The sequence below is a fragment of the Miscanthus floridulus genome, chromosome 15, assembly GCF_019320115.1.
Source record: "Miscanthus floridulus cultivar M001 chromosome 15, ASM1932011v1, whole genome shotgun sequence".
NCBI classification, from domain to species: domain Eukaryota; kingdom Viridiplantae; phylum Streptophyta; class Magnoliopsida; order Poales; family Poaceae; genus Miscanthus; species Miscanthus floridulus.
This window is the reverse complement of record NC_089594.1, coordinates 29,621,499-29,693,587: the sequence shown is the minus strand read 5'-3', so window position 1 is coordinate 29,693,587 and position 72,089 is coordinate 29,621,499. Positions and strand designations below refer to the sequence as shown.

The 72,089-nt window shown below is 40.2% G+C and overlaps 1 long non-coding RNA gene and 4 pseudogenes across 2 annotated transcripts; 1 reads left to right on the top strand and 4 right to left on the bottom strand.

The window, feature by feature from the left end:
• Positions 1 to 33,413: 33,413 nt before the first annotated feature.
• LOC136508719 (wall-associated receptor kinase-like 8) lies at positions 33,414 to 38,172 on the top strand (annotated as a pseudogene).
• On the bottom strand, positions 34,477 to 39,333 carry LOC136508720 (uncharacterized). 2 transcript variants are annotated; one of them, XR_010772091.1, is made up of 6 exons: positions 39,100 to 39,333; positions 38,878 to 39,015; positions 36,452 to 36,557; positions 36,223 to 36,341; positions 35,495 to 35,597; positions 34,477 to 34,565 (listed from the first exon to the last, which is right to left on the bottom strand). It is a non-coding gene; the product is annotated as an uncharacterized lncRNA (long non-coding RNA). The 2 variants fall into 2 exon arrangements; XR_010772092.1 differs by having other exon boundaries at positions 39,104 to 39,333.
• Positions 39,334 to 43,550: 4,217 nt separating this feature from the next.
• Positions 43,551 to 46,496, bottom strand: LOC136508302 (CBS domain-containing protein CBSCBSPB3-like; annotated as a pseudogene).
• Positions 46,497 to 53,451: 6,955 nt separating this feature from the next.
• Positions 53,452 to 58,809, bottom strand: LOC136508301 (CBS domain-containing protein CBSCBSPB3-like; annotated as a pseudogene).
• A 944-nt stretch (positions 58,810 to 59,753) lies between these two features.
• Positions 59,754 to 67,934, bottom strand: LOC136507284 (probable LRR receptor-like serine/threonine-protein kinase At3g47570; annotated as a pseudogene).
• Between the last annotated feature and the right edge of the window lie 4,155 nt (positions 67,935 to 72,089).

The window sequence follows — 72,089 nt, the reverse complement described above, 5'->3', positions numbered from 1 at the left end:
TAAAATCATTCTCTATCAATTTATTTTGTTGGTTTTGTCAATATATACATATGCAAAGTTTGAGCAATTTAAATTTTGAATTTCAAAAAAAATGCAACTTCAGACAAGATTTTGGTACCCCAAATGATTTTCAGCTGAAAAAGTGATAAATACCAAAGTTTAATAACTCATCAAGATCTATAACTTTTGTATTGGTCATTTCTTCATATGACAAAGTGGTAATGACATTGTTCACAAATGTGATACATCTCTCATATGGTTTTATAAACTATATGAGATATGTGTAAGATTAGTGAACAATGTGTGCTAAGAATTTGTCAAATGAAGAAATGACCAAAATAAAAGTTGTAGATATTCATGAGTTGAACAACTTGGGTACTCATCACTGTTTTATGTTGAAATCAATTTGGGTCTTAAATTTTGGTTCGAACTTATCGTTTTTCAAAATTTCAAATTTGAATAGGTTCAAATTTTGTCAAATGACAAGATTACTAAAATAAAAGTTGTAGATATTAATGAGTTGAACAACTTTGATATTCATCACTTTTTATGTTGAAATCATTTTGGGTCTGAAATTTTGGTTCGAACTTGTCAATTTTTAAAATTTCAAATTTGAAAGGTTCAAATTTTAGTCAAATGACAAGATGACCAAAATAAAAGTTGTAGATCTTGATGAGTTGAACAACTTTTGTATTCATCACTTTTACATCTGAAATTATTTAGGGTTTTAAAATTTGGTTGGAACTTGTCAAATTTAAATTTTAAATTTTAAAATGTGTAAAACATTGTCACATCCAAGTTTGATCAAACTTAAATGCTGAAGCATGATTTTAGAAATTTTAAGGAAAAAACCATCACATTTGGAGTTAGTATGAGGGAGAACAACTAGTTACAAAGTTTACCCACAGATTAAAAAGAGAAATCACACTGTTCTAGATGATCCTTACATGATCATAGTGAACAGTGTGATTTCTTTTTTTAATCTAGTGGGTCAACTTTGTAACTAGTTTTTCTTCCTCATACTAACTCCAAATCTGATGATTTTTTTCCTAAAATTTTCTAAAATCATTCTCTATCAATTTATTTTGTTGGTTTTGTCAATATATACATATGAAAAGTTTGAGCAATTTAAATTTTGAATTTCAAAAAAAATGCAACTTCAGACAAGATTTTGGTACCCCAAATGATTTCAGCTGAAAAAGTGATAAATACCAAAGTTGAATAACTCATCAAGATCTACAACTTTTGTATTGGTCATTTCTTCATATGACAAAGTGGTAATGACATTGTTCACAAATGTGACACATCTCTCATAAGGTTTTATAAACTATATGAGACATGTGTAAGATTAGTGAACAATGTGTGCTAAGAATTTATCAAATGAAGAAATGACCAAAATAAAAGTTGTAGATATTCATGAGTTGAACAACTTTGGTACTCATCACGTTTTATGTTGAAATCAATTTGGGTCTCAAATTTTGGTTCGAACTTGTCGTTTTTCAAAATTTCAAATTTGAAAGGTTCAAATTTTGTCAAATGACAAGATGACTAAAATAAAAGTTGTAGATATTAATGAGTTGAACAACTTTGGTATTCATCACTTTTTATGTTGAAATCATTTTGGGTCTGAAATTTTGGTTCGAACTTGTCAATTTTTAAAATTTCAAATTTGAAAGGTTCAAATTTTGTCAAATGACAAGATGACCAAAATAAAATTGTAGATCTTGATGAGTTGAACAACTTTTGTATTCATCACTTTTACATCTGAAATTATTTAGGGTTTTAAAATTTGGTTGGAACTTGTCAAATTTCAAATTTTAAAATGTGTAAAACATTATCACATCCAAGTTTGATCAAACTTAAATGCTGAATCATGATTTTAGAAATTTTAAGGAAAAAAACTATCACATTTGAAGTTAGTATGAGGGAGAACAACTAGTTACAAAGTTTACCCACAGATTAAAAAGAGAAATCACACTGTTCTAAATGATCCTTACATGATCATAGTGAACAGTGTGATTTTTTTTAATCTATGGAGTCAACTTTGTAACTAGTTTTTCTTCCTCATACTAACTCCATATCTGATGATTTTTTATCCTAAAATTTTCTAAAATCATTCTCTATCAATTTATTTTGTTGGTTTTGTCAATATATACATATGAAAAGTTTGAGCAATTTAAATTTTGAATTTAAAAAAAATACAACTTCAGACAAGATTTTGGTACCCCAAATGATTTCAGCTGAAAAAGTGATAAATACCAAAGTTGAATAACTCATCAAGATCTACAACTTTTGTATTGGTCATTTCTTCATATGATAAAGTGGTAATGACATTGTTCACAAATGTGACACATCTCTCATAAGGTTTTATAAACTATATGAGACATGTGTAAGATTAGTGAACAATGTGTGCTAAGAATTTGTCAAATGAAGAAATGACCAAAATAAAAGTTGTAGATATTCATGAGTTGAACAACTTTGGTACTCATCACTTTTTATGTTGAAATCAATTTGGGTCTCAAATTTTGGTTCGAACTTGTCGTTTTTCAAAATTTCAAATTTGAAAGGTTCAAATTTTGTCAAATGACAAGATGACTAAAATAAAAGTTGTAGATATTAATGAGTTGAACAACTTTGGTATTCATCACTTTTTATGTTGAAATCATTTTGGGTCTCAAATTTTGGTTCGAACTTGTCATTTTTTAAAATTTCAAATTTGAAAGGTTCAAATTTTGTCAAATGACAAGATGACCAAAATAAAAGTTGTAGATCTTGATGAGTTGAACAACTTTTGTATTCATCACTTTTACATCTGAAATCATTTAGGGTTTTAAAATTTGGTTTGAACTTGTCAAATTTAAATTTCAAATTTTAAAATGTGTAAAACATTGTCACATCCAAGTTTGATCAAACTTAAATGCTGAAGCATGATTTTAGAAATTTTAGGAAAAAAACCATCACATTTGGAGTTAGTATGAGGGAGAACAACTAGTTACAAAGTTTACCCACAGATTAAAAAGAGAAATCACACTGTTCTAGATGATCCTTACATGATCATAGTGAACAGTGTGATTTCTTTTTTAATCTAGTGGGTCAACTTTGTAACTAGTTTTTCTTCCTCATACTAACTCCAAATCTGATGATTTTTTTCTAAAATTTTCTAAAATCATTCTCTATCAATTTATTTTGTTGGTTTTGTCAATATATACATATGAAAAGTTTGAGCAATTTAAATTTTGAATTTCAAAAAAATGCAACTTCAGACAAGATTTTGGTACCCCAAATGATTTCAGCTGAAAAAGTGATAAATACCAAAGTTGAATAACTCATCAAGATCTACAACTTTTGTATTGGTCATTTCTTCATATGACAAAGTGGTAATGACATTGTTCACAAATGTGACACATCTCTCATAAGGTTTTATAAACTATATGAGACATGTGTAAGATTAGTGAACAATGTGTGCTAAGAATTTATCAAATGAAGAAATGACCAAAATAAAAGTTGTAGATATTCATGAGTTGAACAACTTTGGTACTCATCACTTTTTATGTTGAAATCAATTTGGGTCTCAAATTTTGGTTCGAACTTGTCGTTTTTCAAAATTTCAAATTTGAAAGGTTCAAATTTTGTCAAATGACAAGATGACTAAAATAAAAGTTGTAGATATTAATGAGTTGAACAACTTTGGTATTCATCACTTTTTATGTTGAAATCATTTTGGGTCTCAAATTTTGGTTCGAACTTGTCATTTTTTAAAATTTCAAATTTGAAAGGTTCAAATTTTGTCAAATGACAAGATGACCAAAATAAAAGTTGTAGATCTTGATGAGTTGAACAACTTTTGTATTCATCACTTTTACATCTGAAATCATTTAGGGTTTTAAAATTTGGTTTGAACTTGTCAAATTTCAAATTTTAAAATGTGTAAAACATTGTCACATCCAAGTTTGATCAAACTTAAATGCTGAAGCATGATTTTAGAAATTTTTAGGAAAAAAACCATCACATTTGGAGTTAGTATGAGGGAGAACAACTAGTTACAAAGTTTACCCACAGATTAAAAAGAGAAATCACACTGTTCTAGATGATCCTTACATGATCATAGTGAACAGTGTGATTTCTTTTTTTAATCTAGTGGGTCAACTTTGTAACTAGTTTTTCTTCCTCATACTAACTCCAAATCTGATGATTTTTTTCCTAAAATTTTCTAAAATCATTCTCTATCAATTTATTTTGTTGGTTTTGTCAATATATACATATGAAAAGTTTGAGCAATTTAAATTTTGAATTTCAAAAAAAATGCAACTTCAGACAAGATTTTGGTACCCCAAATGATTTCAGCTGAAAAAGTGATAAATACCAAAGTTGAATAACTCATCAAGATCTACAACTTTTGTATTGGTCATTTCTTCATATGACAAAGTGGTAATGACATTGTTCACAAATGTGACACATCTCTCATAAGGTTTTATAAACTATATGAGACATGTGTAAGATTAGTGAACAATGTGTGCTAAGAATTTATCAAATGAAGAAATGACCAAAATAAAAGTTGTAGATATTCATGAGTTGAACAACTTTGGTACTCATCACTTTTTATGTTGAAATCAATTTGGGTCTCAAATTTTGGTTCGAACTTGTCGTTTTTCAAAATTTCAAATTTGAAAGGTTCAAATTTTGTCAAATGACAAGATGACTAAAATAAAAGTTGTAGATATTAATGAGTTGAACAACTTTGGTATTCATCACTTTTTATGTTGAAATCATTTTGGGTCTCAAATTTTGGTTCGAACTTGTCATTTTTTAAAATTTCAAATTTGAAAGGTTCAAATTTTGTCAAATGACAAGATGACCAAAATAAAAGTTGTAGATCTTGATGAGTTGAACAACTTTTGTATTCATCACTTTTACATCTGAAATCATTTAGGGTTTTAAAATTTGGTTTGAACTTGTCAAATTTCAAATTTTAAAATGTGTAAAACATTGTCACATCCAAGTTTGATCAAACTTAAATGCTGAAGCATGATTTTAGAAATTTTAGGAAAAAAACCATCACATTTGGAGTTAGTATGAGGGAGAACAACTAGTTACAAAGTTTACCCACAGATTAAAAAGAGAAATCACACTGTTCTAGATGATCCTTACATGATCATAGTGAACAGTGTGATTTTTTTTAATCTGTGGGTCAACTTTGTAACTAGTTTTTCTTCCTCATACTAACTCCAAATCTGATGATTTTTTTCCTAAAATTTTCTAAAATCATTCTCTATCAATTTATTTTGTTGGTTTTGTCAATATATACATATGAAAAGTTTGAGCAATTTAAATTTTGAATTTAAAAAAAATGCAACTTCAGACAAGATTTTGGTACCCCAAATGATTTCAGCTGAAAAAGTGATAAATACCAAAGTTGAATAACTCATCAAGATCTACAACTTTTGTATTGGTCATTTCTTCATATGACAAAGTGGTAATGACATTGTTCACAAATGTGACACATCTCTCATAAGGTTTTATAAACTATATGAGACATGTGTAAGATTAGTGAACAATGTGTGCTAAGAATTTGTCAAATGAAGAAATGACCAAAATAAAAGTTGTAGATATTCATGAGTTGAACAACTTTGGTACTCATCACTTTTTATGTTGAAATCAATTTGGGTCTCAAATTTTGGTTCGAACTTGTCGTTTTTCAAAATTTCAAATTTGAAAGGTTCAAATTTTGTCAAATGACAAGATGACTAAAATAAAAGTTGTAGATATTAATGAGTTGAACAACTTTGGTATTCATCACTTTTTATGTTGAAATCATTTTGGGTCTCAAATTTTGGTTCGAACTTGTCATTTTTTAAAATTTCAAATTTGAAAGGTTCAAATTTTGTCAAATGACAAGATGACCAAAATAAAAGTTGTAGATCTTGATGAGTTGAACAACTTTTGTATTCATCACTTTTACATCTGAAATCATTTAGGGTTTTAAAATTTGGTTTGAACTTGTCAAATTTCAAATTTCAAATTTTAAAATGTGTAAAACATTGTCACATCCAAGTTTGATCAAACTTAAATGCTGAAGCATGATTTTAGAAATTTTTAGGAAAAAAACCATCACATTTGGAGTTAGTATGAGGGAGAACAACTAGTTACAAAGTTTACCCACAGATTAAAAAGAGAAATCACACTGTTCTAGATGATCCTTACATGATCATAGTGAACAGTGTGATTTCTTTTTTAATCTGTGGGTCAACTTTGTAACTAGTTTTTCTTCCTCATACTAACTCCAAATCTGATGATTTTTTTCCTAAAATTTTCTAAAATCATTCTCTATCAATTTATTTTGTTGGTTTTGTCAATATATACATATGAAAAGTTTGAGCAATTTAAATTTTGAATTTCAAAAAAATGCAACTTCAGACAAGATTTTGGTACCCCAAATGATTTCAGCTGAAAAAGTGATAAATACCAAAGTTGAATAACTCATCAAGATCTACAACTTTTGTATTGGTCATTTCTTCATATGACAAAGTGGTAATGACATTGTTCACAAATGTGACACATCTCTCATAAGGTTTTATAAACTATATGAGACATGTGTAAGATTAGTGAACAATGTGTGCTAAGAATTTGTCAAATGAAGAAATGACCAAAATAAAAGTTGTAGATATTCATGAGTTGAACAACTTTGGTATTCATCACTTTTTATGTTGAAATCAATTTGGGTCTCAAATTTTGGTTCGAACTTGTCGTTTTTCAAAATTTCAAATTTGAAAGGTTCAAATTTTGTCAAATGACAAGATGACTAAAATAAAAGTTGTAGATATTAATGAGTTGAACAACTTTGGTATTCATCACTTTTTATGTTGAAATCATTTTGGGTCTCAAATTTTGGTTCGAACTTGTCATTTTTTAAAATTTCAAATTTGAAAGGTTCAAATTTTGTCAAATGACAAGATGACCAAAATAAAAGTTGTAGATCTTGATGAGTTGAACAACTTTTGTATTCATCACTTTTACATCTGAAATCATTTAGGGTTTTAAAATTTGGTTTGAACTTAGTCAAATTTCAAATTTTAAAATGTGTAAAACATTGTCACATCCAAGTTTGATCAAACTTAAATGCTGAAGCATGATTTTAGAAATTTTTAGGAAAAAAACCATCACATTTGGAGTTAGTATGAGGGAGAACAACTAGTTACAAAGTTTACCCACAGATTAAAAAGAGAAATCACACTGTTCTAGATGATCCTTACATGATCATAGTGAACAGTGTGATTTCTTTTTTAATCTGTGGGTCAACTTTGTAACTAGTTTTTCTTCCTCATACTAACTCCAAATCTGATGATTTTTTTCCTAAAATTTTCTAAAATCATTCTCTATCAATTTATTTTGTTGGTTTTGTCAATATATACATATGAAAAGTTTGAGCAATTTAAATTTTGAATTTCAAAAAAATGCAACTTCAGACAAGATTTTGGTACCCCAAATGATTTCAGCTGAAAAAGTGATAAATACCAAAGTTGAATAACTCATCAAGATCTACAACTTTTGTATTGGTCATTTCTTCATATGACAAAGTGGTAATGACATTGTTCACAAATGTGACACATCTCTCATAAGGTTTTATAAACTATATGAGACATGTGTAAGATTAGTGAACAATGTGTGCTAAGAATTTGTCAAATGAAGAAATGACCAAAATAAAAGTTGTAGATATTCATGAGTTGAACAACTTTGGTACTCATCACTTTTTATGTTGAAATCAATTTGGGTCTCAAATTTTGGTTCGAACTTGTCGTTTTTCAAAATTTCAAATTTGAAAGGTTCAAATTTTGTCAAATGACAAGATGACTAAAATAAAAGTTGTAGATATTAATGAGTTGAACAACTTTGGTATTCATCACTTTTTATGTTGAAATCATTTTGGGTCTCAAATTTTGGTTCGAACTTGTCATTTTTTAAAATTTCAAATTTGAAAGGTTCAAATTTTGTCAAATGACAAGATGACCAAAATAAAAGTTGTAGATCTTGATGAGTTGAACAACTTTTGTATTCATCACTTTTACATCTGAAATCATTTAGGGTTTTAAAATTTGGTTTGAACTTGTCAAATTTCAAATTTCAAATTTTAAAATGTGTAAAACATTGTCACATCCAAGTTTGATCAAACTTAAATGCTGAAGCATGATTTTAGAAATTTTTAGGAAAAAAACCATCACATTTGGAGTTAGTATGAGGGAGAACAACTAGTTACAAAGTTTACCCACAGATTAAAAAGAGAAATCACACTGTTCTAGATGATCCTTACATGATCATAGTGAACAGTGTGATTTCTTTTTTTAATCTGTGGGTCAACTTTGTAACTAGTTTTTCTTCCTCATACTAACTCCAAATCTGATGATTTTTTTCCTAAAATTTTCTAAAATCATTCTCTATCAATTTATTTTGTTGGTTTTGTCAATATATACATATGAAAAGTTTGAGCAATTTAAATTTTGAATTTAAAAAAAATGCAACTTCAGACAAGATTTTGGTACCCCAAATGATTTCAGCTGAAAAAGTGATAAATACCAAAGTTGAATAACTCATCAAGATCTACAACTTTTGTATTGGTCATTTCTTCATATGACAAAGTGGTAATGACATTGTTCACAAATGTGACACATCTCTCATAAGGTTTTATAAACTATATGAGACATGTGTAAGATTAGTGAACAATGTGTGCTAAGAATTTATCAAATGAAGAAATGACCAAAATAAAAGTTGTAGATATTCATGAGTTGAACAACTTTGGTACTCATCACTTTTTATGTTGAAATCAATTTGGGTCTCAAATTTTGGTTCGAACTTGTCGTTTTTCAAAATTTCAAATTTGAAAGGTTCAAATTTTGTCAAATGACAAGATGACTAAAATAAAAGTTGTAGATATTAATGAGTTGAACAACTTTGGTATTCATCACTTTTTATGTTGAAATCATTTTGGGTCTCAAATTTTGGTTCGAACTTGTCATTTTTTAAAATTTCAAATTTGAAAGGTTCAAATTTTAGTCAAATGACAAGATGACCAAAATAAAAGTTGTAGATCTTGATGAGTTGAACAACTTTTGTATTCATCACTTTTACATCTGAAATCATTTAGGGTTTTAAAATTTGGTTTGAACTTGTCAAATTTCAAATTTTAAAATGTGTAAAACATTGTCACATCCAAGTTTGATCAAACTTAAATGCTGAAGCATGATTTTAGAAATTTTTAGGAAAAAAACCATCACATTTGGAGTTAGTATGAGGGAGAACAACTAGTTACAAAGTTTACCCACAGATTAAAAAGAGAAATCACACTGTTCTAGATGATCCTTACATGATCATAGTGAACAGTGTGATTTCTTTTTTTAATCTGTGGGTCAACTTTGTAACTAGTTTTTCTTCCTCATACTAACTCCAAATCTGATGATTTTTTTCCTAAAATTTTCTAAAATCATTCTCTATCAATTTATTTTGTTGGTTTTGTCAATATATACATATGAAAAGTTTGAGCAATTTAAATTTTGAATTTCAAAAAAATGCAACTTCAGACAAGATTTTGGTACCCCAAATGATTTCAGCTGAAAAAGTGATAAATACCAAAGTTGAATAACTCATCAAGATCTACAACTTTTGTATTGGTCATTTCTTCATATGACAAAGTGGTAATGACATTGTTCACAAATGTGACACATCTCTCATATGGTTTTTTAAACTATATGAGAGATGTGTAAGATTAGTGAACAATGTGTGCTAAGAATTTGTCAAATGAAAAAATAATCAAAATAAAAGTTATAGATATTCATGAGTTGAAGAACTTTGGTACTCATCATGTTTTATGTTGAAATCAATTTGGGTCTTAAATTTTGGTTCGAACTTGTCGTTTTTCAAAATTTCAAATTTGAAAGGTTCAAATTTTGTCAAATGACAAGATTACTAAAATAAAAGTTGTAGATATTAATGATTTGAACAACTTTGGTATTCATCACTTTTTATGTTGAAATCATTTTGGGTCTCAAATTTTGGTTCGAACTTGTTATTTTTTAAAATTTCAAATTTGAAAGGTTCAAATTTTGTCAAATGACAAGATGACCAAAATAAAAGTTGTAGATCTTCATGATCTCTACAACTTTGATGTTTATCAAATTTTCATTTGAGATCATTTGGTGTCTCAAAATTGTTTTAGTAGTTTTGATTTTATTTTTTTTAAATTTTAAATTTTTCCCCATTTTTAAAGGTTCAATTTTGCAATTTTAAACTGTTGTAGTTGTTTTAGTTATTGTATATGTAAATATATATATAAAAAATAATTATAAAATTTGAATTCACATGATGCCTTATCTATTTACTCGACAATAGAAAAAAGTTAATAAAACTATTTCATATGAAAATTCCTAGTGGTTAACACACAATTTCAGAGTGTTTTATTCATTAATGTCAGAATGTGTTTGAATATATGAGACTACTAAGCACTAAGAGTGTTTTATTCCTAGTGGTTAACACACAATTTCAGAATTAACCTCACCTTTTGCTTGTTGGTTATTACTGTCCAGGGCACTTGTTTTCTCACTTTTCTCAGTACATTACCTGGAATTATTCGTCTCCCGAGCCAGAAATTCTAGTTAATTATTGATCATGTACAGAGGACACTTCTCTGGACTTATTGTCCACCAGAGCTGGAATTTCTCGTTAAATATCAGTGTACGTACAGACGACCCTTCCTTGGAATTTTTCTCCACCCCAACTGAAATTTTCAGTTCAGCTCAGATCGATCTGGCCACGCCATTCCAGTTCGTACCGGTCAAAAAATTTCACACGAATTCGATCACCCGCGCTAGAACCGCGCCAATCCGGCCCAATTTCCGTTTCCCCGCCAGCCCACGCGCGTATACACCCCCAAAACCCTAAAATCGCCCCCAAATTTACCCAATCTCTCCCTCTGTCCCTTCCGGCGGCGGCTCGCACGACGCAGGGGCGCCTCCTCGCGGCTCGCGCTCGTCGGCGGTCGGCCAGCCCTCCAAGCGTGGCTCCCCGCGCCTGCACCCGCGCCGCCAGGAGGCTCGCCGCCGCCACCCGACCCGCCGCGGCCATGCCTCCCCGCAAGCAGCACGACGACGCGACAAGCGCGCGACGGAAGAGGCGATGAAGGCCTGCTAGGGTGGCCTAGCAGTCGCGGCGTGCAGGTCGAGCTCCCTGGCCGCGTGCGCCATGCAGGTCGTGCTCTCTGGACGGCTCCCCCGCCCCGGCGGAGCCCTAGCCCCGACGCCGTGCGCCTCCAACCGCCGCCCCAGCTCCAGCCCCGATCTGTCGCGGCGAGCCACGTCCCCGAGCCGTCCGCCCCGACTCCGACTCCGGCGAGCCCCGACGCCGTCCGCCCCCCAGTTCGCCTCCAGTAGCCCCGCGGCGTTGTCCTCCCATGTGCCTCCATCAGCCACACCGCCGTCCGTCGGTCCATCCACAGGTGCTAGGCTGGTGCGCCTCCTCTCTCTTCTACTTGCAGCATACTGCCCAATGTTGTCGTTCTTGCATTAGCAGAGATCTGGTAAACGGTCCATCGGATTCAGCAAAAACAGCATTGCTAGTGAGGTTTTATTCGAGATAATTGTTTATTTGATTGTACCTCGCATTGATGAGGATTCCTGCAATAATCAGTACCACTCAGAAAATTGAGTAACCCATAGCTTCTGGTTATTCATATGCGTGTTCACGTGCCGGTTAAATTCTACTATTATTATTCAGATTGATCGGGTTACAACATTCATTTGTCCTTTTCAAATATACAATGCTTGATTATGATAATGAATAAGGCATCATAGCTTATTGACTTTTCTGATAACAATTGTTTCCTTCTTTGCCAAAGTAACTGTTGTTCTTCAAGTGATATGTATGACATAAATAGTATGGTAAAGGCATCAATAATTGTTGTTCTTCGAGTGAGATGGCATGTATAGTATGGTAAATGCATTCAAAAATTGTTTTTGCTCTTTGCAGCAGCTAAATCCTTAATTGTACCCTCCTATGATTGTGTCTGATGGATGCTTGTTATTTGAGATTTAAGATATTGGTTGGTTAGGTAAATTTGTTAGCGCTCTTTATTGCAATATATACTTACTGCTTCAGTACACAGGTTTTTGCGAGCTTTGACTTGGAGATGTTACCGTGATGCAAAGAACATAAATTGGCTCATCTATCGTGGATGACAGGTACATTCACCATGCCATAAATTGACACGGCTAACAGTCATCATGCTCTACATTTATCTGCAAAACTGTGACTTTTCCATGCTATAATTTGAGTGTTTTTTAAACAAGTATTTTTCTAACAGTAGGTAGGTCCAAACTTAACGTTTCAACAACCATTTCCCCTATTGATTTCAGATTGATTGACATTTGTTTACACATCCTAGGTGCCTGTGTGGCTCCAGCCTTCTTCCGTGCCACTTCAATAGCTATGTTTCTCTTGCACACAAACAGAAGGCGTGTACCTATCTCTTCAAGATTCCACTTCTTCTGGTCCTCTGAACCCCCACTTTGCAGTATCATTGTACACAAGGTAGTAGAGAGCCAGTGCAGTGTTGATCGATTTGGTTTCAATAAAAATGACAGGTTAATTTTAATTCTAACTTTCTGGAGTATGTACTGCAATCTATTTATCTTCTTATACAGCTTGCCTTTATCTTTTGCCTGTGAAGTTTTCCCACTTTATGCAAAGCTTGTCCTGCAAAATGTTAGACCCATTTTGACATGTGATAGATACAGTTAACATAGTATAAATTATATGTGTATGCTTGTTTCACATATAGCATCATTCAGATAACATGGAATGTCAGTTAACTAACATGAAGTGTAGTATGATCTCAAGAAGTTAATCAGTTTTTTATGTGGTTTTTCCAGAGCAATAGGACTTGTTTGGATTAAATAAATTACTATGCATTGAAACAAGTTTTTGTATATGAACATGTAACTGCTGTCACACATACAGTGTGGGCTGCTCTAACTTGTAAAGTAGTATTTTTTTTAAAAAGGAAAGAACATCAAGTTCTGGCTTGCTAGTTGGGAACTGGACATGGTAGTATTGGCGTGGCTTCACTCAGTGAAGATTTGAGGCCAAACTAATGCTTTAGAAAATTAAGCACTTGGCCTGCTTGGAGACAATTGTATTTTTCTTTTATATTTCTGAATTTTCATGTATTAGGAAAATCCTTTATGCTATCTCTTGGTACCTGCTGCACATAGGGCTACATAGATGTATGTACTAGTGACCATTTACAATGATTTGTATATGTACCTGTGACCATTTTCTTTCAAAATTGCACTAAATTTCCTAAGTCTGGCAACGTGAACATGTTATGCAATGCATATTGTGAATTTATCATAATTGGCCCATTGAGTAATTTTATAGTTTGGGTACCTTGCTCTTCTGCTATTGTAATCTTTTTCAAGTTATCTTAGATCTAAAAAATGTGGCTGTACTAAGAAACGATTTTGTATTGTATATTGTGTTCATTTTGGTATTATAGCACTTCAGTGCAATAATACCCATTGTTGTGACCTGCAGAGCATGTACTGTTACTACAATCAATAATATGCCAGAATAGACATCTTTTTTTTTAAAAAAAATAAGAAAACAGGCTTTCCCGAGTGCCTAGGCTGCGGCACTCGGGGAAGAGGGTTTTTAAAAAAAAACAAATTTCTTTGCCGAGTGCCACAGCCCAGGCACTCGTGGAAGAGGTTTTTTTTTAAAAAAACAAAATTTCTTTGCCGAGTGTCTGAGCTGTGGCACTCGGCAAAGAGTATTTAAAAAAAATCAAAAATATTCCCCGAGTGTTGCACTCGGGGAAGAAAATAAAAAAAAAAGAAAAAGAAAACGGCGTCGGCCGTCGGCCAACGGCGTGAAATCTTCCCCGAGTGCCAGCACGGCACTCGGCAAAGCCTTCCCCGAGTGCACGATTTTCGGCACTCGGGAAAGGCGTCTTTGCCAGACGAGGATTAGCCGGAGGGTCTTCCCCGAGTGTTGCACTCGGGAAAGGCTTCCCCGAGTGTAACTCGGCCTTCCCCGAGTGCAGCTGGCACTCAGGGAAGCCACTGGCTGCTGTAGTGATTGGGCGTCAAAAAACCATCTTTAGACCCTGAACTCGGCTCTGTGATCTACGGCGCCGAGGTAACACATCTTGACACCATATGTCACGGCGCCGAGGTAGGAGGTCATGGTTGGCGTGGCTGGCGACGTTGGCGCTGACGTGGCCAGAGGTCGGCGCCATGATTCACGGTGCTGACCTCGGCGCTGTGAATCGTGGCGCCAACCTCTAAATTGAACCCTAACTATAAATTATCATGACTTGGACATATAAAATTTGGTTGCATTTTTACTATGAGATGACATATAGAACATGTTGAAATTTGGCTAAAGTCTGTGATTTTACTGTGACTCGGATACGTTAGAAGGTGCTACAAGGTGATGACAATTCCATGATCTCTGCGAGCATATGCCTCAACAATTGGGTACATGGCACCAGGTACTACCTAGTACCTCTTCTACCTTTTTTTTTACATAATAATGGGATTTAAATGGCTGCGGCATTCAAAAGTGCACAAAACCAGTGTCGCAATAACTTATAAAATTGCCATATTAAGTGGACTAAATGCTCAATAGAAGCAATAACATAGCCAATTAAGAGAAACAAAAAATTTCAGCTTGCATGCCACTCTTCTAAGTTCTAACCAGATTATTCCATTTAAATAGTTTATCCTTCACTAGTGCTAGGCAGAAGAAATATTAATAGGTGTAGTGCTGAACACTTTAGTAGGTGTTATGTATTTCTTTTCGTTAATGTTATATTAATAGGTGTTAGCGCTGAACACTTTAGTAGGTGTTATGTATGTTGAGTTATGATCCAAATTCAGTTATGTACAAGATAAATGCTAACTTCTACCGGAGCGAAGCGAGGCCCATCGCCGGGAGGCTTGGGCCGAAGCGATGGAGGTAAAATATGATGATGAAGATTTAGCTCTTCTACTGTTATGCTCACTGCTTAGTTCATTTGCAAATTTCCGAGATACCATACTATTAAGCCGTGATGAACTAACCCTTGCGAAAGTATACGAGGCCCTCCAGTCGAGGGAGAAGATGAAAGGTATGGTTCAGTCTGATGTGTCGTCCTCCAAGGGTGAAGTGTTGCAGGTTAGAGGCAGGTCCGAGCAGAAAATCTACAACAACAACAATAATCGAGACAAGAGCAAGAACAGTAAAGGCCGTTCGAAGTCCAGAGGCAGGGATAAGTTCTGCAGGTATTGTAAGAAAGATACTCATGTCATTGAGGATTGTTGGAAGCTGCAGAATAAGGAGAAAAGAAACGGTACGTATAAACCGAAAAACAAATCCGATGGTGATGGTAAGGCCTCTGTTGTCTCCGCTGCTGCTGATGGTTCTGATTCAGGAGACATTCTTGTTGTTTTTGTTGGTTGTATTGCTGGTTGTGATGAATGGATACTAGATTCAGCATGCTCGTTTCATATATGCTCTAACAGAGATTGGTTCAGTTCTTACGATTCTGTGCAGAGTGGAGATGTCGTGCGTATAGGAGATAACCCACGTGAGATCGTGGACATTGGCTCCGTTCAGATCAAGATGCATAATGGCATGATACGCACACTGAAAGATGTGAGACACATATCAGGGATGGCCAGAATTCTCATCTCCCTCAGCACACTTGATGCCGAGGGGTACAGACACTCCGGTTCAGGTGGAGTGTGTAAGGTATCAAAAGGCTCTCTCATTCATATGATAGGTGATATGAATTCTGCAAAGTTATATGTTCTTAGAGGAAGTACTTTACATGGTTCCATCACTGCTGCTGCTGTTTTTAATGATGAACCAAGTAAAACTAATCTCTGGCATATACGTCTTGGGCATATGAGTGAACTTGGTATGGTAGAATTGATCAAGAGAGACCTGCTGGATGGCTGCACTATGGGTAAGATGAAGTTCTGTGAGCACTATGTTTTTGGTAAGTACAAGAGGGTAAAATTCAATGCATCTGTTCATACCACCAAATGTACACTTGATTATGTACATGCTGATTTGTGGGGGCCATCTCGTAAGCCCTCTTATGGTGGTGCTCGTTACATGCTTACCATTATTGATGATTACTCTAGAAAAGTGTGGCCTTATTTTCTGAAAAATAAAGATGATACTTTTGCTGCTTTTAAGGAGTGGAAAGTTATGATAGAAAGGCAAACTGAAAAAAGGTAAAATTGCTTCGTACTGACAATGGCGGTGAATTCTGTTCGGATGCTTTTAATGATTACTGCAGGGAAGAAGGCATTCTCAGGCACCACACCATCCCGTACACTCCTCAGCAGAAATGGTGTGGCTGAGCACATGAACCGAACCATCATCTTGAGGGCTCGCTGCATGCTGTCCAATGCTCGTATGAACAGGCGTTTTTGGGCTGAGGCTGTTAACACTGCCTGTTACTTGATCAACCGGTCATCTTCTATCCCACTTAATAAGAAAACTCCCATTGAGGTATGGTCTGGTATGCCTGCTGATTATTCACAGTTGAGAGTTTTCGGTTGCACTACTTATGCTCATGTTGATAATGGAAAGCTAGAACCTAGAGCCATTAAGTGTGTGTTTCTTGGTTATGGTTCTGGAGTTAAAGGATATAAGTTATGGAATCCTGAAACTAAAAAGACTTTCATGAGTAGGAGCGTTGTTTTCAATGAATCTGTTATGTTTAATGACAGCTTGTCCACAGATGTTTCTCTAGTTGGTTCTGATGAGGAGCAGCAATATGTTAGCGTGCAGGTGGAGCACGTAGATGATCAGGAAACTGAAATTGTTGATAACAATGTTCATGATATTGTTCAGCACTCACCTCCTGTTTTGCAGCCTCAAAATCAGTCTATTACAGATCGTAGAACAAAGAGGAATTGTGGACCTCGTCCACGTTTAATTGAGAAATATGATATTGTTCATTATGCCTTTAGTTGTGCTGAACAGGTGGAGAACATTCATGAGCCGGCTACGTACACTGAAGCTGTTGTTTCTGGTGACTGCGAGAAGTGGATTTCCGCTATGCAAGAGGAGATGCAGTCACTCAAAAAAAAATGGCACATGGGATGTTGTGCGCTTGCCTAAACAAAACAAGGCCGTTCGTTGCAAATGGATCTTCAAGAGAAAGGAGGGTTTGTCTCCTAGTGAGCCTCCAAGATTTAAGGCAAGGTTAGTAGCAAAAGGCTTTAGTCAGATTCCTGGTGTTGATTATAATGATGTGTTCTCTCTAGTTGTAAAGCATAGTTCAATTCGTATATTTTTTGGTATTGTTGCTATGCGAGATCTTGAGCTTGAGCAGTTAGATGTAAAGATTGTGTTTCTACATGGAGAGCTCGAGGAGGAGATATACATGGACCAGCTAGAAGGGTTCATAGTACCTGGTAAGGAGGATCATGTTTGTAAATTAAAGAGGTCCTTATATGGTTTGAAACAGTCTCCTCGTCAATGGTATAAAAGGTTTGATTCTTTTATGATATCATATGGTTTTAAGAGGTCTGAATTTGATAGCTGTGTGTACATTAAATTTGTTGATGGATCACCTATATACTTGCTGTTATATGTTGATGATATGTTGATTGCTATCAAGAGAAAGTAATGAAGACATTCCTAGCATTCACTCATCTCCAAATGAAGCTACACTTGATATAGCTGGTCCAATTACAAGGAGTAGAGCTAAACAATTGGAGAAGGAAATTCATTCTCAGGTGAACGCTAACCTTATGCTTAATAATCAGATTACATTGAATGAACCTATGCTTTTGAGTACTTGTTTCAATATTCTTAGGAATGATGGAGTGCACGAACAAGCATGGGATGATGATGGATTCTGCCCGCCAAATATATGCATGGAACCTGGACGTGCATGAGAGAGGAAAGGCCATTCAGCTACCATGAATATCAGCCGTTGAAGTGCAAGCAAATAATTTGGGAGTTAGGAATGCATGCAACCAGCAACTGGGTTGCTGTCCACACATGCTCCAGCATGCATGCAGAGAATACCAACCAGCTAGGCGCCCTACTAGGCTTGGTTATTAATAAAAGTAGTGCTGCAACTTCCCACTACATGTTCTCAATTATTTTCCACCAAACTGAAACTTCACTAGTGCTATATATCCCTGTAATGGATGATGTGAACAGGAACTCGTGATTGCAATTTCAGAAATACCAACTCTTGGAATTCTTGTTCCAGCGTGAGTCTTGAGAGGCTTGCAAACTTGTTCTTTTGATTCCTGAGGGAGTTGTATAACGCCGAACTGTGGTTCACCCAGTTTGTGCCTTCACGTCTATACGGCGTGATTGCGTGGGCTATTCGTCGGTACGTGGAAGGGTGATTGTCTCGGTAGTTCGTCGCGTGGACAGCCTCGCGGTGCATTGCCTCTTCACCAGGTCGCGCAACGACAATTTATCAAGTTCGCAGATCCTACGAGAAGATTGGGCCACAACAACTTGCTACACGTGCTGCATAGACGTGTGCCCATCATCTGGTACCAGAGCCTCCGTTTACTCGTTAGGATTGTTCTTGTTTTTGGTAGGATAGAGTTTATATACCTACTGTCCACTAATAGCCAAAAAAGAAAACCTACAGCCCAAATATGTGCTACTGATTTTGTAGTTTGCTTTATTGAGTTTTAATCCTTTAAGATTTGTCTAGTTGCTGAATGTTTCTTTTCCACATCATTCTAGTTGTTATCATTGTTCTAATCATCAAATCGCTTGCTGCATGTACCCACCCATCCCACCCTTGTTCTAATCGTCATTGCTTGCTGCATATATATAACTAAAAAAAACCACCCGTTCCACCCTTGTTTTCTACCCGCCACAAATTCCCCACCCGAGTTTCTTGTTTTTGTGCTGCGCCGTCCATCTTAGTTGATCCTTATGTGCCCCTTTAGTTGAAAGTTGTGCTATGTTTCTCACAAAGGTTAAAAGAAAAGATGTATATGGGTCAAAAGAAGGACTGAAAACAACGAGTTCTTGTTCAAAAAAAAGGAAAGAAAAGAAATAAAAGAGAATTGTGTTCAGCACACCACAAAGGGGTTTGGGCAGCAGCAAGTTTCGGTTGGTGCAATTGGTGTTCATCTATCCACTTCCTACATCTTGTTCCTTTCTTTGAGCATCTTTTCCTTTATATTCAGCAACTTAGACTTGAGTTCTTGGATTATTATTCGGTTTTGTATTACTACATTTCAGCGCATTCCATTTACATATTACCCCACCAAGCTCCACTTAAAAGCACCGTGAGCTGTTGCACCGTAGTCTCTTCACTCTTCCACTACAGATTGCAGCCCCGGTTCTTGCCCTTTCCAGGAAGAGAAAGAACTTGTTCAGCAAGTGGTGAGGGAGTGATTCCACATATATTCCACATATATATTGTCCTTTTTTCCCCTCTACTAATATGGCAGGACGTGGAGATGGTGCCGCTATTTCGGTGGAGGAATTCCAGGAGCTGCGTACACAAATGAATGATTTGATGCAACAACTACAAACTCTCCAATTGAACATGCCTCATAGAGAACCACCACCAAATGAGGATGATGACAATGAGGATAATGAGGCACCATGTCGTGCCGCTGGTCATGGACATGGACGTGGTGGGTTTGGACATGGTTTTGGTCGTGCTCGGCGTGTTCTAGTTGGAGGTAGAGATTATGATGGTGATGATGATATGTTGTCCGACATGGATGATCATCGACATGGTGGTGGCCATCATGGTTATCGTGACTGCCATCGTCGTCGTAATGATGATGGTTTAAGAAATGTGAAAGTGTCTATTCCCCCTTTCAGCGGACAGGAGAATGCTGATGCTTATTTTGAATGGGAGACTAAGGTGGAACAAATATTTGATTTGTATGAATACTCTGCTGAAAAGAAGGCAAAGCTTGCAGCTATTGAGTTTAAAGGCTATGCCATAACTTGGTGGAATCAGGTCCATACTGAATATCAGAGAGTTGGGCATGTTCGTATAACTTGGGAAGACATGAAGAGAGAAATGCGACGTTGTTTTGTTCCAGCATATTACTCTCGTGATCTACATTTGAAGCTGAAACGTCTTGTGCAAGGTACTCGTACTGTTGATGAATATTTTCAAGAATTGGAAATGTGTGTACTTCGTACAGGGATAACTGAAGATGAGGAATCCACAATGGCTCGGTTTCTAGTTGGCCTCAATAAACCCATTGCTGATAAAGTGGATATGACAACCTACACATGTCTCACCGAGTTGGTTCATTTTGCAAAGAGGGCTAAAAGGCAAATTGCTACGTCTTACAAATACAATGCTTCATGGCGTCATTCCCAACAACAAGGGGATGTCACGCCTCAATTCCAACAGCAAGGAGCTGCAACGCCCAAATCCTCATCTCGTGGAGCAAATAGATATCTTCCAACTTCTTCCAAACAATTGGATGTGAAAGGTAAAGCTGTGAGTTCAAGTCAGCCCACTTCTTCTACTACAGCCACCCAACGCAAGACAAGCAAGATTGAGTGTTTTAAGTGTGGTGGTCATGGGCATAAGCAAGTTGAATGTCCCAATCGTCGTACTATTATTGCACTTGCTGATGGTTCTTATGATTCCCAAAGTGAAGAGGAGGATGAGTTTAACAATGTATTTGCAGATCTTAATCTTGACACTTGTGAGTATTCAGCAGAGGATGGTACATTTGAGCTAGGTCTAAATTGTTTAGCCATTCAACCTATTCCAACTTTTGCTCACAATGACCTATTACAAGATGTTGTTTCTCCATCTTTCGACGAGATTACTAGTGATGATTTTGATGAGTTGCTTGCTGATTTTCCTGATTTGACGCGTTCTATAATGAACACACCATCTCCTTCTTTGGTGGTGAGGCGAGTTCTTTCCACTCAATTTGTTGCTGCTGAACAAGGACAATGCCATAATTTGTTTCAATCCAGATGCAAAGTGAAAGGACAAGTGTGCCGTTTCATCATAGATGGTGGGAGCTGCAATAATATTGTTAGTGCTTTGCTTGTTGAGAAGCTTGGCTTGCAGCCACGTCGCCATCCACATCCATACCATATGCAATGGTTGAATAATTCTGGGACAGTTAAGGTTTCAGCTATGATTTGTTTGTCATTTTCCATTGGTGATTATCATGGAGAGGTGGATTGTGATATTGTCCCCATGCAAGCATGTCATTTGCTGCTTGGTCGGCCCTAGCAATTTGATATGGACTCGGTGCATTTTGGACGGTCTAACAAACACACTTTCATTCACAATGACAAGAAGGTGGTTCTTATTCCATTATCTCCAGAGGAGATACATGCTTCAGATATGGCTCGCAAGAAAAGAGAGGAATCTGACAAAAGAAAATTGAGTGAGATCCCCAACACAAGTAAGGGAGAGAGTTCAAACCCATCCAGCCACATAAAGACTCATGCCAATCCTAAACAGCCATGCCACACTGAGTGTCTCTTTGTGAGCAAGAGTGATATGAGAGACGTGAGAAACACCACAGCCCCATTCTTTGTGCTCTTGCACAAGGAGGTCCTACTTTCAACTAACGATTTACCTTCATCGCTGCCTAGTGTTGTTCTTGATCTCTTACAGGACTTCGAAGATGTTTTTCTCGATGAGATACCAGCTGGACTTCCTCCACTCCATGGAATTGAGCATCAAATTGATTTGGTACCAGGTGCTTCTCTTCCAAATTGTCCAGCCTACCGCACCAATCCCACAGAGACAAAGTAAATTCAGCGACAGGTAAAAGAGCTTTTGGACAAAGGGTATGTTCGTGAATCCTTATCACCATGTGCTGTTCCCGTTCTTTTAGTTCCAAAGAAAGATGGCTCTTGGCACATGTGTGTTGATTGTCGTGATATCAATGCTATAACTGTTCGATATCGCCATCCCATTCCACGACTTGATGACATGTTAGATGAATTGAGTGGTTCCATCATTTTCACCAAGATTGATTTGCGTAGTGGCTATCATCAAATCTGCATGAAACTTGGTGATGAATGGAAAACAGCGTTCAAAACTAAAATTGGTCTCTATGAATGGCTTGTGATGCCATTTGGCTTGACAAATGCTCCTTCAACTTTTATGCGCTTAATGAACCATGTTTTATGAGCTTTCATTAGCAAGTTTGTAGTTGTTTATTTTGATGATATTCTGATCTATAGCAAATCATTTGATGAACATCTTGATCATATCCGTCAAGTACTTGCTGTTTTGAGGGAAGAGAAATTGTATGGCAACATTGCTAAGTGCACCTTTTGCACAGACCGTGTTGTTTTCCTTGGCTTTGTTGTTTCCGCAGATGGTATTCAGGTTGATGAAGAGAAGGTTAAAGCAATATAGGATTGGCCTACACCGGTAAATGTGAGCCAAGTTCGAAGCTTTCATGGTCTTGCAAGTTTCTATAGGCGTTTTGTCAAAAATTTCAGCACCCTCGCTGCACCCCTTAACAATCTCACAAAGAAGGATGTTCCATTCACGTGGGGCCATGATGAAGACCAAGCATTTCACACACTAAAAACACAGCTTTGTGAAGCACCACTGCTACAACTTCCTAATTTTGGTAAGACATTTGAGATCGAATGTGATGCAAGTGGTATTGGCATAGGAGGTGTACTGCTGCAAGAAGGTAAACATGTTGCCTACTTTTTTGAAAAGCTAAATGGTCCACATCTGAATTACTCGGTTTATGACAAAGAGCTTTATGCCTTAGTTCGCGTTTTGGAAGTTTGGCACCATTACTTGTTACCTAAAGAATTTGTAATTCATTCTGATCATGAAGCATTGAAATATCTTAAAAGCCAAGGCAAGCTGAACCGTCGACATGCTAAATGGGTTGAGTTCATTGAAACGTTTCCCTATGTTGTCAAACATAAGCGTGGTAAAGATAACATTATTGCCGATGCCTTGTCTAGAAGATGTGCATTGATTACACAACTAGATACAAAAGTGCTTGGTTTGGAATCCATTAAAACACTTTATGCTGTTGATGCTGATTTTAACGAACCTTTCTCTCGTTGCATTGATGGAAAAGGTTGGGATAAATATTATGTGCATGATGGCTTCTTGTTTTGGACTAACAAAATATGCATTCTAGCTTGTTTGATTCGTCAAGTTCTTTTGCAGGAAGCACATGCAGGTGGACTGGCTGGTCATTTTGGTGTCAAAAAGACATTGGACATGCTCTCTGATCATTTCTTTTGGCCACATATGCGACGTGATGTCCAGCGGCACGTTGGGTGCTGCATCGTTTGCTTGAAAGCTAAGTCCCGCCTCAATCCCCATGGTTTATATACTCCATTACCTATTCCACATGTACCTTGGGAAGATATATCTATGGACTTTGTTCTGGGGTTACCTCGGTCTCAGAGGGGGAGGGATTCTATTTATGTTGTTGTAGATGGCTTTTCTAAAATGGCACATTTTATCCCATGTCATAAGAGCGATGATGCTTCACACATTGCTGATTTGTTTTTCAGGGAGATCGTTCGTTTACATGGAGTTCCAAAGACTATTGTTTCAGACCGGGATACAAAATTTCTCAGCTACTTTTGGAAGACATTGTGGGCTAAGCTTGGCACAAAGTTGTTATTTTCAACCACTTGTCATCCACAAACGGATGGGCAAACAGAAGTTGTCAACCGTACCTTGTCAACCATGTTGCGTGCTGTGTTGAAAAAGAATTTGAAGCTCTAGGAAGACTGCCTTCCACATGTTGAATTTGCTTATAATAGGGCAGTCCATTCTACAACAAACTCTTGTCCATTTGAAATTGTTTATGGGTTTAAACCACATACTCCCATGGATCTTTTGCCTTTACCATTACAGGAACAAGTTAACTTGGATGCTACGAAAAGATCAAACTTTATCAAGCGGTTACATGTGGAGACAAGAAAGAATATTGAGAAGAAATCAGCACAATATGCAAAGCAAGCAAACAAAGGTAAGAAGAAGGTTACATTTCAGCCAGGAGATCTTGTATGGTTGCATCTACGCAAGGATCGCTTTCCCCAACAGCGTAAGAGTAAGTTATCCCCTAGGGGTGATGGTCCGTTCAAGGTTCTCCAACAGATAAATGATAATGCTTACAAACTTGAGCTGCCACCTGAATATTCCAATGTGAGTACCACATTCAATGTCAAAGACTTGCTTCCATTTCCTGGTGAGCCTGAGTCGAGGACGACTCCTTCCTAAGAGGGGGAGGCTAATGAAGACATTCCTAGCATTCACTCATCTCCAAATGAAGCTACACTTGATATAGCTGGTCCAATTACAAGGAGTAGAGCTAAACAATTGGAGAAGGAAATTCATTCTCAGGTGAACGCTAACCTTATGCTTAATAATCAGATTACATTGAATGAACCTATGCTTTTGAGTACTTGTTTCAATGTTCTTAGGAATGATGGAGTGCACGAACAAGCATGGGATGATGATGGATTCTGCCCGCCAAATATATGCATGGAACCTGGACGTGCATGAGAGAGGAAAGGCCATTCAGCTACCATGAATATCAGCCGTTGAAGTGCAAGCAAATAATTTGGGAGTTAGGAATGCATGCAACCAGCAACTGGGTTGCTATCCACACACGCTCCAGCATGCATGCAGAGAATACCAACCAGCTAGGCGCCCTACTAGGCTTGGTTATTAATAAAAGTAGTGCTGCAACTTCCCACTACATGTTCTCAATTATTTTCCACCAAACTGAAACTCCACTAGTGCTATATATCCCTGTAATGGATGACGTGAACAGGAACTCATGATTGCAATTTCAGAAATACCAACTCTTGGAATTCTTGTTCCAGCGTGAGTCTTGAGAGGCTTGCAAACTTGTTCTTTCGATTCCTGAGGGAGTTGTAGAACACCGAACTGCGGTTCACCCAGTTTGTGCCTTCACGTCTATACGGCGTGATTGCATGGGCTGTTCGTCGGTGCGTGGAAGGGTGATTGTCTCAGTAGTTCGTCGCGTGGACAGCCTCGCGGTGCATTGCCTCTTCACCAGGTCGCGCAACGACAATTTATCAAGTTCGCAGATCCTACGAGAAGATCGGGCCACAACAACTTGCTACACGTGCTGCATAGACGTGTGCCCATCAGAAAGAAAGAAATCACTACATTGAAGAAACTGTTGAGTAGTGAGTTTGAGATGAAGGATCTTGGTGCTGCTAAGAAAATTCTAAGTATGGAGATTACAAGAGATAGAAATTCTGGTTTGTTATTTTTTAGTCAGCAAAGTTACATTAAGAAAGTTCTACATCATTTCAACATGCATGATGCAAAGTCTGTTAGTACTCCTATTGCTACTCATTTTAAATTATCAGCTTTACAATGTGCTAGTACGGATGAGGATTTTGAGTACATGTCAAGAGTTCCATATTCTAGTGCTGTTGGTTTTTTGATGTATGACATGGTTTGCTCTCGTCCTGATTTATCATATGCTATGAGTTTGGTTAGTAGATACATGACTAATCCTGGTAAAGAACATTAGAAGACTGTTCAGTGGATTTTCAGGTACCTTCGTGGCACAACAAATGGTTGTTTGAAGTTTGGCAAGACTGATAAAGGACTCACTGGCTATGTGGATTTAGATTTTGCTGCCGATTTGGACAAGAGGAGATCTCTCACAAGTTATGTGTTCACTATTGGTGGTTGTGCTGTGAGTTGGAGGGCAACATTGCAGCCCGTTGTTGCCCTGCCTACCACTGAAGCAGAATACATGGCTGTTGCTGAAGCATGTAAAGAATTGGTTTGGTTGAAAGGTTTGTTTATTGAGCTTTGTGGAGATGATTCTTGCATTAATTTATTTTATGATAGTCAAAGTGCTATATGTCTCACTAAAGATCAGATGTTCCATGAGAGAACGAAGCACATTGATGTCAAATACCATTATGTTTGTGATGTTGCCACGCAAGGTAAGCTGAAGGTATGCAAGATAAGCACGCATGATAATCCTGTTGATATGTTGACAAAGCCAGTTCCTATTGCTAAGTTTGAGCTTTGCTCAAGCTTAGTTGGTATAACTGTTTAGCCCAAGAGGCTATTTGGCACCGGAAGTATTTCTTTGTTGTTTCAGGGTAATGGTTCGTTTTATGCTATAAGAAGAAATTTGTCTTAAGGTGGAGTTTGTTGAGTTATGATCCAAATTCAGTTATGTACAAGATAAAGGCTAACTTCTGCCGGAGCGAAGTGAGGCTCGTCGCCAGGAGGCTTGGGCCGAAGCGAAGCCAGGATATATGGATCGTCGTCTGTTAGGGTTTTCCATCTATATATACTTCCTGTAAGCCATCGTCTTGGGATAAGAAAAGTTGTAAATCTCCGACGTTTGTAACCTCACCCGATATAGTGAAGATTTGCTGGCTGGTGCCCGTGGTTTTTTCCCTTCTTCCTTAGAAGGGTTTTCCACGTTAAAATCTCATGTCCGCTGTGTTTGATCTACTGTTCTTGGACGTTTATATTGCCTATCGTTTCTAACAATGTATTTATACATAACAATGTTGAACACTTTAGTAGGTGTTATGGCTGCAAGCATGTATTGACATATTGACCCAAGAGGCCAGCATGTGTATATAATACATATATTTGATATTTTCTACAGATTTTAGGTATGGCGGCTGCCAAACCTTGTTTGATAGCTGGCTCCGCCCCTGCGCCTCACCAATGTTTTGCTTTCCAAGTGCTTCTTCCTGAGAAGTGCTTGTCAAACTCCATCCGGTTTAATGAATCTGTAAAGCTATTTATTAAGTATTAATATGAAAAGATTTGTAACTCTTAACCCACCTTGATCCTTCTGTAGGCATAAGGTGTCCCATTTGGTCAAAAATATATTTTCCCCTTACCGATTATCTACTTGCCAGAAAAAGCTAGACCTAGGGCCTATTTGGAGCCACCAACTAAAGTTTAGCTAGCTAAAATTCCAAAGCAAAACTTTAGCTAGCAAAAAGTTCTCCCAGCTAAACTTTAGCTAGGATGTTTAGATCCTCCAGCTAATAGACGCAGCTAAATTTTAGCTGCCTTTAGCTGGGTTGAAACAACTAAACTTTAGCTAGTCTTTTAGCTGGGCCGTTTGGTTCCCAAGCAGCTAAATTTGGCCAGCTAAAGTTTAGTTGTTGGATCCAAACAAGCCCATACGCTACTACATAAATGATTTTAGGAGATAGTGCCCAAATATTAATGGAGGCGGGCACAAATTCCAACCGCCTCGGAAAATGCTGGGCTATTAACGGAGACGGTCATTTTCATTTACCGAGGCGGTCACATTTGCCCGTCTCATAAAATCGATTTATGGAGGCAGGCGCCTTAAGACAACTGCCTCCAAAATGGTCTATTTTCGGAGGCGGTCGTCTTAAGGAACCCGCCTCCGTAAATCTATTGTCGGAGGCAAGCACACTATAAGGCCCGCCTCCGAAAAAGGTCGAGGCCCAACAAGCCAAGTCGAGGCCCGATAGCCGTCTTCGATATAAATATAGGAAGTCAGGGTTTCTTGCTTCACTTCTCCTCCCTCCGCAGTCGAGCGGCGCTCTCCCTCTCCCTCAGCCGAGTGGCCCTCTCCCGAGCACACCTCTCTCTCCCTCCTCAACCGAGCAGCGCTCTCCCTCTCCCTCTGAGCGGTGCTCTCTCTCCCTCTCCTCCATCTCCCTCCGCAGGCGCAGGGAGGCCCTCTCTTCCTCCCTGTCGACAGCGATGCAGGGAGGCTCTCCCTTCCTTCCCCCTCCAAGATCTGGTGGGTGGTGGCCTCCCCCTCCCAGATCCGGTGGTTAGCGGCCTCCCCTCCCAGATTCGGTCGATGGTGGACAACCCCTCCCTCCCGAGGCCGCCCCTCCCTCACCTCCCCAAGTGGCGGCGGATCCGGCGGCGGTCCCTCCCTCACCTTCCCGAGTGGCGGCGGTGGCCATCCCGCGGCGGATCTGGTGGTGGCGTTGGCTCCCCTCTCCTCTGTACCAGATCCGGAGCGGCTAAGAGGAGAGGAGGTGAGCACCCCTCCCTCACCTCCCCGAGCAGCGGCGACCATCCCCCATGTCCTGAGCAGCTGCGGCACCCCTCCCCCACCTCCTTGAGTGGCAGCAGCGCCCTTCCCCCACCCTTCACGCGGTTCTACGAGGGGCGAGCAGTCGGAGCAACGGTGTAGCCTGGAGCAGCGGATCCGGTGGTGCACGGCTCCCCGAGTGGTGGATCCGGCTCACAGCACTGGTGTCGCGGTTCATAGTGGCAGATCTAGATCTAGGGCTGGGAGTGGGCTCACCGGTGGGCTCGAAAACGGGCTAGCTGGTGGGCTCTATTTTTTTAATCCATTAACCGAGGCAGGTGATTGCAAGGCATCCGCCTCTATTTATTGATTTACCGAGGAGGGCAAAAGCAACCACCTCCGTAGTTCATAGATTAACCGTGACCTTCCGTTGGAGGCGGTTGTAGTGCCCGCCTCCATTAATCTAAAATGACCGCCTCCATTAAAGTTTCTGTACTAGTGATAAACCCTAACTTCTTAAGAATATCATTTGTTACTTCGAAGGACATCATGTACATGATAAGCTACTTAAAACTAAGTTTGTTAAAACTAGACGCCCTCCATAAGATAAAACCTTTACTTTCCAAATACTTTTTTAATTCATTCTTCAATAGCTTTCCAATTTTTATTATTTAGTTTTATATGATTCATTAGTATGTCTAGGTATTTGAAAGGGCATTGTTCAACAAAGTCCTTTGGCCCTCATCAAGTTACCTCACTAATTAATCATGTGGCATATAAGTAATGCCATTGTTTCATTTTGTGTCAATCTATATTGTTCCTATTTTCCTAGATTATCATATACAAGGCACTTCTTTGAGTGTCTTTATTCAAAAAAAAAAGAAAAAGAAAAAGAAAAAGGAGAGCCTCCGGTACATGAAATAATAGTCAAGTCAATGATAATTGGCCCATATAACATAGTTCATTTACTTAGGCCTCATTTAGTGGAGCTTTGGACAACTTCGGCTCCTTCGTAAATTATAGCTACTGTCACTACGTGAAAAACAGTTTGTAGCAACGGGCTTTTTTTAGGAGCGGCTGGCATTGGAGCAGCCCCTACAGTGGCGTGTTTGGGCTCCAGAACAGCAGCCGCCCCTACAAATGTCACAGTAGGGGCGACTGATAATACGAGCCGCCCCTACAAATGTGTCGATTTGTAGAGGCGGCTGAATCACCAGCCATCCCTACAAATGCCCGCTGTATATTAGCAGCCACCTTCTTCCACATCGGGCCACTCTCTCCAACCCGAGCAAAAAAGGTTGGGAGGCATTGGGCTCCTCCCAAAAATTACTCTACTAATGGGGGAGGTTTTGATCTCAAATACTTTGGTGGAGAGGTTGTACAAGGCAAGAAAATGCTATTACAAACCTTTATTTGAAGTTTTAATGGTTAGTTAGTGATCATAATTAGAGTTTTGTTTTTCTCTCTCTTCTATGGTGCTTGAGCTTTGTATGAAGTAAATTAAACTCTAGTTTTGAAGCTATTAGTGTAAATTAGTTAGATAAATAAAATTACACCATTTATTAGTCGATCTTGCTTGATTTTAGTTGAGATTACACCCTAGTTTAATGTATGTTTCATGTACATGTAGATTTAGATCTAGATCTAGGGTTTGTTTTTTTTAATTTTAATTTTGTAAATTTATGTTTCATGAAATTGGAATAGGGTTTGCATGAAAGATAGTGGGTAAAATATTAATTGTTGCAAATTGTTGTCTTTGAAATTATTTATTTTAATTTATATATATATATATATATATAATTATTTATTGATAAATAGGCCATTAATTAATTACCCTCTACCATGGTGTGTGTTTGATATGCTTCATGTAATTTTATTTTATATTTATATTCATATATATCTGAAGTATATAGAATTATTGTCAAGTAATTAATTATTAATTTGATTTCTTTACATATATATCTGAATTAGTAGTCCTTTAATGTATTTTCTTTGATTGTTGTGTTTTAAAAGATGGAGTACAAGAAGTATTGGATGTATAGTTCGTTAAGGTTCAAGGCAGGTTTCCGTGAAGAGTTGGACAAATTTATTGAAGCCGTAGAGAAGCATGCAGCGACGTTGACAGAGAATAAGGATACAATTATTTGTCCCTGCAAAGATTGCAAGAACCTTATGGCATGGACATATGTGAGTATCATCAGAGAACATTTGATTGTGCGAGGATTTATTAAGGACTACACAGTGTGGATTTATCATGGTGAAACAACGGTTGTTGATAATGACGATGATGATGAAGAAGACGATGCCGAAACCCTAGAATACTTATCCCATTACTCAAAAGAGCTTGATGTACAAATGGATCCTGAGTTTGGCAATGAACAAGGTGGTGATGCTGGTGGTTGGGATGGTAATGACGAAGGTGGTGCCAATAATGATGGGAGAGCACGTGTTGGTGATGAAGATGATTTTAATGATTTGGAGGAAATGATTCGGGTCCTTGGACCAGAGATTTTACTAAAGAGCCCGAAAGGTCTAGAAAATTTGGAAAGGGTGACAAAAGCATCGAAGGAGACTGTGTGTGGTGTTAAAAAGGGTTGTCCGACACATTGGATATTGCTACGTTTTGTGCTTGAGCTACTTATCCTGAAGTCTAAGTACGACTGGTCAGACTGTAGTTTCAATGATCTATTGCGTCTCCTGTCATGGGTGCTGCCACAACCAAACTCAGTTCCCGCCAACACATACCAAGCGAAAAAGGTCATAAGTCTATTGACAATGGGGGTTGAAAAAATCCATGCATGCCCCAATCACTATATCTTTTTTCGTGGCGAAACATTCAAGTTACTGGATAAATGTCCCCGGTGTGGGACCAGCTGGTACAAGAACAATGGCCTTTACGGTGGGGACAAAGCCTCCACAAGAAAAAAGAGGAATAAGAAGGGTACGAAAAAAGTGGTACAAGAATCTCAGCCCCCAGAGGACACTCCATTAGGCAACGATGCAAACCAGAGAAGAATTCCTGCCTTGGTAATGTGGTACCTACCAGTAACCAACCGCTTGAGACGTATCTTCCTAGAACCTAAATTTGTCTTAGAATGGTTTAACTTGCCGCAGCTGATAAGACTTGTTAATGGAATGCTTCCTCTGACTTCTGGTCTATGGTGCTGACGCCATTCTTTCGACTGCGCTACGTGTATGTTCTCTCCATTCCCAATAATTATTTGACTGATTCCCTGGATCAAATTTGTCTCATGCATGCGACGAGCCGACGACCTCTGACCTGCTACTGAAGATATCTGTACCTTTAAGCCGATGTTACTTGCTGACATGCGATAGATGTTACTTACTTTGGTCTCAGATCTTGTTCGTCACCTGAAATAATGCAAGGAGCTGAATGCCAAGACTAACAAAGTAACAATACACGTTACAGTTCGACGACCAAGGAAAACCTAATGCATCATGAAGCATATATATTAAACTTTTTTGGCGTCGTACTGGTTCATACTCCATAGTGCACGTTCCTCTGATGCAACGAAACCCTCGGCTAGTTATGTGTGTCTCTTAGCCTATTCATGCTTTCCTCAAAGGACGAATATTTTCTAACCAGCTAACAGAATTCAGATCGTGCTGATCCGTTATTACCTACTCATGCATTCATCATTAGATTCAACTAACTAATTGTCCATTATCATCTTCCTCCTCTAAAAAAAATTACATTATTATCCTATCCCCAAACCGCAACTTGTGTCCTTTAATACAGCCCGCATAATTAATACCCCTAGAAAAAGTGTTGTGACAATAATATCAACAGGAAAGAAAAAGCTGGTGTATCTGTTGGTACATGACCAACCTTTCCTTGTGAAGTTGTGATAATTCCTAGAAGTGCTCGAATGTACATCTATCCAAGATTCCAAGTAGCTTCAGAACGAAGCATAAATGCATAATTCATGCAAACCGTATACCTTATAATGTGGGTATGTTTCTAGAGTCGACATTTCATTTCCAACAACAAAAGGAGTGAAAAAGGATGATTTTCTATACAATATATGTTGAAAAAACATGTATTATTAATTCATTTTGAAGAAGAGTGTGAATGCGAGCGCAGTTATAATAATGGCCCAAGGCAACCAATCAACCTAAGAAAAATTATAGAATAACAAACTAAATGATTATATTGACAACACATAGACAACAAGTAAACAAAAACAGAACAACTTGAATTAAAATCCAGCTACCAGCACAACTTTGCAGCCCCAACAACACCGATACGTACTGACCACTTGTCCGATGATCATCGTCCTAAACTATTTTTGTGCAGGAAATGATCTCATCAGCATTTGGTAGACATTGCAGCAGATATTTAATTTAGCAATAATCAAACAACCCCACCCAAGCTAAGCTTTTGTGATGTCTGTAATATGGCGCAACAGTAGCACGCAGCAGCATGAGACAAATAAAAGGACGCATATGTCAGTCATTCGCTGTCGAGCTAGTGGCCATGTTGAGCATCTAATACACTTACTAATCTCTGTCTGCCAATAATGGTTTAGTATTACTGCCGTCAGTGATCAATGGCTAATTTTATATACATAACAACCATATCATGCACTTCAGCCCAGGCTACAGAATTGCAGATTGTTAATTCATATGTCACAGCTGCATAATTTGTTCAGGCAAGTTGCATTTTGCATTTTTAATAAGCAATTTTGTTTGTTTTCATCATGGTTGCCAGTTATAGGGTATAGCTTCACTCTTGTACATTGGAGTAGTATATATTAGTATATATCTAACTCATGCACCTAATTGATAAACAAAGGGCTGAACAATAATATATAGTAGTAGTTGTTATTATATATGTTAGATTAGTTGTGGATACAAACAGAGGCCGCCATAAGTTTGTCGTATATGCAACCCTATCTCCACACATGCATAAAATTAACAACTTAACAATTTAGGAACAAAAGTCAAGAGAATATAGCTGGCTAGCGACAGAGTGATTGGAGTTCCTAATATTGGTAAATCTGGGCATAGTTAATATATCCTTCTGGAATGGGACGTCTCACCTAGAATAATACAATTTGCAACTCTGTCTTGTGCCTAGAATAATACAATTTGCATCTCTTACCCAAGAGTCGAAGCAGGATCACTCAACAATATTTATCTTTGTTGGTCATGCATGCATGCATTGCATTTATAATCCCCCCACTTATGTCGTAAGTCAAAATTCACCAGCTTTGATCAAGTTTCTAGAAAAATACACTAACATATGCAGCATTGAATTACTTTCATCAAATCTACCATGTCTTAACGCATTACATATGGTAACTTGTGCATGCCTTTGTTCAATTGGATCCGATGAAGAACGTACCAAATCACTGACATTGAAAGATAAGTTTTGTATATATACGCGTTCGCGTGCAGACTGTCGGCGTACCAACCGGAGACGACGACTATGTGGTCTTCCCATTCCCACCAAGACACTAAAGCAGGAAGACCATTGCTAATTCTTTCTGAAGTAAATATTACCTTCCTCTTCTCTTGTGTAGTTCTGTGTACTAATACGACTCGTTTGTGTGTCCAAGTACTTCCACAAACGAGTTCCAGCAGCATCAGCTTCCTTTCTTTCTTTTGTTCTCAAGTTTCAGAAGTTAAGAACTCTTTACTGGTGGAAATGAGGCTGCTCGATTCACTGTTGTGTGTCGTGCTTGTCTTCACTGTGATTCCATGTGATCAAGTTTCTGGTGTCGTCGTAACAAGCCAAGGCCAAGGTAGCAGCAACACTCCTCCCGCCGGTTGCCTCAGAAGGTGTGGCAACCTCACCTTCGACTACCCATTCGGCATCGGCTCCAACTGTTTCAGGTCTCCCGACTTCAGTCTCACCTGCGACAACACCACGCAACCCCACAGGCTCTACCTTCGTGACGGTATCACGGAGATCGTTGATGATATTGATGTTAGTTCTACAATCAACTGGTTACAGATCAGCCTTTCCCAGGCCATACCCATGAAACATGGCGTCAGCACGTACAACATGCCATGGAAAGCTGCTGGAAGAGCCTTCACCCTATCCTATGCTATCCTAAACATCACAGGCTGTGACTTCGATATATACAAACTTCACCAAGATACAAATGCGCCCGTGAGGCTCTCAACAGTTACCTGTCCTGATGCAGAGATCACGGAAGAGGTGGCCAGGCAGAGCTGCAATGGAACCGGATGTTACTCCATCAGGTTGAGTAGTGTTGAAGCCTTCCAGCTAGAATTTGTCCTCCACAGCAGAGGTGCACTTGGCACGCACACAAACCGAAGCTCCCTATGGGAGAGCATCAAGGTAACTTCAGCCTATGCTGAAATCCGCTGGAGTATTGTGGATCGGCCGACTTGTGCCAGCGCCAAGGATGACAGGGCAAAATATGCCTGTGTAAGTAACAATAGCACGTGCTATGATGGCTATGGGACACAGGATAATTTTGGATATATCTGCAGTTGCGATGGTGGTTATGTGGGGAATCCATATGTACCAAATGGCTGCTCCCGTGATACAGGTAATCCCTGCAATCAATAAATTAAAGGTTATTTTTTTCTACTAGGTACTCGATTTAAATATTTTCTCAATATGACCACAGTAGAGGGTTTAGGTCCACATTTCAGTTAGATAGCCCATGGTAAAAAGGAGATATAAATCTGAAATGCCAGGGCCAAAGACCCAAAAAAATCCTAAAAACAAAAAAATATGATGTTTTCAGATAGGTATAGGCATATGGATGTCTAGATTGCATTTATGCGAATAGCATGCATATATGTAGTGGCCATGAAAGGTACTCCGTTTCATGGCCAATCTCTATATGCAGCTGAATGTTTGCCTCATCATTAAATGCCACTAGCAGACAAACTGACATGTGGGGACACATGCATGCACACATAGGTAAAAGAATGTTACTAAAAACTTTTCATGAAGCTTATGTACTTCCTCGGTCAGGTTGTGAGCGAGCTTTTCTATATACTTTTGTATAAGCTGATAACCCCAGTAGAATGTATCAAACATATTTGCTTTCTATAAAATCTGGGACAATCCATTATATTATAATTTATAATGTACTTCTTCAGTCTTGCTGTCTACTTCCTCGGGCATGATGTCTGCGAGCACCATATGTATTAGTTTCATTGCATCACCATGATTGCTCAAATGCCTAACATTTCTTAGATGCTAAAGAACTTGAATATTCTCCAAACATTAGTGACTTTTGAATTTCTTTTGTCAAACTTAGGATATAATCCAATTCGACAAAAGGATAACTGCCAGCAATTATGCGGTAACATCAGTGTCCCGTTCCCTTTTGGCTTAGAAGAAGGTTGTTTTGCAAGAAAGCTATTTCAGCTCAACTGCACAAATACAACATCTTCCAGTCTCCAGTTCGATGATGAACATCAGGTGACATACATACATATCAATGAGGGGCTTGTGGACATTAAGTACACACCATCTTACGAACAGGAGATGTCTGTGTATGTATCTAAGGAACCTGGCCTGTACATTGGTTCTGGGGTATCATCCTCTGTGAACTGGGCTGTTGCCAATCTGACCTGCCAGGAGGCAATGCAGAACAAGTCAGGATATGCATGTGTAAGCAGCAGTAGCACATGTTTGGGTGTCAACTCAATAGATGGTTACATTGGTTATCGATGCCAATGTCTGCAGGGATTTGAGGGGAATCCATACATACACAGTGGCTGCCAAGGTATCCATCCCTCCCTCCTTTCTGCCTTATCTTTTTTGGTTAGAAACTGATTGCATTCGCGAGCGTACAACACAAGCACGCACTGCACATGCATTTGATGCTTTTGAGATCCTAACCACATTGGTTCAACAAGGGATTTGCATTTTGGAGATTACTGGTAACTAAAACAGTAGTGAGTTATTTCTTTGTCTATTAATTGTTGTAAGACACCTCTTTCTACTCTGTTTTTTCTAATATATATAATCAGTAGGGGGTCCCCCTCCTGTCATACCCCAAAAAAGAACAACTAAAACAGCAGGGAGTGATAGAGATAGTCCAGTTCAGTTTCAGTTGTGAACAACAGATCTATATGTTTTCAATCTAGGAAAGTTTATGCTCTAAGTTGTAATTCAGATATTTCCTAGTTTTATATTGTTCAATTGGAAACTGTGGTTTATGCTGCATAAATCAACCAATTCTGACATCCATACCTGAAAAAAATACATAACCCTTCTGAAGAGATTATAATCAACACTCTCTAATTGCATACCAGAACTTTGAATCTTTTAGGCTCTCTACTGTCCAGAGAGCAGAATTACTCCTCTGTATTCTGATTTTTGACAGTGAACAACAATGTCAGGAAACCATAACAAGCTACACATAGATAGCACTAACCAAACTAAAGTCAATAGACTGGTGACCATAACTTTAAATACTTACAGGTGATTAATGTCTTTGCCACATTATGGTGTTCTCATCTTGTTGTGTTACTAGCTTTGAGTTAGGATTTGCCTCAGCATTTTAAAGACATAACTCTGTGACAAAACTGAAATTCACACGATTACGGGTGAAAACAAAACTTTCCACAAATTACATTATTGAATAAAGACGATCTTAGTGCTCCAACACGTGGGATCTTCAATATCCTTCTTCGTTTTTTTCCAGAATGAAATCCAACGGTCAGATTTTCCAGATGGCAATATTGTTCTGGAAATCTACCTATATCTGCTCTAAGCTCATTCTAACTTTCTTCTACTCTCCAATTAACGTGGACATTTGCAGCTTTACCAAATAACGAAGCAAGTATGAAAAAGCAAAATCTTCTATTAGGTGAGCTTTGTACAACAGTAATTTGACAACTAACAAGGAGAAGATAAAGCAGAACCAGACTAAGGAACATAATTATTGCAGGCATTGTGATTGGGCTTAGCGGTGGCTTCGGGATTTTACTTCTCAGCTTAAGTGCAACAGTGCTTCTTCGCAAATGGAAAAAGGACATCCAAAAGCAACAACGAAAAAAATATTTTCAGAAAAATAAAGGCCTTCTCTTGGAACAACTGATATCATCCGATGAAAATGCAAGTGAAAAAACAAAGATTTTCACTTTGGAAGACCTGGAAAAGGCAACAAACAATTTTGATCCTACACGAATCCTTGGCCGTGGAGGGCATGGCATGGTGTATAAGGGTATCTTATCTGACCAACGCGTGGTGGCAATAAAAAGGTCTAAGAACATTGAGGAAGGTGAGATCAGTCAATTCATTAATGAGGTAGCAATTCTCTCTCAAATAAATCATCGAAATATAGTGAAGCTTTTTGGGTGTTGTCTTGAAACTGAGGTCCCACTGTTGGTGTATGACTTCATTTCAAATGGTTCGTTATTCGAAATTCTACATTCTAGTTCAAGTAGTGGTTTCTCTTTGTCATGGGATGACTGCCTAAGAATTGCTGCAGAAGCTGCAGGAGCTCTCTATTATCTCCACTCAGCAGCTTCAGTATCAGTCTTCCATCGAGATGTGAAGTCCTCTAACATACTGCTAGATTCAAACTATACTGCAAAAGTTTCAGACTTTGGTGCTTCTAGATTGGTTCCTATTGATCAAACTCATGTTGTTACAAATGTCCAAGGTACATTTGGGTACTTAGACCCAGAGTACTACCATACTGGGCAGCTAAATGAGAAGAGTGATGTATATAGTTTCGGTGTTGTGCTTGTGGAACTACTTCTGAGAAGGGAACCTATCTTTACCAGAGAGACAGGGTCAAAGCAGAACTTGTCTAATTACTTTCTTTGGGAACTAAAGGCAAGGCCGATAAAAGAGATAGTGGCTACTCAGGTTTGCGAGGAAGCAACCGAGGAAGAGATTAACAGTGTTGCCTCTCTTGCGGAGATGTGTTTGAGACTCAACAGTGCAGAGAGACCTACTATGAAGCAAGTCGAGATGAATTTGCAGCTCTTGAGAACAAAAAGGTCAAACTCATGCCATGTCGCCCAAGATAATGCTGAAGAGAAACAACCATTCCTTTGTACAAGAGCTGAATCTAAATATGAGACGTTTTCTATTAGCTTGGGTGGAAGTTCTAATTAAGAGTCTCAATACAGCCAAAGACTCAATAGCTTGGAGCACGATTTTGAATCGTCTCTTGGGGTGCCACGGTAAGGGCCTCTTTGAAGTGTCAGAATTCCACCAGAACATCAAGAGGAAAAGAAGCTTTTATGAGGTGGATATTTATTTTCCTGCACGTCCTACCAAAATACTGTGTTGTAACCAGGCATGAGCCTGAATATCTTAATGTGATCCATCTTTCTATCCCCAGAAGATGATGGACTGTCCTTTACTCTCTTGTTTTCTACATTATTATTATTATCATACAGAAGTATGCTGTACTTATTGCCCTGCAAATTGGACTTACTCTTATCTATTGTTTGTACCTGGATTCTCTTATCTATTGTTTGTACTTGGATTCTCACGGTCCATACAAGGGATGTACATGTTTAAATTTTATATCATCCTGGATTATTGAGTCATTTATGTATATTGTATTTAGGTACAAAAATTCATAGAACAGAACAAAGGCAGTATTTGTTTTCTTCTCTGATTTTCAGATTCCTCATGAAACAATGTCTCTTGGAAAATTGACAACATGCCGGCATCTTTGGCACTAGATTTCCGTAGCCCACGGAATGTTCCCCAAGCGGGAGGGGGAGACTATTATACATGTTCTGCTATTAATTTGTTATCACTGTTCTTCTTTAAAAAAATATGTTATCACCCTTCACCCATGATGCACATATGTAACCGACGTTTTCTACACAGCACATCATTAGTATCCTATTTGAGGTAGAGAATAAGGGAGGATCGTACCTATACCCGAGCCATGAAGAGAAGGAAAGGCGCACGCCCAACATGGCCACATCACACCATTCAGATTCAGATTAGCAGATGCAACCCGTGGACGATGGTGGTGTTCAGTCACCTCCCCGCATGAATGAAGAGTTTAATCTGCAATTTCGCCACCAGAGAGCGATAAACCAACCAATACTCTATTCGTTCTAAGAAAACGGCGCACTCTCGAAGAGGACCTACCGACCAAAATGGGGAGCAGCCCGGCAGGGGCAGCGGCCTGCACTGTGCCGGCGGCGGCCGTGGAGAGGCTGCGTCGGCCCGCATCCGCCGCGATGCGCTCCGATACAGGAACGAATGTCCTTTCTAGCGCGGGAGGGACGGAGGGGAAACGCGGCGGCGGAGCGGTGAGGACTGGGAGGTGAGCAGCGACGGCGCCGGGGAGGTGAATCCTGGTTATAGAGCAACCGACACTGGGGCGGGAGCTTTGGAGTACTTCTCTCTACGCTAATGAAAAAGTCCTTTTCATTACCAAACTGAAATAACAGCATGATTTTTCTCTTTAACTCAAAAACCGAATATCTTTAAAAAAAACTCCATTTAAATTACCTGACTCACTCGATTAGAAGTGGTTTCAAGTCGGTCTCACTTTTCTTTTCAAAGATTCTCTAAATAATTGACACCCTTTTCGCTTAATCGTATCAGCCATGCTTATCAGCCATGATACAGTATTTTTTCTCTTACAACAAAACAACATCGACCACTTATAAGCTACAGAAACGATCAAGCGAACAGGGTGTGAAAAGGTTCTTAACCTCAAAAGAAAATCTAAAAGCATCTCCGAGAGTCTCTCTTAGACTTTGTTTAGTAGGGTTCCTCTGAAGGAGCCAGGACTGTTTTATAGGAACCGGCACCTCTAAAACCGCTTTGGCTCCTCCTCCTAAACCGTTTGATAGGGCTTCTCGACAAGAGCGGGTGGAGCCGCAGAAGAACCTTACCAAACAGGGCCTTTAACTCACTCTCTAAATCATCATTTGAATAGTCATTTAAATAAAATTGTTCTCTATATCTTCCACCCTTTAACAGTTTGTCTATATCTCTTGCGCACTCTAAGCCAACACTGTGTTTATATCTTTGGCTAGCTAGAAATCTAGAGCATAGAATGTCTCTATTTGAAAATCTAATTAAAGAACTTGTTGGAGTATATTTGTCCACTGGAATCTCTACTACTAAAAATTAGAAAGGATATAAAGAGACTTTTGGAGTTGTCCAAGTACATAAAAATTCTAAGAAAAAAAACTAGAGATACATTGGGTTATTTACGATGGACCCAATATTTGGAGCTCATGCAAAAAAAATCTCTAGAAGATTTAAAAAATATATATTTGGGTCTAGAAAAATAAGAAAAAAAATCTAGAAAATACATAAATTTTCTAATCAATATCTTAACACATTTCTGAATACATTTTACAATAAAAATATGAGATGCAACCAGCATAAATGTATTTAACATTTGAAAATTTATATCTATGTTGTAGAGAAAACCATAGTAAATGAATTTTAGTGCGTTCTATCTATATGGTTATATATAGTTTTAAATTATAAGTCATTTTAACTTTTTTAATATATATATATATATAGATTTATAGTAAAATGGATGTAAAAAAAAGCCTATAATTTAAAAAAGAGGGAGTAGATACGAGCTGCCGATGGTAATCCAGTTGCATTAATGGCCCATGCATTCAGTCGAACGGGCTCTCTACAGCGCCAGGGGCGGTACTACCTTGGTCCATATGGCAAGTGGTCTATGGCATTTCTGGTTTCCACGCGAACACAGCTTTGTGGTCTGATGCACGTAAAAGCGCTAATGCTACGAAGCTGTCGTTCGGGTGGCCGGACGCACGTTGGTTGCCCGCGCGACGCTAGCCAAGACCCCGCTCCTTAGTTTCTAAATAAAAAAAATCAGCTCGTTCCGTACTCGTTTTTATCCGCTCACTTGCTTCCATCCGCTCGCTTGTCACCTCTAGCGCTGCCAGGTGCAGCACGCAACCGCCTACGAGGCGCAGCGCTCGGTCGCCGACTCTGCCAGACCACTCCGGTGCTGCGCCGCCGCCCTCCCTCACGACGCCTCTGTCATCCGCCACACCAAGCCCGTCCTTTGCCGCGCCTAGAGTGCACTGGCCTAGCCCACGGAGCAGGTGCACGTCCAGGGATGCTTGCGCGCCTCACGCAGGTACTCACCTAGGCCACCGAGCAGGTCCTCGCCCAGTGGCGCACCAGTGAGCTCCATGCGCCGCAGCCGTGTCGAGCTCCGTGATTCGTTCAAGCAACAAAGTGGCATTGCGTGCTGGAAACACATGTTGCAAGAGTCGTATGTTTCAAGTATTTCACATGTTTCATCTGGATGTTGCAATTGTTTCATGTGGATGTTGCAAAAGTAGATCAGAATGTTATATATGTTGCAATGGTTGTACACGTTTGTTGTAAGCTTTTGTTCCCAATGTTTCAGTTGTTTTTCCAGACGTACGCTGCAAGTGTGTTTATCTGAATGTTGCACGTGTTTCACACATATGTTGCATGTGTTTTATCTGGATATTGAATAAATTTTGCAATGGGTTTTTCAAGCGTTTCAGGTGTTTTTACAAGTGTTTCAGATGTATGTTGCAAGTCTTTCAACTGTTTTCGAACGTATGTTGCAAATATTTTATTTTGATGTTTCAAAAGTAGATCGGATGTTGCATCTCCCTCCTCGCCTTCCACTGCCTCGTTTCGGTGTCGCCTCCCCTTCTCGATGTTGGTGATGTTTGGACGACATGGGCCCATGTGGGGACGCGAGGTGTGGGTGGGGCGAGTCGTTCGAGTGGCTTAGAATCCGAGCGGGTGGGGCGTGCGGAATGGAGCAGACGCGGGGCGTGTGGAGCGGCGTCCGGACGTGGGCCTCGCGCCGGACGTCCGGGTGCTAATCGTTGCCAAATAAAAATACTTTTTAGTTTTAAATCTCAGTGGCACTGTATCTTCTTTTTTTTTGCGAAAACTGTATCAGTACTAATGGTGGCGTGCATGAGATAGATCTTCTAAAATATTCTATGATGGAACGAATAAAGAGCAGCTGATCATCGGCCCCGTTCGCTTATCGTAAAAATGGCTTGTTCGGCTTCTTTTTTTTCAGTCGGAATAGTGTTTTTAGTCAGTTTCAGTCAAGTTTCAGACCAGCGACATACTGGTTCAACGGTTGTACACAACATCTTTTGCATTTCCTTATTACCTAACAGAAGGATTATGTGAGATATATACAACAGTCATAATGAATGATAGTATATAATTACGAGTAAGTAATTACAGCGAGAATCAAATGACATCAATTTAGGGCATGTTTGGATCATCTGCTCTAAACTTTAAAGCTCTAAACTTGTGGACTAAAATTAGCTCTAAACTTTAGCCCACCTCATATTAGAGCTTTAGACTTTAAAAGTTAACTAAAGTAATATAAAGTTTTTAGAGCTCTAAAATTTAGAGATCGGATCAAACATGCCTATCACAAAAATTGTGTACAAATAGAGTCCGATGCCCATGGACGATGAAGGAAATGATCCGCAACGAACGGCATGCATTCCAAGTGCTGCCCCTCGACCGGACGCGCATGGAACCCGGACAAGGCACTCGGTCAATCAATAACCGCCCGCCCGATCGCGCCGCATCTGCATGCATCGTCGCGCCGCGATCGTGCGTCTAGCTCCGATCCCCAGGCTATAAATCCGGCAGCACAGGCACGACGCAAAGGCAGCCCATGCCGCCGCAGGGAAGGCGAGCGAGCATGGAGCTCACCACGTAGCTCGATCGAGGGGCAGTCTGCGCCTCGAGCATGACGACAACGGAGACGAAGTCGCCGCCGCCGTCCACGTCCACCGGCGAGGACAGCCCAGGGAGGACACGGCGCCGCCCTCCTCCGTCCCGGGAGGGTGGCAAGGCCGGGACGGCACTACTCATCTCGCGCACGACGACGACTCCACCACGCCCATGGGGGCCGACGAACGGAGCTCCGTGGCGCCGCCTTTGGCCGGCCGCCAATGCTTTTCCGGATTGGTCTAAGACTCTCGCCGCTCGCGGAAGAACGGATGAGAGCATCCACCCCTGCTTTTCCTTCTTTGCTTCTCCTAACCCCTCCGGTCCTCTTCTTCTAGTCTAGTTCTAGAAAAATGGTACATCTGTCTAGTCAGTTATCTGTTAGTTTTCTTTATGATCTTTATATTATGTGAAATAAAGGGGCATTATAACATTCTGAATCTTGTCAGTGCAATGGTTTTCTGAAATTTACCTTTTATCATTATCTGCAAAAGTGATGACCTATCAACACGGGCACACGGCGATGCGCAGCATGCCCTGTGTATGAAACTCAGTCAACTGGTAAGATCAGGTCCTGTCTAGACCTTCAGTTTGGACATGTGAACTCCATCTCCTTTTCTTTCTAGGCGTTTAATGAGTGGAGGACAAATTCCTTCAGATAACGAGTGTTACCTGCTGGAAATATTGCTGTGCACACGTCATAGAAGATCGTTTCATGTAAACACTGACTTGCTGCAGGCTTTTCAGGAGCCTGCAGCTCAGCTGATGTTTGTCACGAGCAGTTACAGAATGCAGTTTTACCAAACTTGACATGAACACCTGATAGACGAATCAGTATTACCCTCTTAAACAACAGTGTCATCTGAAAATGATCTTACTTCATCTGTTTATATCTACAAACAAGTACATAAGTATGAACAGGGAACATATGTAAAGTTTACGTATATTACACTATAGTCGTGAAACTGTCCACGTTCGTGCAGACTGAACAAAGATAGGCAGGACGTCCTGCCCAGAAATCCGCCTAATCCAAAAAACAACGATCTTGTCCAGTGACCTGTATGAACCTCCAGTTCATCAACAGATGACAGATATGATCTTCATTTCAGTAGTTTCAGTCAGTTCTTAGCTTGTAAATGGCACTGAGTGAAGGCAAAGCTTCAGAATGCATTAGCTGGTGGCAATGCTTGTTTCAGATGCCACCAATTTCCTCAAAAAAGAAAAGAAAGCCATCCTCCGGTTTTGGATATCACAGCTGAGATCGTTGCGTTTCAAGTAAACCATCACTGCTGCGCCACTGAGAGCGACTACACCAGCCGCTAACCCAACATGAAGCAGCGATATCCCACTCCTGCGGGGAGGTAGTGCCAGCTCCTGTGACGGTTTTGTCACTTCGGTATTCAAACTGGGATCTTCGATGTGCAACTTCAGCACCTGATGGTGACCATTTGTTTTTAGTCAGGTGGATTGAGCTAGTAGTTTGTAGCCCTACAACCTGCACTTGGAATTGATAATCACAGAAGGCAAGAAAAAGAGTTACCTTCAACCCAGATGATTTGGCATGCAGCACTGCACCAGCAAGATGGGCCTCTGTTGTCAGCAGCACTCGGTCACCTTCATCATCTTCATACTACATAGAACAAGATCAAGTTGGCTAGTGCAGGCAAATACAAATCATCTTTTAGTTGGTGAAATGGAATGGTGATTGAAACCATTTATACCATCACCCATGGTGATGCAAAGACATGGTCACATGGATGATAGTCCAAGCTCTTGAAGTACAATGAACACAGTTAATTTTTCATCAACAGAGCAAGGGAAACTTTGGCTTTTGCTATCAGATATTGGGCACCTAATTTATATCCTATCGGACCTTCAGAATGTTGGGAAGTTAAATGCTCTGTATGCCTACTAAATCATAGGACCATTCTGATGCTGAAGTACTCGATCAGTTGATCTTACCAATAGTTGCACTGCTTATTTTTCATCAGCAATACTTAATCTTTGTCTTACAGAAGACACAAGCTCGTTCAAGCTCTCAGAGCCTGCAGTGAATTGAAAAAAAAAATAACAATCAGTTATATTTGACGATGCAACCGTATCTTACATCTGCAGGTAAACTATGGAACACAAGTAAATACCACAAGTGAATCTGTGCACACGACCTTTTCGATCTTTAAGCTTAAAGGAAAATGAATTACCAATCACGGGGGGATAAACACTACTCTTTCCATCTACAGCCTCTGACTGCGGGAGTAAGGATACCTCGCTGAACAATACAAGGAGAGTTGTATCATAGCCTCGTAGGAAAACGGAAGAAAAATAATCCTCAAAAGACCCATCAACAAACCTACGGCTATCGAATTCCTCATCTGGAGGCTCCAATGGAAGAGCAGAGTCCCAGAACCTCTGCATTACTGAGTTTGCGAGATCATTCACAGTTCCATTCCCTCCTTCAACCTACAAGTAAAGAATTAGATAGACAAATTCATGTATGAACAGAAGAGAGCTGAAGAAAGGGAGTTAGGGATCACCAATTGAATAGTTGCATGGGTAAGTTGCAGGACATCCAGGCAAGCAGCAATCTGTCCATCTGTTTACAGTAGTGAAGATTAAACTTGTAGCATATAAAGTAGCAGTACGATATTTAAAGATTGAGACAGAAATCAGGTGGTACCTTTGTCAATAACAGAACTATGCAAGAATTTGCCATCATGCATTATATGTAATGCATCAAGAATTGTTGTATCTAATGTGGCACAACCTGAAGATTTTATAATGAACACAGTTAGTGTACAAGCAACTGGACAACTTAGACAATGAGAAAAAGAAAAATGTAAATATAATGGAATACCTTGGGAAATATTTTATGACACAACACGCATAAGTATATCTTTTGAGCTGCACAACATAATCATACACCATCAACAGTTAGCAAGGGAATCGTGGACAATAATGTTTTGCTAATATTGAATGCTTACGTAAAGATCCCCTGCAATGGGTTCCTGTAGCGACAACCACCGAATTAACCCGAAACTCTCGCATTTTCTGTGCTGCTACACACACAGGATCTGTAGGCGAAACAATTGCTACTCTGGAAGATAGCATAGTAAGCTCAATGTCCTTTCTATTGCTAACAATTGAAAGAAAATAATCAGAGAAAATCAATGTTATTATACTTTGTATTCTCTGTGACGATGGTTGACAAAGAAGGTTTGAACATCCTCTCTCTTAGAGTTTCAATGAGAGCAGAAGAAGCTGTAACCTCAGAAAATAACTAACTTTAAATGATTTGTAAGATGATACAACATAAAAAATAGTTTTTAAAATGTAGTTACAACAATAAAGATATATAATAGAAGCATGTACAGTAGAGCAGAATATGATATACCTAGCGAATTGGTATGATATGAAGTTCACTTGGACTTAGAATGATAAGGCGTTAGCATGATTACTATTTATAAAATATACCTTATAGATTAAATCAATTTACTCATATGACCAAAATGGTTTTTGAATTGAGAATTTTGAGATGTTATATGTAATGCAAAAAACCTGAAAAGTTGCCTCCTAATTGACGTTCGACCCCTTCAACAGCAGCTGCTATTGCACTTCCTTGTTCTGCAGCCTTTTCCAGTCTTGCTATTGCGTCATAAAGGCATTTTGCAATGTCCAGCATAGCAATAACCTCACCATTTTCTACAACGGGAAGGTGTCTAAATTTCCCTAAAATATGAGAGAACATATTGGAAAGCTGATGTTAGTGAAGAAGGAAGCACATATCCAACTAAGTGCTGACTCAGGGTTTCTATGCAAGGACATGAGAACAACCAGCTTACACAGTTTTATAGTGTACCTAGTCTTAGTGCTATAGTTAGGCTAGTGTACCTGGTTTGAGTGCTATAGATAGGTTAGGTGTACCTGGTTTTAGTGCTATAGATAGGTTAGGTTGCTCTCAACCATTCATCCTAGCATGTAAGCATGCAACCACTCTATATGTACCGACAAAGGATCCCAATGCAATCCATCCATTCATACCGGTGTTCATATTCTTTCATAGCATCATTCGCCTAGGTTTAGATCCTAACTCTAGCCGCCGTCGCTTCCGCACCGCACGCCCCGGCAAGAGATCGATCTCCGCCGAGGGCAGCACCACTGTTTAGACGCCGAATCCTATTGATCCCGCAGCCATCCTCGTCGTCATTAGCAGCAGATCGAGCCTTCTCGCAATGCTGCACCACCTCGTCGCCCTCTCTGCGCTCGCCATGGAGGACGCTGGGCATCACCTCATCCCGCGCCACCGTGGAGGTGGCCCAGGCTAGGTCGACCCCAATACCGAGCCGCCATCCTCGTGCGACCCCGCGCGACTACGACCTGTCGTGCGATCCGAGCCGCGCTGCCTCGTCTGATTCCGGCTGCTCGCGCCGCCGCACGGGACGAGCCGTGTTGGTCCGCACTATCGACTAGAGGCGCCGCCCAATCGGGTCGCACCGCTATCAGCTGGGTGTTGTGTTGCTGGGTACATCCGATCCCCTACTGTTGTATCTTTTTGCTTTGCCCAATCACTGATCGGGGTTTCGTCGCCCATCGCCTGTCGACCTCGCACGTACCTACTATGGCTTCGGCATCGACTACACCGACATTTCCATCGTCGGTTCGTCATAGACACCATCTTTGAGTACTACATGTATCTTCTCCGAGCAACGGGGCTGCTGCTATGTTACCTCGTCGGGCCGCGGCACCGTCGCCCGTGTATTCGCTTCGCCGTTGCATCTACATCGCTGTCCTCTGTGCATCGACGACTGTGCTGCGCAATCTTTGTCGCGCCATTTGTCTGCACACAAGGACTTCGTCCTGCTGATTGGGTCTTCGTCATCGAGCCGCCGGTACCCGCATCGTCGCTGAGCCCTACTTGCCGGCCGCCCCCTCGCGTTGCCGCTGAACCTACTCACCGATGCGTCCGCTCTCATACTGCTTCTTCTTCGTCCAGCACAACCACGTCATCAGCGTCGCCATCTCGTCCCCACCTACTTCGTCTACTCCGACAACTATGTGTTGCACCTTCTACCCCACTGCTCCGCGCGCCGTAACCATTGTTGAGACCTTCTCTGCTGGTCCCTTAGACGCTGATGCATGGTTGGGGCCCTCTACCTTTGTACATCTGGTATTGGCAATACCGGTGCGTGCATTCTTCCCCGACACGTTGCTGGGTCTCGGCTTAGGCGGCTTGGCTGCATCGACTTCGGCATCGACCCTTTCATTCCCACCCCATCTGCCTCGATTGCGTTGTCGCCTTTCTTCTATGTCCACGATGGCATTGACTGCGTTGACTTCGGCATCACCTCCTCCCATGACGACTGCCTCGACGCGTCTCCGTCATCATCCTGGCACCCCTTGTGCGCCCGCAGCTCCAATGACATGGCAACCCGACCACAACTACGTCGACCTCGGCTACCTCCAGCACGGCTTCTTCGAACACAGCAACTGCACCCTTCAGCTCGGCTACCTCGACAACGGCACAAAGGGCTATCATCTGCATGAGTCATCGTCGGTTTTCTCTCCGGTTCTAGGGTCTGCACTGCGCCAAGTTGTGACTGTAGGGGGATGTTTGTTGACTTCTTCTCCAGTGTCACCGTCTGTGGTGCTCCCGCTGTGACTGCAGGGGATGTTAGAGTGTACCTAGTCTTAGTGCTATAGTTAGGCTAGTGTACCTGGTCTTAGTGCTATAGATAGGTTAGGTGTACCTGGTCTTAGTGCTATAGATAGGTTAGGTTACTCTCATCTATTCATCCTAGCACGTAAGCATGCAGGCACTCTATAGGTACCGACCAAGGATCCCAATGCAATCCAATCCCTCCATTCATAACGGTGTTCATATTCTTTCACACAGTATATACATATATTATCGTTAAAATCATGACAGGAACTCAGCAACGTGCCAAACGGATCCTAGAAATTTAACCATACAAATGACGAAATATTTGCTACTGAGATATTGAGGACTGTGATACAATACAGCTAAAGTTGCCTAACCATCTACCCAAAATTGTGTTTTCATTGCACGTATAAAACTAGCAAGTTCAGCTGAATTGACAGTGACTTATGAATAAGTATACATCACATGATACAATACAATTTTTTTTCTTTTCCAAAACAAGATTACATTGAAGACAGGGAGAAAAAAGCATAGTGGTTACAGCAAAAGATATGAGTTGCACAAGAACTTCAGGATGTAGCCAATACCATTACGAAAAATGTACACGGATGGTTAGTGCAGTACAGTACATATATCAGAAAACAGCCCATGACACAAATTAGCGAAAATCACAAGCTTAGACTTGCTCTACTTTGTTGTCATCACTAGTACACAAACGAGCTGTACTCCCGGTTGGGAAACCCCTTCAGTCCCGGTTTTCCAACCGGGAGCACGAATGCGGGACTAAAGGGCCATCCTTCAGTCCCGGTTTTTCGCCCGGGATTAAAGGGGCCACCTTTAGTCCTGGATGGTAATACCAACCGGGGCTAAAGAGGCCTCCCGGCCTGGCCACGTGGGTCGGCCCTTTAGTCCCGGTTGGTATTACCAACCGGGACTAAATGTTTTCTTTTTTTCTATTTTCAATTGATAATTCGTTTTGGTTTTCGAATAGGTTTTCGAATACGCATTCTACGCTGCTAATAATATACGTATTCTACACGCTTATAATGTTCGAACATTTTGTACAAACTAAAGTATGAAACTAACGTATATATTACATGCATATACATATATTGTACGTTATTTTATGTACATATAATATGTGTGTATATATATATACATATATATATATATATACATATATATATATTAATATATTACAAATAAAGCTTGCATTGTATATTCTATCATATCATTGGGATAACAAATTCACTTCATCTGGTTTGACTTCCATGTTTCGTTCACGTCATTGTAGAACTCGCCGGCGGAGTTTAAGACCTGGTCATTAAGAAATCCTGCTATGGTCTCTTGAATTGCTTTTAGTTGGTCACGTCGTATGACTTTTTTCTTCAACCATAGAGTCTTCAATAAAAGTTAAAGAAAAAGTATTAATATATATATATATATATATGTGTGTGTGTGTTGGTCACGTGATTACTTATATATATGAGCAATAAAAGAAATTGTAAATATATGAATATATTTATATAACGTACTTTGACGATCTCTTTAGGAGTTCTTTTTGCGTACACCATGATGAACTCGCAAATATAGTATCCGCAGTAGTTGGTCTCCTGTTCTTACCTTAGAATCCACTTTTACGAGAAAAAAGATCCGGTGAATTGAAAGCATGCATGGTGTTAATTAAATTATATATATATAGCTAGTACTTACTTTATGTGCGATTACATCCAGCGGCGCTTTGCAATGTTTCATGTGATGTTCCTCAATGAAACTTTTTCAAACACTGCGCCCAATAAAATAAAAAATTAATTTAGTCTTTAATAATTATTGCAGTTAAGAGATCTGGGTATATATAGTTGCTAGAGAGACCAAATTACCATTAGATAATATCTATCATGTCTTGGTACTCTGTTTGCTCTTTTCTTAACGAGTCTAAGATACTCAATCGACTATTGGTTATATCAATGACCATCAATATCCAATGATTGTTGCATATGTTTTTATACACAAATATGATCGACATTAACTAGAGTCAACATATATATATGGGAGATAGCTTAGCTAGTAAGCAAATAATTGAACAAATGTCCATATGATCGACATTAATTATTTAACACTCACTTGAACTTGTAGGGGAAGAGTATGTCCTTGTTTTGTTGGTTCACTAAGAACCTCATGAGATTTTTCTCGAGTTCAGCTTTCCATTGAGGTGGGGGATTAGGGTGTTTGAATACGACATTTGGATCAACGAAACCAACATCATTATCCTTTCTCTTTCTGAGTTCTGTCATCTCATATCTGCATATATAAAAAATATAGTGTGAGGATATATAATTTATATATATACATGTAGCTTTATATATATACACTTTAATAGTAGAAAATAATCACACTTACAGACAATAGCAACTAATGAGACTTTTGTCGAGAGAGTCCAGGTGGCATAGTTGGTGTAATTATAAAAACTAACATATATAACGTCATCACCATAGAAGTAATGTTGGTTTCTAACTCTGACAGAAACAAAGGTATCTCCCCGTTCACACGCCGCCATGTACCACTTGTTTAACAGGTACATTTGCGTATTCAGTTCATCTAAGGCCTCAGGGTTGTATAGACTCTTTTCATATTCAAATTTTTTCTAAGGATCCACTTTCGAAGCAGATGGTCCTTCAGCGAGCACTTGGGAAGGTCCAAACCAGTATCCTCGTAAAACCGAACCAGGTCCTCAAAATCGATGTCCAGTAAGTCTAAGTTTGAACCATATTCATTACGAATGACAAGAGGGGGGACTGATTGTTGCGATTGTTGTCCGAGTTGTGCAACACCTTTCCCTGCTCTAGTCTTTTTCTGCGCCGCCTCAAATGACTTGGTGAGAGAGCGGTCGTAGTCCGATTTTGACAGGGTCTTTTGAGATTCCTGCTTTTTCTGGTTCACCTTCTTTCTTAGAAGATCTAGAGGTAGGTAGAAGTACGGTTTCTCCGGGTTCTCCCTCGCTTCTCGTTGCTTTCTTACTTTTTCAAAAAAAACTGTTCACATCTTTTTGTACTGCAGCATTTAATTCTTTTTCACTTTTCTCGTAAGACAGTTTTTGGGGAATAACTGGATTAGAGGAGGCTTTTTTCTTTGCCGGCTGGTGGGCCAACGGCTTCATTTGTGGGGCAGACCTCTTAGGAGCTGGCTGCTTCTTGGTCATCAAGGGAGACGGAGAAGCCGTTGGAGACCTCCTTAGAGGCGTTGGAGACCTCCTTGGAGGTGGTAGCGGTGGAGAGCTCCTTGGAGGCGTTGGAGATCTCCTTGGAGGTGGCGGCGTTGCATAATCATTACCTGGAGCACTATGATGTTCTGGAGATTAAATAATTGGACTTAGGTTGGCGGAGGTGCTGCTGTGTGAGTATAAAAAAGAATAATTAGGTATAAGAAATTGTTATTATTAATCATGCATGCCAATAAAAAATTAGTGAAAAAATTGTTTCGTTCACTTTTGTCCGCACCTATTGTCTGGCAGTTGAGGAAGCAGCGGTGGACTAGAGACCCTGAGAATAATGATGTAGCGCTTGCGCCATAGTATGAATGTCTTCTCTGCTTCTCTTAGAGTCTTCTCCCCATCACCTCCTGGAATGTCAAGAGCCAGATCACTAAAACCTCTGTTAACTCTATCTACTGAGACGCTAACATATCCAGGTGGTATTATTGCCCCATAAGTTCTTGATGTCTTGTAGGATCTGGAGAAGAAAAAATACCGAGAGCCACCATGATTGTAGCATTCTCTTTTAAAATATGTAGCTCACATGATGTAAACGGTGCAGTGATATCATCCACGGGGAAACGTAGCATTACGTCATCTTGATTTGGCAACTCCGTAAATTTACTTTTTATTTATCATTCTGAATCTTGTCACTTGTCAGTTCAATGGTTTTCGTAAATTTACTTTTTATTTATCATTATCTGCAAAAGTGATGACCTATCGATGCGCAGCATGACCTTGTTAGCTAATCTACTGTTACCTTGTGTGAACACAGCAAGGGAAGGCGGCGCCGAAAAGGCCCCCTGCTGTGATACTATAGCCGCTGCAGGTGCAGGCGCTGCACGGCTCACCTGCAGCACTGTAGCCATGTAGTGGCCGGCGCAGAGTCAGCCCTGTATGTTATCTAGTTACTGTTACAGTATATGGGCTGTACTAAGATTAGATAGATAGAGTTGTATAAATAGACTACCACTGTAACTCAGTGAAGAGAATTCAGATTTACCATCTCACAGACATGGCTTATAGTGTCTTGTATTGTGCGTGCTTGCTCTTTTCTCCCTTCTTCTTCTAGCTCTAGCTATAGCGTGTGGGAACGGACAACACCCTATTCGTGGTCGGCACGGCTAGTGGGTGCTCGGCAACACTAGCGGGTGCTCGATAAGACCGGCGGAGTGGTTCACTCGCCTGAACCGGTGATCCAGTGATCCAGTGGGCCAACAGACCTGTGTATGAAATTCAGTCAACTGGTATCAGATCTGCTCCTCTCTAGAGCAGTTGACATGTGTCCTTCCATCTCCTTTTCTTTGTTGGCGTTCAATGAGTGGAGGACAAATTTCTTCAGATAACCAATGTGTTGGCGATGTTGCCGAACACGAGAAAATTGGCTATTTGCCATCGTAAATAATGGGCTTCGCAAAATTGTCATCTAAAAGATTGATTTCATAAAATTGCCAGCCTAAACATGTCTACATTGATTTGTTGCTATATTCCTATTTAGCTCCTTTGTTAACATTTTTTGGAATCTCTTCCACGTGAAAAAGTCATTACTGCCCTTGGCACACAAGTCATCCATCTCTCCCAATGCTCAGCACACAAGTCATCTCTCTCCCCCAATGTCGATCTAGATCGCTTCATGTAAACTATGCCTTGTAGTTAAACAGGCTTTTCAGGAGCCTGCAGCTCAGCTGATGTAGGTGGGGGTTTTGCCGGTTTGGGTAATGCTGTGTGCTCAAGTTATTATCTACTGGTAGTTGTCACATGGAGTTACAGAATGCAGTTTTACCAAAGTTGACATGAACGCCTGATAGACGAATCAGTATTACTATCACCCTCTGAAACAATAGTGTCACCTGAAATGAGTTTACTTAATCTGTTTATCTACAAACAAGTACACAAGTACGAACAGGGAACATATATGTGATGTGTTTACACATTACACCTTAGTCGTGATTTCGTGAAATTGTCCACGTTCGTGTAGACTGAACAAACATAGGCAGGACGTTCTGCCCAGAAATTTACCTACTCCGAAAACAACGGTGTTGTCCCGTGTTCATCAGCAGATCACGGATGTGAACTTCACTTCTGTACTTTCCTTCAGTTCTTAGCTTGTAAATGGCACCGAGTGAAGGCAAAGCTTCAGAATGCATTAGCTGATGGCAATGCTTGTTTCAGATGCCACCAATCCCGCTCCTCAAAAAAGAAAAGAAAGCCATCCTCCGGTTTTGGAGATCACAGCTGAGATCGTTTCAAGTAAACCATCACTGCTGCGCCACTGAGAGCCACTACGCCGGCCATTAACCCAACACGAACCAGCGATATCCCACTACTGCGGGGAGGTGGTGCCAGCTCCTGTGACGGTTTTGTCACTTCGGTATTCAAACTGGGATCTTCGATGTGCAACTTCAACACCTGAAGGTGAACATTTGTTATAGTCAGGTGGATTGAGCAAGTAATTTGTAGCCCTGCAACCTGCACTTGGAATAGATAATCACAGAAGGCGAGAAAAAGAGCTACCTTCAACCCAGATGATTTTGAATGCAGCACTGCACCAGCAAGATCGGCGTCTGTTGTCAGCAGCACTCGGTCACCTTCATCATCTTCATACCACATAGAACAAGATCAAGTTGGCTAGTGCAGGCAAATACAAACCATCTTTTAGTTGGTGGAATGATGAATGAAACCATTTATACCATCACCCATGGTGATGCAAAGACATGGTCACATGGATGAGTTCACACTCTTGAAGTATAATGAACACAGTTATTTTTTCATCAACAGAGTAAGGGAAACTTTGGCTTTTGCTATCAGATATTGGGGCATTGGGCACCTAATCTCTATCCTATTGGACCTTCGTAATCTTTGGAAGTTACATGCTTATATGCCTACTAAACCATAGGACCATTCTGATGCTGAAGTACTTGATTAGTCGATCTTACCAAGAGTTGCACTGCTTCTTTTTCATCAGCAATACTTAATCTTTGTCTTACAGAAGACACAAGCTCGTCCAATCTCTCTGAGCCTGCAGTAGTGAATTGAAAAATTAACATTCAGTTATATTTGATGATGCAACCATATCTTACATCTGCAGGTGAACTATGGAACAAGTAAATACCACAAGTGAATCTGTGCACACGGCCTTTTCGATCTTGAAGCTTAAAGGAAAATGAATTGCCAATCACAGGGGGATAAACACTACTCTTTCCATCTCCAGCCTCTGACTGCAGGAGTAAGGATACCTCGCTGAACAATACAAGGAGAGTTGTATTATAGCCTCATGAAAACAGAAGAAGAAAAATAATCCTCAAAAGACCCATCAACAAACCTACGGCTATCGAATTCCTCATCTGGAGGCTCCAATGCAAGAGCAGAGTCCCAGAACCTCTGCATTACCGAGTTTGCGACATCATTCACAGTTCCATTCCCTCCTTCAACCTACAAGTAGAGAATTAGATAGACAAATTCAGATATGAACCAGAAGAGAGCTGAAGGAGTATGGAGTTAGGGATTACCAATTGAATAGTTGCATGGGTAAGTTGCAGGACATCCAGGCAAGCAGCAATCTGTCCATCTGTTCACAATAATGAAGACTTTAAACATGTAGCATATAAAGTAGCAGTATGATATTCAAAGATTGAGACAGAAATCAGGTGGCACCTTTGTCAATAACAGGAATATGCAAGAATTTGCCATCATGCATTATATGTAATGCATCGAGAATTGTTGTTTCTAACGTGGCACAATCTGGGTTGGCAGTCATCACCTGAAAATGTTATAATGAAGTAATGAGCACAGGTAGTGTAAAAGCTACTGGACAACTTAGACAATGAGAAAAAGAAAATTGTAAATATAATGGAATATTGGAATACCTTTTCTACTAGAGTCAACTCAGGGGAAATATTTTGTGACACAACACGCATAAGTATATCTTTTGAGCTGCGTAACATAATCATACAACATCAACAGTTAGCAAGGGAATCATGGACAATATTGTTTTACTAATATAGAATGCTTACGTAAAGATCCCCTGCAATGTGTTTCCTGTAGCGACAACCACTGAATTAACCCGAAACTCTCGCATTTTTTGTGCTGCTACACACACAGGATCTGTAGGCGAAACAATTGCTACTCTGCAAGATAGCATAGTAAGCTCAATGTCCTTTCTATTGCTAATTATTGAAAGAAAATAGTTAGAGAAAATCAATGATATACTTTGTATTCTCTGTAACGATGGTTGACAAAGAAGGTTTGAACATCCTCTCCCTTAGAGTTTCAATGAGAGCAGAAGGAACTGTAACCACAGAAAATTACTAACTTTAAATGATTTGTAACATGATACAACGTAAAAAATGGTTTTTAAAATGTAATTACAACAATCAAGATATATAATATTGTTACTTTGTTAGACAGAGGGTGCCACAGCCCTAATGGGCCTGTACATCCTATTGGGCCTAGTGCCTATAGATTGATTGATATCTATTAGGCAAGGATCCCTGCTGGTTCTGTTTCTATAAACCTAGGTCATCCTTGCCTATATATGTGTAACCTCATATCCCTGATAATCAATCTACTATCTTGTGTCTAATCTCACAAATATAAACATTTAATGGTAGAGCAGAATATGATATACATAGCGAATTGGTATGATATGAAGTTCACTTGGATTAGAATGATAAGGCGTTAGCATGATTATTATTTCATAAAATATACCTTATAGATTAAATCAATTTACTCATATGACCCAAATGGTTTTTGAATTGAGAATTTTGAGATATTATATGTAATGCAGAAACCTGAAAAGTTGCCTCCTAATTGACGTTCGACCCCTTCAACAGCAGCTGCTATTGCACTTCCTTGTTCTGCAGCCTTTTCCAGTCTTGATATTGCGTCATAAAGGCATTTTGCAATGTCCAGCATAGCAATAACCTCACCATTCTCTACAACAGGAAGTGTCTAAATTTCCCTAAAATATGAGAGAACAAATTGGAAAAGCTGATGTTAGTGAAGAAGGAAGCACATATCAAACTAAGTGTTGACTAAGGGTTTCTGTGCAAGGACATGAAAACAACCAGGTTACACAGTATATACACATATATTATCAATGAAATCATGACAGAAACTCAGCAACGTGACAAACAAATCCTAGAAATTTAACCATACCAATGAAGAAATATTCATTTGCTACTGAGATATTGAGGACTGTGATACAATACAGCTCCCCAAAATTGTACTCCCTCCAGGTTGGTAAAAGAAGTCGTTTTGGACAGCGACACGGTCTCCAAAGCATAACTTTGACTTCTTGTTTTTATTAAAGTATTTATTGAAAAGTGGTATATGTATATGTTTGTGAAAGTATTTTTCAAGGCAAATCTATTCATGTGGTTTTCACATTTTCAAACTCAACAACTTAAAAGTTATTCAAGATTTATATTCCCAATGTTTGACCCAAACCTTGTCCAAAACAACTTCTTTTACCAACCTGGAGGGAGTATTGTCATTGCACTTACAAAACTAGCAAGTTCAGCTGGATTGACAATGACTTATTAAATTGTATACATCACATGATACAATACAATTTTTTTTTCTTTTCCAACACAAGATTACGTTTAAGACAGGAAAAAAAGCATAGTGTTACAGCAAAATATATGAGTTACACAAGAACTTCAGGAAGTAGCCTATACTGTTACGAAAAATCTACACGGATGGTTAGTGCAGTACAGTACATATATCAGAGAACAGCCCATGGCACAGTTTAGTGAAAATCACAAGCTGGCTTTCCCTACTTTGTTCCCATATTGTCCGTACAAACATTTACTTAATAAACTCTATCAAAGGAAAAGCCAGAATCACTAGACATACCTTGAACCATCTTCTGCAAAGCCTCAATGGCAGGCGTGTCAGACATCACATAAATAGGATTCCGTGTCATGATCTTGGAAATGATGGTTTGCTCCACCCTAAGCCCCTCAGCAATCACCCTTGTAGCTATATCCTGCACCCCAATTTGAAATACAAACAAAAATGAACAAGTCATATTGAAAGCAGCAAAAATAGGCCATCGTCTGCTTGGTTAAAAAGCAAATTACAACTTACAAGGTTATTTACTTCAAATTACTGAGTAGAAATTATAGAACATAAAGATAATGTTCTAGTCTTTTAGATGCCTAACAAAAGTGCAGTGCAAACCATCATCATATAACCTGGACTGCTTCGATAGTTTTAGGCATAAACCAACTACTAAACAAGTACAACAGCACCCTTCTGTCCCTCTTCCATTTACGCAAAGGGAAAAATATGCATTGGTAAAAGAAAATTCCAATGAGTCGTCCAAGTTTGGTAAAAGAAAAGGCTGATCAAAATCTCCAAATAAAATGGAATTTTTGCTTTGAATGAAACTGGCAATTGCTAAGCTCCAAACCAAGAATGTAATCCAAACACAGATTTTCCCCAGGAAGATATGTACTATGTAGCATCTTGGACTCCTGTTACATCAAATTCAAAAAATCCCACCCATTTCCTCAGCTCTCGATCGCTATAAAAGCACACTGGAACACATGTAACCATCAAACTGAACCAGAAAATTACGAAAAAGAGGAAGTCACCTTGTCGGTGACTATGCCGGAGAGGAGGCCATGGGGGTCGGTGAGCAGCACGGCGTCGACCCGCCTCGCAGCCATCCGCCGGCACGCATCCGACACCGTCGCCCCCTCCGGTATCGTCAGTGCCTTAGACAGCCGCAACTTGTTCACTGTCCTCTCCCCCCTGGGCAAGCAAGCCCAAACCAATTTAAAAGAATCCAACCTTTGGCGGTCCCGGCTCGAACCGAGGTGACGAAATGGAAGGAGAAGATTGCCCAAAGCTTGCCGCGCGCTTACGTGAGCTGGTGGGGGGAGGCGGGCTTGGATGCGGCCTTCCCGTTCCCATTCCCGTTGGCGGCGGCGGCGGCGGCGGCCGAGGGGTCGTCAGACTTGCGAGAAGAAGCTGATGGCGGGCGGCTCCTAGTGCGGCGGCCAGGCGGCGCCGCGGAAGCGGCTGAGCTCATGGCGAAATTTGCGGCGGAGCTCCTGGGGGCTAGGGAGTAGGGACGCGGCGGCGGCCGGCGAGGCAGGAGCAGAAGGTGCGGTGGTGATTCTGCTCCGTTTCAACTGGCGGTCTCTGGTGCTCCTTCGATAGCGTGTGGGAGTTTTGCGTTTCAGCCTTACCAATGGTTTTGGTGTCTCCGTGCTTTGTCTTGTTTTCACTATTTTCGTCTAATTTAATTGAAACTCGGTTTTCATGAGATAAGATTGAGAAGAAACATTGGGCCTGTTTGCTGGAGACCCTGGCAAAGCTGCCTGGTCCAGGCAGCACATCCAGGCCATCGATTTTGTTGTCTGCCTGGGGTCTAGATTGCTACCTGGCCGCAGTTGCCTGGCTCAAGCCACCATCCAAACACACTCTGCAATGCTTGAACATAATATTTTAACGTCATGTTATGTTAACCATAATTAGATATGTTTTTTTTTTCATAAAGTGTTCTGAGGGATAGCACAAATTTGTACTTAGCGAGGCAAAATGGAGGAGGAAGAAAGATAAGGCAGTGACACACTTTAAATTATACTAGTATATTCCAAGATATGGTGAATTCTTGTCTTTGAAAATGGTGTTTTGAAATCTTCAAAGTTTATAAGGTGCCAAGATAGAGAACTTTATCTACAAGGGCGATGTGGTTTTGTAGTAGTTTTCTAAGTTGGAAATCTCTCTGCTAGCACAATACGAGTAAGTAATAGTGTTTTTTTACGGAGGAAAACCCTATTTTTTATAAAGCCAATAATAAATAATAGTGTTGTTCACTAGAAAGAATGTTCTAATAAAATGGTTGTTACTAACACTAACACCAACCCAAGTCATTTGTAGATTTGTGGTCTCAAAATAGTCTAGGGCTCTAGCATACGTTTTAAGTACCAAATGGGCCAAGGTAAGAAGTTAGTTTTGGTTTAAATACTTTATAGCACAGACGCCATCCTTTGTGTTTGAGAGTTGTGAATGGAAAGGGCGAATCCAGGTATCTCGGTCAAACAGCGATAGCGCGACAGATACAGGGCCTAATCGAAACATTTGCCAACCAACCACTACTAACAAAAAAAAAATAATTGCGCAGGCAAACAGCCATTAAACGCGCCATTGATTCCCAAAAGCCTCGTGAACCACGTGCCCCGCACGGAAGCAACGGCCGTGCCCCCTTCCCACCGTCCGTCCCACAACGCCGCGTGGGCCCCGCCGCCCAGGCTCGCGCGTCCACTCACGTGACGGTGCTATTGCTTTTGCTTGCTGTGTCAGTCAGCAAGCGACAGGCAGGAGAGGATGGGACAAAAAAACCTTCACGGCCAAGCGACGACACGACAAGGGAGCAGGAGGAGCACGGGGCGATCCACTCGCCGTCGCACGATGATGGGTCGAGCTTGAGTTCGGATGGAGAGACATCAGGTCAGCCACCTGGCGGCGGAGGCGGATAATCTACTGCGTTGCTGTTTGCTCCTTTATTTAAACCCGTCTTCAACTTTGCTCGAATGTCGATTTCACTCGCAAAATCGATAAAACAGATTCTTTTTTTTTTAAAAAAAAATCTCCTCCAACTTTCAACCGCGAGAGAGGTCAATCGGTCTACGTCAACAATTCAGGGTCCAATACATTTAATAAAGAAAATCGGTAAATACATTTTTTCTCCAAATAAAATCCATTGTTTTAAAAAACCATCCAATTAAAAATCATAAATTTAAATGTTCTTTAGAAAAATTGTTTTAGCTCGAAAAAAATATGAAACAAGTTTAAGATCTTCTCTAAGATAAGGCTCTTCTTTCTTTGTGTTTTTTTAGTACATGCTCTCTTTTTTGTTATAATTATTAACCCAGACTATATAGGAGTTTAAGTGACTTTGATAATAAGCTCACTCCACAAAGTCTTATGTGACAACCTCATGCTTGATCTTATTTAGTATCCACAGAGTGTTACAATTTTGTGCTAATACTCTCTTCGCTCTGAATATATCAATTCATAAAGTTGTCTTAAATCAAAATTAATTGATGAGTTCCTTACACAAGCTATAACAAAGTTTCGTTCATATGATTACATAGGTTGGCGCGGCTCACTATGGGGCGAAGGAGAGGTAAGACGGCGATGGGGACAGAGGACGGGGGCGGCGTTCCTCGGGGTGGCATGGCGCTCCTTGAGGTGACGGGGATGAAGACGGCGGTGCTCGTGGCTGGCGGGAAGGGGGCAGGGCTCCTCAAGGCGATGGGAATGAAGACGGTGGTGCCAATGGCTGATAGGGATGGAGAAGTTGGTAGTGCTCAATAGTGACAAATAATGGAGTGAGATGAAGTGTTGGTGGCTAGGAGATAATGCTAGAGGCGGGGAGATGATTTTTTTTGTAATATAGAGAGGCACTTCACCGACGGATGACAACTAAGCCCGGCAGTGATCCAAGATTATTACCTTCGGTTTGATTTTGACATGGCAGTGATAATAGAGCATTATTGTCGGGTTGTGAACCGGCAGTGACCTTGCATCTGTCCAGATCTTTGGATGCACCTACCCAGAGTGCATGCATGAATCGTAAAACGTCTGATCCAACTACCGTCCACCATAACCATGTAATAAATAGGGCATTGCGGTGAAGTATAAGGTAGAGAGTACAATGGCCATTGTTATAAGCTTCCTCCTTAGAAGACATGCGAAGAATCCTTCCATCTCTAGCATAGGAGCGACTGCGTCGAAGGGGCCAGAAGAATGCTTGTGAAGATAAGGCCATGTCGAAACCAAAGCGTGCTGGGAGCGACGCTTCGCAAGAACTGCCCCAGTTGGTTGTTGGACTGCTCTGTAGTTTTGGATGGTTGTCGGGTTGTCCTTGACCCAACAGAAAATTTATTTTAATCTTTGTTTCTCATGAAAAATTTAAGGTTTTGTTACATAAATCCCTATTTATTAAAGTCATTTAAAAAAATTATAGCAAGCATATACACCTAAAATAGGCTTCCATTCAAATTTTTAATTTTTTGGCTTCTTTTTGGTGTTATTAAAATTAGTTGGTGGTAATCTGGACACAAAAAGGTTAAATTATCCTTGTACAACAATTGATTTTTTTTCATCTATCTCCATAACAAATGATTTTTTAAGGAATCCATAACAAATGATTGAATAGACCATATGGTCTTAAATATAACTATTATGTAATTTTTTAAATTTTATTGGGGTACATGCAGTTTAATTTTGAATTTCTTTTGATAGGCACACACACAGAAGTTAATTTGAACTATAAAAACATAGTGTATTATTGCAAAAGTTTCTAAAACTCACGGATATCACATATGTCGTCTATTGCATGTGAAGAAACTTATAGGGTAGATAAAACAAAAGTTTTATATGATAAGAAAGACCTTCAGATTACATATATAATAACAAAGATCCTACAAGAAAGAGGTACAACAGTATTTCCCCACTAGGCCAGTGTTAGCATCGAAGTCTACAAATACATTATAACATAGCGACCCCACGAACATTTTTCGAGCACCCGGGTGAGGTCTCAGGGGTGCGCAAGAGCATGTTGGAGCGACAGACGAGTCATTAGGGCTACGAGTCGTGATGACCTAGTGTCCATGGCTCAGATGTCACGCTGCCCAACAACTAATCGGATCACGCTAGCATTGCTCCTAGCGCACCTTGGCTTCGGCATTCCTCTATCTTCATGAACATTCTTCTAGTATCTCTCGTACACGATCTTGACTACAAAGAGAAGATATTTGTGGAAGGCTTTCACCAGAAAGAGAGTTCCTCTCCAACATAGAGCACATATTGAGACTACCAATACTGCAGCAATGAGCTATTATTGTTAATGGATTCATGTGAAACTGCAAGCATGGGACCTTAACTGTTCGTGGGGTGGGGGATCTATATGTGTTTGAATGGATGTTGAAACAACGATGGTAGCTGAACGAGCATGGAGAATAAGTAATAGCCTGATAGGTAGTTAGGTGGATCCCTAACACTGTCAGGTCAATCCAAAACCCGACAGTAATATGTCATTATATCGCTGCCGGGTCGTCATGATCTAGTATTGACATATCACTGCCAGGTTATAGCTCCACTGGACAGTAACAGGTGTCTTCACTATTAGGTCTCTAGGATCCGCAATCATTTGCTGAATTCTAGCTCTATGACCCGACGTGAAGCGGGATCACTGTTGGCTTCATCGTATCCGGTAGTGATGAGCCGTCATGGATTGTCCGTTAGTAGTGCAAGATAATAGAAGATACATGGGAGGAGACAAAGACCCTTATCAGATTGTATCACAACTTTCCTATGCCTCTCTCTCTCTCTTTTTTTTACAGTGAACCAGTAATATGGCATGCCATGTAGCTGTGTCTCACAAACGACCGACTATAGCAAAAAATTGGCGATACAAAAAGGTGCCACCTACGAAGTTCATAACAGCGTGCAAGCACATAGTCACATCAGCAACTCTTTGGAGTACCAGTTCATATAAAAGGCATTTCCAGCCTTCGTACCCTCTTGTTTGTGCTTGTCCATATTCAGGTGCATCCATCCATTCACACACATGTAGATCCGGGCTACAGCACCGGTCTTGACTTTGGAATCCATGCATCTATATATAAGAGAAAAAGATATAACTAAAAATTCAAACTTCATTCATTTCTAATCAATTCCAGCACCTTTTCTCCAGTCTAGCATCACCTTATTTGTTGCTTTTCTGGGTCTACCACTGTGTCCATATTATTCTTACGTGCACGTATACAAGTGAGGCGATCATTCATTAGAATCATGTGCATCTTGTGTCGATTTGATATAATCCATTCTGATCTTCTTCAGTGTCACCACCACATTGCTCATTGCCGTCCTGTGCTCAGGCGACTCAGACGAGCAGAGCAAGCTCAACTGAAACACTGCCACAAGAAAGCCATCCAGATTACTGGAACAACAAGAGCCATCATGACCATGCAGTAGGCCATCATCCACCACGTCAACAAGATGTCTGGGAAATGCTTGATGGACCCACTGCCTGATGCTCAATCCTCCCACAAACATACCGTCGGTGGGCCTCTTCCCTGTGAACACTTCAAGGAGCATGATCCCGTAGCTGAACACGTCGCTCATCCGTGATGCCTTTCCAAGAGAACCGTACTCTGCAAATCAAGAAATCACAGGTATATATAAAAGTTCTAGCACGATTAATTAACAAAAATGATTTAATTAGTAGAGTACAACAACAGCAACAAGTACCTGGTGCCATGTACCTAACTGTTCCAGGCATGCTTGCAGAGATCATGGAGCTATCACCACCAAGCAGCAACCTCGCAATCCCAAAATCCGCCACATGTGCAGTCATGTGCTCATCAAATAGCACGTTGCTAGGCTTCAAATCGCAGTGTAGAACTAGCTCACAGTGCTCATGGTGTAGATACTCCATTGCCATCGACACATCAAGCATGATGTTCAGCCTCTGGAGAAACCCCAAATGCATTCATCCTTCAGAGTGCAGGAGCGCCTCTAAGCTCCCATTGGGCATGTACTGAAGCACCAGGGCCCTGAAGTCTAAGTTAGAACAAGTGTTGAGTATTTTTATCAGGTTGCGATGCCGAGCCATCCGAAGCACACGGCACTCGGCATCGAAGCTTGTAATGGCTTGATCCAAATGCATGTGTATAACTTTTACGGCAACCACCAAACCATCACTCAGCTGGCCTTTATAAACTTTCCCAAAGCTTCCAGAGCCCAACATGTTGCCATCACTGAAATTTTCAGTGGCACGAACCAGCTCATGGTAGGAGACTAACGGATGGTTATTGATCATGACGTCAGCCATACCAGCAGAGCTCCCTTAACGATGCTTCCTGGCTTTCTTGGTCACCATTACACAAAGGCAGGAAGCGAGAGCTCCAACAACTATGACAATTGCAGTTGGAAGCAAATATTTTAGCAAGTGACGGTTGCGTCTGGGAGATTTGGTTCGGCATGGTGGAAACCCTAAGCGGGAAGCGCCGCCACATAGTCCGGAGTTCCCCACCAAGGACTCTAGTGTGATGTTTGAGAATACACCTCTTTCTGGTATATGACCTTGCAGCTTATTGTAGGACAAATTTAAGCTAGAGAGGATGGAAAAATTGGCCAAGTACTCCGGGATGGTGCCAGAAATATTGTTATGGGACAGGTCCAGAGTATGTAAGCTAGTTAGTTTGTTCAATGAGTTGGGAATCGTGCCATTGAATGAATTGACTGATAGGTTCAAGTACGTTATCATCTGAATTTTCCCTATTGAATCTGGGAGACTTCCCCCAAGGCGATTGATTGAGAGATCAATGGAATCAATCTGCTTCAAATACCCTATATCAACCGGTAATGTACCACTCAACAAGTTTTGAGATAGATCTAGCTGGAGTAGGCTATCAAGATGGAATAAGCTCAGCGGTACAGTCGATGTTAACTGGTTATCAGATGAGACTAGGTACTCTTAACTTGGTGAGGTTACCAATGTCCTTGGGCATGGAGCCAGAGAATTCGTTGCTTTGAAGGTATAACATCACTACGTTAGCTAGCATTCCGATATTTGAGGGGATGGAACCAGAGAATCTATTCCCACTTAGTTGGAGCAATTGGAGACTATTCATTGTCATGATTGGCTCTGGAATGGAACTATGGAATCGATTGACCGAAAGATCTAGATCAAGCAAAGAAGTTAAATTCGAAATGGCAGCTGGAAACTCACCAGTCAACTTGTTGTCACATGCAATGAAGTATTGCAACTTGGTTGATAGGTTCCCCACATAACCTGGAAGGCTCCCGGTGAAATAATTCCCCTGAATTTCAAGGTCCAACAGATTTCTGCAGTTGGAAAGAGCAGACAAGAACTCTAGATCCCCCTGCAGGCGGTTAAATGAGAGAATGAGGGTCGTCAAAGAGTTCATGTCACCCACGGTTGCTGGTACTGATCCAGCCAACCGGTTCCCGTCCAAAAGCAGGAATGCTAATCCAGGCATGTTGCCGACGGAAGCAGAGATAGGACCTGTCAGCCGGTTGTCGGAGAGATGCAGCTCGTAGAGCTGGCTCAGTTGTCCTAGCTCCTGTGGGATGGATCCTGTCAGGTTGCACAGCGCCAGGTCAAGGAAACCTAGCTTGGTGAGGTTGCCAAGTGCAGCAGGGATTGGACCAGCAACGAGGCGATTAGAGCCGAAAGAGATGAGTTGGAGATCTGTCAGATCGCCCAGCCATGGTGGTATGACATCCTCGAACAAATTTTCAGGTACTGCAAGAACCTGAAGGTACCGACACGCTGCTAGCCCAGTTGGAATTTTACCAGTGAAACTATTAGACGAGACTGAGAACCACTGCAGAAGTGGCGGGTTGAAACTTTGGTTGCCCGGGGTTGGTCCGGTCAAGCCGTTCGCGCCTAGAGCAACAAGACTCAGTGTAGAAATGTTGTAGATGCCTGGCGGCACCGGCCCCGTAAGATTGTTCACTTGCAGGTTCAGGTATTGGAGCATTGGTAAGGAACCGATGCAACCAGGTATCGGCCCTGAAAGGCGGTTGTTGCCGATGTTGAGATAAATTAGCAAATGTGTGTTGTAGAATAGATGAACCGGAATTGGGCCAGTGAGACCATTCCGACGGAGATTGATGCTGCCAAGGCTGTGCAGCCCGTGCAGCTCCGTCGGAATTGGACCGGACAGCTGGTTGAACTCGAGATCGAGAATTCGGAGCCTCGTGAGGTTTCCTACAGTGGCCGGGATGCCACCAGACAGAGCATTGTAGCCAAGATCAAGGAGCTTGAGGCGACGCAGCCTTCCGATCTCGCCCGGGATTGCACCGGCGAGGCTGGTGTTGGTGAGGTTGAGCACGGAGAGGATAGAGAGGTTACCGAGGTGAGGGCTGAGCAGTGGGCGTACTCGGACCCCAACAGCCCAGCCACCCTACAGATGTCACGGTAGAGGCGGCTGATAACCTGAGCCGCCCCTATAGTTGGGGCTGATCTGTAGGGGCGGCTCAATCATCAGCCGCCCCTGCTGTTCGACTGTAGGGGCGGCTAAACCAGCCGTCCCTACTGATGGCGCACGAATAAATTTTAAATTTTAAAATATGTAAAATATTGTCACATCCAAGTTTGATTAAACTTAAATGCTGAAGCATGATTTTAGAAAATTTTAGGAAAAAAAACTATCACATTTGGAGTTAGTATGAGGGAGAACAACTAGTTATAAAATTTACCCATAGATTAAAAAGAGAAATCACACTGTTCTAGATGATCCTTACATGATCATAGTGAACAGTATGATTTCTCTTTTTAATCTATGGGTCAATTTTGTAACTAGTTTTTCTTCCTTATACTAACTTCAAATCTGATGATTTTTTTCTAAAATTTTCTAAAATCATTCTCTATCAATTTATTTTGTTGGTTTTGTCAATATATACATATGAAAAGTTTGAGCAATTTAAATTTTGAATTTAAAAAAAATACAACTTCAAACAAGATTTTGGTACCCCAAATAATTTCAGCTGAAAAAGTGATAAATACCAAAGTTGAATAACTCATCAAGATCTACAACTTTTGTATTGATTATTTCTTCATATGACAAAGTGGTAATGACATTGTTCACAAATGTGATACATCTCTCGTAAGGTTTTATAAACTATATGAGACATATGTAAGATTAGTGAACAATGTGTGCTAAGAATTTATCAAATGAAGAAATGACCAAAATAAAAGTTGTAGATATTCATGAGTTGAACAACTTTGGTATTCATCACTTTTTATGTCGAAATCAATTTGGGTCTCAAATTTTGGTTCGAACTTATCGTTTTTCAAAATTTCAAATTTGAAAGGTTCAAATTTTGTCAAATGACAAGATGGCTAAAATAAAAGTTGTAGATATTAATGAGTTGAACAACTTTGACATTCATCACTTTTTATGTTGAAATCATTTTGGGTCTCAAATTTTGGTTCGAACTTGTCATTTTTTAAAATTTTAAATTTGAAAGGTTCAAATTTTGTCAAATGACAAGATGACCAAAATAAAAGTTGTAGATCTTCATGAACTCTACAACTTTGATGTTTATCAAATTTTCATTTGAGATTATTTGATGTCTCAAAATTATTTTAGTAGTTTTGATTTTAATTTTTTTAAATTAAAATTTTCCCCATTTTTAAAGGTTCAATTTTGCAATTTTAAACTGTTGTAGTTGTTTTAGTTATTGTATATGTAAATATATCTATAAAAAAATAATTATAAAATTTTGTATACCGACCTGCCGTCGTGGACACCTTCAGCTCTCTACCTGACACATCATAAGATTGATTAATGCATGTATACAATTTTTTTTGTGTTGATATGATCTAATAAAGATTGATTACGATCTACTAAAGATTGATTAATATAATATGCGATGCATGTTTATAAAAATTATATATTCTGACATCTCTTTCAACTACATCTTTCTAAAAAGTAGTATAATCTTTTCCACTTGCATGTTGCAACTAAACCTCAATTGCTTAAAAGTTTCTCATTTATTTATTTTTGTGTTGATAGGGTCTAATAAAGATTGATTACGATCAAATAAAGAGTGCTTAATATAATCTATGATGCATGCATGTTTTCAAAAAGTATTCTGACCTCTCTTTCAACTATCTATTTCTAAAAAGTAATCTATTTTCCGACTTACAAGCTAGAAAATAGCAAATAAAAAAAATACAAATATCTTATACGCACGTGCGTGTCGCACGTGCATGTTAAGTTGTTAACCAGTAAAAGAAAAAGATAAGTTGAATCCAACTACTTCTGGAACACCAAGCCAGCTCCAATTTGTACCAAAAAAATGGTCCAAAAGAAGAGTCCTAATCTGGCCGTCCGTTTAAATGTGGGACGACATCGATCGGCAGCCGAACCACAAAACCACCAAAACCCAACCCAAACCCTTCTCCGCGCTTCCCCTCCTCGCTTCCTTCCTCCCCGCGCCGCCGCCCCCCCTCGAACCCGAAAGGAACCCTAACCCTAGCCGCCTCCGGGAGACAGCTAGGAGAGAGCTCGGAGCACTAGCCATGGCGGAGCACGACCTCACGGCGCTGATGGCGGCGTAGCTGGACCGGCACCTGGTGTTCCCGCTGCTGGAGTTCCTCCAGGAGCGGCAGCTCTACTCGGAGCCCGAGTTCCTGGAGGCCAAGATCCGCCTCCTCAGCGGCACCAACATGGTCAACTATGCCATGGACATCCACAAGTCCCTCCACGGCACCGACGACGTCCCCGAGGACATGGTCAAGCGTCGCGCCGAGGTCGTCTCCAGGCTCAGGTCGCTCGAGGAGGCCACCGCCCCGCTCGTCGCCTTCCTCCAGAACCCGCAGCTCGTGTAGGAGCTCAGGCCCGACAAACAGTACAACATCCACATGCTCCAGGAGCGATACCAGGTCTGTTTTTCTCCCCCCTCTGCTTCTGCCTCGTTTTCATTTAGTTGTATTGGTGTAATTCCGTGTTTTGGAGCGTCGTCAGATGTGGTTGTGAAATTAGGAGTTTGTGTGTCATTAAACAGCCTGAAACTGGTTTGCTCATACAGGGAAGCAATCTTCCGGGCTACGTGATTTACTGCTGCTACATGTTGTTACATATAATTAGCATATGATGATTTAGTTCTACTTCTGCACTATTTTGTGAGGAATCTTGAATTAGTGGAATGCTGACTTTTGCTCCTGTATTATGGATCAGATAAGTAGATTGTGAGATGTGTTTTATTTTGTAGTATGTATAATTCAGTATGTTATATGTATAGGTGTCCTAAAATCTAGACATGTGTAGTTCTTCCTAGTATTATAGTTGGTTCCCTTGTATCTTTTAGTCAAAGTGCTTGATAATTGATGCTAGTTCAGGTCTATGTTCTTTCAACTCTTCAGTAAGGGACAATTCAGAGTCGAGTTTTCTCTTCAGGATAAAAAGGCACTGTAGAGAAAGCACAAGCCATAATAACTAAGATACAGACAGCATATTATACTGTAATTTAGATATACATATTATACTATTGCCATTAGTCCTACATGCATTTTTTCTGCCGCAAGGACTTGTGGCACTTATCCATGCACTTTCCTAATTAAATGAGCTGCTAACTACATATTTCACACTACCTAAAGGTCCAAAATTATCCATCATGTTGGTACTTATTTTTTTACAGGTCACTGCTAACAAAAACAAAGAGATACTAAGTGACATGCTTAATGAAAAAGAAAGTGACATAGAAAGATTACTGTCTGCCACCGCGCAAACTATTGATGGTAAGATGAAGTATGCCTTGTGTTGTTGCTGTATGGGAAATATTGCTTTTGGGCTGCTTTAGTTTGTTCCAGTGCTGCTTCCATCCGAGGGACCTTCAAATTTAAAAATCAACTTGATATGCATGTTCTGGAAAAGCTAATGTTCGTTTGACATTAGTGCTACCTATGTCAGGATTAATGGATTTAGCTAGATATTGTAGATAATGAGATAAATCATTTGGGCTAGATATCTTCAGGTGGTGTTCATCTAGCTGGGAACTTAAAAGAGTACAACTCTGTGATTGTTTTAATACATTTCATCGCCAACTTGATGCTTAGGCTTGTTTAATCTATCTGCATCCATATAAATTTGGAAATTCAATTGATCTTGGTTTCTCCAACATAGTAAAGATTGCCCTTCCAACTTGAGTTGCATCAGGACTCACTAACTACATTCCTTGTAGGATACTGGACATGATGCTTCTAGTTCGCTCAGTGGCAGCAAAAAAAAAGACAACATGAACCTGGAATGAGTTTGTAGTGAATTGCATACTATGTGCTTGTTGTGCAAAGGGCCTGTTAGGACCTGTTAGGAAGCAGTAGCTTCATGTCCTTGTATTGACCAAGGACTTGTTAGGATCCAACTAGTAGCTTCATGTTGACCTGTTAGGAATGAAGCATTGCAAATTAAGTTTTCCCCTGACTTTATTTGATAGACTTTTGTGAATTATGACTTGTGATGATGTTCTAAATAATGGTCTTGCGTTTGTGGATGTATATATGTATATTTGTGGCAGTCAGATTCGAATTTGAATTATTTATGGCTAGATTTAAATTTGAATTATTTATTTTTTTGCTGGAAAATCCACTGTAGGGGCGGTTCTTGATTGAACCACCCTTACAAATACACACAGCAGGGGCGGCTGGTGATACAACCGTCCTTACAGAAGTCCACTATAGGGGTGGCTGAAAACACCAGCCGCTCCTACAGAGGGCACTGCAGGGACGGTCATGAAACCGCCCCTACAGAGGCATTCTCTGTAGAAACACCTTAGGAAGGGCGGCTGGCGCAGCCACCCCTACAGAGGCTTTGGAGCTGCTCCTACAGTTAACTTTTGTAGTAGTGGCCATGGTTTTGGGACTTCAGTTCTGGCCTGGGTGCCAAGCACCGGCAACAAGGCCAAGCGAACTTTAATTTACTTCACTCAAGGCCATGTACCTGAATGCAAAAGCAACTGCTGCTTTCAATGGCGAAGACTACTGGTCAGCAAGTGTGCATGAAACACTGACTCGAACAATAAACAGTTTCACCTTTGACAACAGTGGCCACCACAGCAAACACTAGTAAAAAAGAGTAGATTGTAGCTACTGTGGCATGCACTTACTACATGATATGGAGATCAAAGTTGGCTGGGGGAAATGCGTATCCCATTTCCACAGGCATAATAAATTAATGATATGAGATGGCAGGCAGCGGCGGGGCCAAGATCTCGCAGCAGGGTATTCATGTGAAAAAAATTACAATGCAAATATGCACAAGTGCTAGATTTCTCCTACAATCGGGCTGTTCGGCTAATGCTTTTTGTGGCTGATAAGCTAACTGGTGCTGTTTTGTTGATGACGTGGGGTGTAAAAGGTTGCCTTTTGTATCCCACGATCCGATTTGGATGTCATTGACCATATAATAAATGAGCATACAAACTGGCATGTAAGAATAGACAGATGATATCGGTAGAAGTATAGCGTCCTAAGTTTTATGTTCCGCGTCTAAAATCCTGAGGGGTGCAAAAGCTTTTATGTGCAGACAAATAACCTAAAGAAACAATGGAAGATAAAAAATAAGCATTGTTTTGGAACATGGGAATTTTCTCCCCTTGAGCCATTGTTTTAGAAAATTTACAGCACATCTTCATTTCAAATTCTCTTCCATTGAGCCATCTCTTGTACAATAGTTAACCATAGAAAGAGTTGCCACAATTGAACATTTGGAAACAATTCCTTTCTTTAAAACACCGGTGCGGCTTTGCTGCACCCACCACACCCTCCTCGGAGTTAATCCCCTAGAAGCGGAGAGCGAAATTTGAATTCATAAACACAATAACAATTGAGATTGAAAGATTAGTGGCTAGAAGTATATGACATGACTCACCTGACGTGTATATAATGTCACAATGCAGTGGCTAGAAGTATAAAGCAGGATGACTCAC